The 60948-nt window shown below is 41.8% G+C and overlaps 3 protein-coding genes across 4 annotated transcripts; 2 read left to right on the top strand and 1 right to left on the bottom strand.

Annotated features, from left to right (window-relative positions):
- Nucleotides 1-205: 205 nt before the first annotated feature.
- On the top strand, nt 206-34571 carry csnk1da (casein kinase 1, delta a). Its single transcript, XM_066641584.1, has 9 exons — nt 206-702; nt 11193-11303; nt 17205-17353; nt 17773-18001; nt 18648-18818; nt 19181-19329; nt 19847-20015; nt 23728-23840; nt 32560-34571. The coding sequence occupies exons 1-9, from the start codon at nt 627-629 to the stop codon at nt 32608-32610; spliced, it is 1218 nt and encodes a 405-aa protein (XP_066497681.1). The 5' UTR covers nt 206-626; the 3' UTR covers nt 32611-34571.
- A 1058-nt stretch (nt 34572-35629) lies between these two features.
- slc16a3a (solute carrier family 16 member 3a) lies at nt 35630-44951 on the bottom strand. 2 transcript variants are annotated; one of them, XM_066642391.1, is made up of 7 exons: nt 44915-44938; nt 44479-44554; nt 40849-40921; nt 40096-40341; nt 39172-39315; nt 37753-38529; nt 35630-36701 (listed from the first exon to the last, which is right to left on the bottom strand). In XM_066642391.1, exons 4-7 carry the CDS (start codon nt 40316-40318, stop codon nt 36358-36360), a joined length of 1488 nt encoding a protein of 495 aa, XP_066498488.1. In that variant the 5' UTR covers nt 40319-40341; nt 40849-40921; nt 44479-44554; nt 44915-44938; the 3' UTR covers nt 35630-36357. The 2 variants fall into 2 exon arrangements, with proteins under 2 accessions (XP_066498488.1, XP_066498487.1); XM_066642390.1 differs by lacking the exon at nt 40849-40921 and having other exon boundaries at nt 44915-44951.
- A 3694-nt stretch (nt 44952-48645) lies between these two features.
- Nucleotides 48646-60908, top strand: engase (endo-beta-N-acetylglucosaminidase). The gene is made up of 14 exons (XM_066642525.1): nt 48646-48836; nt 49507-49577; nt 50849-51050; nt 51888-52036; nt 53909-54063; nt 54417-54565; nt 54769-54940; nt 55129-55232; nt 56307-56418; nt 57078-57262; nt 57699-57841; nt 58449-58548; nt 59220-59331; nt 60402-60908. Exons 1-14 carry the CDS (start codon nt 48736-48738, stop codon nt 60795-60797), a joined length of 2151 nt encoding a protein of 716 aa, XP_066498622.1. The 5' UTR covers nt 48646-48735; the 3' UTR covers nt 60798-60908.
- Nucleotides 60909-60948: the final 40 nt, after the last annotated feature.

Raw genomic sequence — 60948 nt, 5'->3', positions numbered from 1 at the left:
TAAATGGCAATTATGGTTAAATAAATAAAATGAGAAATTTTTGTTCTCTACCTTGACATCTCAGTTTTGTATGTTCATATTCTATCGGTATAAAGCAACTCTGAATTTGAGGCCTAGGTAGGGCACCTGGGCACAAATTGGAATGCACTCACTCCTCGTGACGTTGCATGTGCTTTGCCGTCCGTGTTTCCACCAATCAGGGCTCGATGTGGCGAAGCGTCGGCGGAGAGTGTTCAATGGTAGAAACGAAGAGAGAAACAGAGGGGATCTGTGTTTATATTGGAACAGAAGAAATCCGTCTTCATCCTGTGTTTAAACGACGAATTTTTAACACGAAATCACCCAGAACATAAACTTTAGACTTTAAGCTTCCGAACGAGCCCCATATTGTGTTATTTGGGTGTTCGGTGTCTTTTAAAACAACTGGTGAAAAGTGGGTGATTGTTGGGAATTGGGCAGATCGCTGGTAGAGCTCTGACAGGGAACTGCCTCGGACGGAGTATCTGTTTGGGATCATTTTTACCTTTGTTTTTGTACATTTTTAAACCGAATTCGCCGTCTTCTCACTCAAACACGCACTGTTATTGAAGCTAGACACAAAGCTAGCTTTTACATAGGCAGAAACGATGGAGTTGAGAGTGGGGAACAGATACAGATTGGGGAGGAAAATCGGCTCTGGGTCTTTTGGAGACATTTATTTGGGTAAGTTTGAGGTTTGACTTTAATTACAACTGTAAAATAAAGAGATTACAACTGGTTTGTCGGTTTGGGTTTGGATAAAAGTCGTCTTAAAGGCTGTAGGTTCAGCTAATCTCGAGATCTATGTCTCTAAATTGATTTAAACACATTTTAAACCTGGCTGTTAACGTTATACTGATTCTAAGACATGTTTAATGTCATATTTATCACCTCAGGTTTATAAAACAGGTTCTGTGTTTAGCTGTAGTTCAGATAAACAGCTATCAGCTCAGGTTCGGCTCTAGCTTCAACAAAGGCTACTTTACGGAATCAGTAATCAATAATTAAGCTTTTATTTTGTTTTGTTTCATAACATTTAAAATATCAGCCCACAGCCGATGACAGTGTCCTGGCCTTACTTTTAACCCAAAATGTGAGACTAGAGATCAGAGATTACGAACGATGGATTATAATTCGTTGTTTTGGTCTTTTCACCAAATATAACTAGAAGTTGTTTAAATAAATGAGATAGGACAGTGGGCTATTGATCAAAATCGACCTAATACAATTTGTAATACCTGTAGAAAATCAGTATTCACCCCCAACATAAACTAAGGGATGTGTGATGTCATCAGTGTCGTATTGGTATCAACTGATATTTGCTCAAATAAAATATCAACACTGAAGTGATATGAATGAAATAAAAATTGAAACATTATCTCCACTTTCCTCTGTATCTGTTAATTTTACCCAATTCCTTTGCTTTTTTAGAATTGAGTGAATCACCTGAAATTTTCCATTATTCACCTCAATTCCTGATCTTATTCTCAGTGCTTCGCTGGCATTCAGGCCTCTAGAAACGGCTTGTGGGCTCTCCTCTGCTTATCGCTGTCGGGTTTCTTTCAGCCAGATACAACACTTCTTTCTGCCCAGTGAAGAACATAGGTTCTCTGTGTGTTACAGGAGGGCAGTGTGTAGATCATAGACTTAAGTTGTGTCGCCGGCTGTCTCTTGAGTCTCATTTGCTGCAGGGGCGTTCAAACCCTGGCTATCTACATACTAGTGCTTTCACGCCACTACTAATACCACATTGTTTACTTTGCCTCTGTCAGTCATTGTGATCTGATCCCCCACTCCTCACATATCAGAAAGGGTGGCAGTAGTTGTTAAACTCTATTAAATGACATTAATGTAAAAATATGTTGAATATAAGCTGGGGGGCACGGTGGCACAGCAGGTGGTGTCGTAGTGTCTCAGAGACCTGTGAGGAGTGTGGTGTGTTCTCCCCGTGTCCGTGTGGATTTCCTCCAGGTGCTCCAGTTTCCTCCCACGGTCCAAAAACACACGTTGGTGGGTGAATTGGTGACTCAAGTGTCTGTGTGAGAGTGAGTGTGTGTCACCCTGTGAAGGACTGGTGCCCCCTCCAGGGTATGTTCCAGCCTTGCGCCCAGTGATTCTGGTGATTCCAGTGAACTGGATAAGAGTTACAGACAATGAATGAATGAGTAAGCACTTGGGTAAACAGTGATTCTGTGGAGTGTATGCAGGATTAAAATATGTTTAAATATACACTTAGGATTTAATAATATGTTTTTGATGTTTATCTAGAGCAGCCATAGCTGAGAGACACTGTCGATGTTGAATAAGGTCAGTATTGGTGCTTGTCTGATCCAGAGTGTAGGATCAGTGCGTCACCAGAGATGAAGCTGATAAACTCAGACTGTGCCTTTAAAGGCGGTGTAGGGTAGGTCCTCTGTGTGCTGGTTGGCGTAAGCATGCTCTGATGGTGAAGTAATATATTTACTTTCATCCCTAAAGCCAGAGGCTGTGGAGTATTGTTGCAGACAGCTGTCTGAAGTCCCTTCACCTCTGTGTGCTTGTGTGTGTAACCTAAATGGACATTTATTCATGATTCCTGATCATTTCTGTGAATTAATTAACCTTTAAAATATGACAGTGGATTCTTTGTTGTCGTTTTCTTCCCCTTCTTCTCCATGTTATGAAACAGCAATTACACTGACACCTAGTGGCCCGACTGTATCAGATTCTCTACTTGAGCCTATTTTAAACACTTAAGGGGGGCTCTGTGTGTGGAGCATAAACCAGTTCATTCAGAGATGAATAAAATAGTGGGTTGCTTTTTATAGGAAAGATATACTCACTTTAATAAATATTGTTTTAAAGGCTTGTCAACAGAGCTAGTGGGCAAAATATTGGAGACATTTATTTTTATGTAAACAAACACACACAGTAAACAGTGGACAACACTGAGGTCAGGAAGAATTATTGAGGTAATGTCCATATGTTTTACCATAAGACAATGTATGTAATTAATGTGACAGGTATTCTAATGGTTTTCTTTTTTTTCTTTGTTTTTAAAAATGACGTCTTTATTTATCTTCATCTTTATTTAAGGCATTAATCAGAATGTTTGGAGATGTGTAATACAGTACACATTCGTATCAGCTGAAATATGCTCAGATTAATGTTTACGTTCAGTCAAACCTCTGCAGTCTGATTACTGCTCATGTTTATCATTTTCCTGCTTTTTTATTTGGTCACTGTGGTGGTCAGTGATGTGGTCATTCTTGGCCACTCCTGTTTGTGTGATGAGGAGGGTTTTAGTTTATTAATTAATTAAATAAATAAATAGTTTTCCTTTTCAAAAATCTCAAGAATAAAGTTTAATTTTCAGCACATCTTTAAAGGACCAATACCACTCCTTTTTTTTTAAACATTGGCCTTTAAACATACAAATACGGAACTGGAAAACCTGTCTGTTTTGAGTTTGGCAGTTGTGATGTCACAGGAAACCAGTGCATTTACATAAGCGTCTGTTTGGCCTGGTGTTGAGCTGCTCACTGCTCCGCTGCAGGATTGCTCAACACTTCTTAAAGGCCCCATTCTAGGGAAAACTGCCTTGCCTTTTGTTGAAATAAGTCATAAATAAAACCACACACAAGTCTAACTTTACAGGAGAAGGGAAAAACATCCACTTTGACTTACAATGGAATTCCAAGTAAAAGTGGATGTATATGTTTTCTTTGGACACTTGTGATGTCACAAACATAACACATTTACATGTAAGGGTCTAATTGGGTGACAGTGAATCTGCTTGCTTTACACTGTTTAAAAGGGGTCATAGAAAAAACTGCCATTTCTTTTCTCTTTAATTTTTGGAAATCCCAGATTACTGTAAGACTACACTCCCAGACTCTAAGAGCTGTTGTGATGTATCACAGAGTCAAGGCATCATGATGAACAACAGTGATATTTTGCACAGTAAATATTGATACGTTTCCAAAGTGCTTTGCTAATAACTAGAGCTTCTGTGGAGAAGAGGGAGTATATAGTCCCTTTAAGAGCTGTGGCAAAGAAAATGACATAAGGAAAAACTACCAGATTATACAGTTATTTCACTTGAGACTCTCGTTCACCAAACCCCAGAGAATCATGTTTATCAGAATAAAATAGACAAGTGAGTACAGCATCTCCACCTTGTTAAATTATGTTAAAAAATGAAACCATGATTGAAAACCTTAAAAGATCTTGCCCTCTGTTTTTGTTTCGATTTTCTTTGCGGATGGTTTCCAGGGCTGGGTTTGATCCGTGGCACATGGGCACTGCTTGGCGTCACTTTGTGTTTTGCGATTTGTGAAGAGGCTGGATATTATGCAATGCCAGGGATTCAGCTGGAAACCGTTGTATGAATCTTACATAAAGTCTCGAACCTGGACACACCTGGACTCTGGGGCCTGAGGAGCTGCAGCTTGGGCCAAGAGGGAAGGGGAAGAGTAGGGTTCAGTAACACACGCAATGGACAAGCCTCTTAAAAAGTGCAGAGTTGGCTTCTCCATGTGGTATGAGTTGGATAAGGGGATTTTACTGACGGAGCAAAAGGATAACATGCAGCTGATTGGGATTGTGTCATACATTTCTTTGAGGTAACAGCCCCTTGTAAACAACGCACCACCTCCCACCCTTAAGCCAAGGCTGTGTGCTGAGGTGGGAAATGTGACAAATTGCTTCATCTGTGTTTAGACAGGAGTAACTCCGCTATTATAAACAGCTTTCCTGTTGGACAAGTAGATATGCAAACTAGCTGTTTGGATACAGCTTATAAGAGCTGAAGAGGCGGTTCACAATACCGTATAATAACGTCTCTGTCCAGAGAAAAACATGTATCTCAAAATATTTCTCTACATCATGTGAATTCATGTGTTTCTTCCACTTTGTGAAAATTCATCTTGGATGGATCAACAGAAATGCTTCAAAAGTGGATGTATTTTAATGAAATTCATTGTTCGGTGTATATTCACATTAATGTGTGAATCTGGAGGCCACCAGTCCACACACTGTGAAACAAGACCCCCCCCCCCAAGTCAGAAAACAAGGGATAAAACGAGATGTTCTGTTTCTGCTCCGCTTCTGACGTTAAGTGCAGAGACTTTATAATGGCCCCGCCCCCTCGTCTGAGTCTGTCCAAAACCAGAGCTTCTGTTCCTCGCTCCTCACTGCTGTGTGCTCAGGGTCGGGGTGAACAGTGAGCGGCGCGTTTATTATTTAAAGGAACAGGCGCTGAAAGCAGGCATTCTGAACAGGCCTGTTTAGACAGGGGGAGAACACCAGCCCCCCCCCCAGCGGTGGAGCTGAGTACAGTTTATTTAGTTTCTGTTGAGGTGTCCATGACCTGTTTGTGAATCCAATTTAATCCTAAGTCCAGTTTAACCCCTGTTTTCCCCAGAGATTTCTATTCAGAGGAGAGAGACACCAGCTGCTGTAAGCCGAGCGTGTTCTGAGATTTCAGCTCGTCTTGACACCTGATTTGGTCGTCGCCTACTGAACTATTGATTTGGGCTGAATTTCAGCTTCATCTGTCAGCGATTGCAGTGCAGTTTGAAGGAAAGCAGCATCTGATTAACTGCACACACAAAGACACCTTCAGGTGGATTTCGGACATGCAAGACATGTTGGCGGCTGTTTTTGTGTGAGCCGTCTTTTGACATCAAGTTTATGAAGCCCCAGTGTCTGTAAATGAGTTAAAAAGTGTCTCAGTCAGACATGCTACATCCTCTTTCTCTGCATAGAGTGAACCCTCCACACATTGAAAATCATGAAAAGAGATGAGAATGTTACTATAACACTGATGTATTTTTGCTGTTGCAGTGATATTACTTAAGGTGGAACTGACTCTAAATTCAGGAGAGCGCTAATTGCATGAAAATAAAAACAGAGCAAAAGTGCTACAAAACTAATTAGCTCGAGTTACACATGAGTTTCTGTGGGAATTCGAACAGTGAATAAACACTTACAGACAATTTACACTAGCTGTAACTGTGTACAAACAACACTCTCCTCAAATACACAGTTCAACCTTAAAATACGCAGCGCTTCTGAACGTAAACTACCTAAAGCGAATTACAGTTCCCCAGAATCGTAAACATTACCTTTAACACTAAAGCTTCAGAATCATTTAGCGCTTTTCTACCAAGGAGGAACTGGAACGGTTCTAGATTGTGAACTAAATTTGGAGTTTTTGGCCACATTTTCACAGACATAAACTGGTTCGTGAACCGGAAAAATTAGTTCCCAGCTGGAACAAAAGAGGATCTTCAGCGCGAACTGTGACGTGGTCCGTGGGTTTGTGGAGGGTCAGTAACTCAAAAAAGAGCTCAGAGACTCGAGTGTTATTCCAGTGGAGCTGGACGGGGTATTTTACAATGGGTCGTATAAATAAATAATAGCAATTAAACAGGAACACAGCGACACCCCCCTGCTGATGATGTAACCTTGGGTCCCCTCTAAACCCGTAGAAACACGGGCCTCTTCACCAGAAAGGACCAAAATTCCAAGAATCAGGAATGGAACCGGTTCAAGAACTAAAGTACTTTTGGTGGAAAAGCACTAACTGTGATGTTTCACTGAGCTGTAATAGGGGGTAGCAGTAATTAAGAATTAAGTTATTGCTCTGTCAAAGTTTCACCCAAAACCTTTCAGTAACTGATCTAAAGAATCGCCAGAAAATTTGTTGTTCACTTTTTTCCTTTGATTAATGTTGAAATTTATTTAGATTTCACACCAAACATGTCTGGGCTAAAGAGAGCAAATTACTAAAAACGTAACTTTCCACCAAACCCTTCTTCAAGCGCCTGTAGTTATTTAATTGTGGATTGATTTGGATACACACAGAACAAATGAAGCACACTCCAGTTTCTGTGTCGGTTTCTGTTGTGGAGGAATGTGTCTTGACTTGCCCTGTGCACCAACACTGAGAATCTGCTCTGACGGATGTGTCCAGACGCATCTGAATTCCTCTGCACACACCAGGGCTGGGGCTCTGTTCTCAATCTGGATTGTTATCTAGAACTGGGCTAAAAGGGGCTCCTGTTGAAATGAGAGGTTGCTGAAGTTCCCAAACCTCCATTCTGTTTTTGTACCTTATTGTTGTGTCTGGTTTTCCTCTAGTGCGTTCGTTGTGTTTATGAAGCAACGTTTGAAAACATTTACAGCCTGTTGAACTAACTTGAAAGAGCATAGGGTATGAATAAAATTCATTCCAACATTATGTAGAAATCATAAAAGTATGGAGTGTGTGATGTGGTGTGTTAATGATGAAATCACCAGCAGCTGCACCTAACACTTCTGTCATCGCCGCTTACGAAATCTTTCCATTTGTGGCTCGTGCTTTTCTTGCCAGAGTCAAAATCTTACTCCGTTTTCCCTGTGTTTAAGTGGTTGGAGTTTGGTGCAGGGGAGGCTGAGAGACTGCTCTCTCTGTGGTGAATGTCTCTGAAGCAGCGTAGAGAGAACAACACTGACTTTTATTTTTAGAGAGATTTTCACATTTATTTTCCTGGGGATTACAAAAGTGCTGTCAGCTCTGCCACAGAACCAGTCAGTTAGTGATATGTATCTTTATACACTTTTCTGCTCAGTATTTTGGTGATTTGGGAAGTGATATCAACTGGTTCTTGAACAGCATATTTGGAACTTGCACCCTGCATTTCCAACAGTTTTAATAAGAGCCGAACCAAGGATACGTCATCATTTGGGGGCGCTGTGGGGTTGCTCAGTTCCAGCGTATTTTGTGGCCAAATTCAGTAGCAGAGATACAATAGATGATACACAAATACAGCCGTGTTATATCCAGTGTTTAGTTTTTGAGTCATCCTGCTCAACTTGTATACAGTGAGAACAGCGAAGTATCCAAAGCACCACGAGTCACGCTGAAATCACACTAATGCATAGGTTTTCTGCACACCATCAAGGAAAATATAACTCTGTATGTGTTACTCTGTATAATGACCTGTCCAGCTCTACTGCACTGCAATGCTTTATTTGAGGCTCTGAATTCTTTCTGGAGCTTATTTATCTCAATACATCAATAGACAACAACATAGTTTGCAGTGAAGTACCAACTTTTCTTTGGCTCCAGCTGGGAATAAACTTCACGTTTAGGAACCTGTTAAAGTTGGTGGAAACGGTTCCAAATAAGGTTCACGAATGGTAACTGAACTGAACTGGTATGTTTTATTTTTGGTGTAAATGGGCTGTTAGTGTCTTTCCTGCACTGTCACAGGAGAACTGTGTGTTTGTATGTGCACACTTTTGGAGTCAGGTCTAAGAAGCCCTCAGATTAATTTGGTTTAATTTCAAATCTCAGAGGAAAGCAGAGCCCAACAGTTTTAACCAGAACACACATACAGCGATATCAGGTTTTTAGGACACCAATGCTGCAGATGTAACATGTTTAAAGAGCAGGTTGAGCTTGTATCGATGTAGATGTGGAATGTAATGAACGTCTCAGTTCTGATGAAGTTGCCTGGGTTTTGTTTTTGCTTTGGGAGGAAAGATGTTTCTTTCTGATTCTCGTATTTCTTGCTGGAGCTGGTTTGAATGCCTGAATGAATTTTAGCGCTGGGCCTATGTCATCTTCGACTCTTTTCCACCACATCTCTTCTGTAATTTGAGGTTGGTGGGGTTCAGCCGTCACTCGTGTGACGAAAGAGGCTTTTATCGTCATCTCTTTACCCTCCTCCCAACAGAGGACTTTTCAATTTAGATGGAAATGGCCTCTGCTGTGTTTCCCACACCCTCGTAAATCCTGGAGCTCCTCTTACTCCCACTAGAACCAGTCACAGTGCCAGGGATCTGTTTAACACAGTTCATGTTTAAAATGTGGTAGTGTAGGTTTATTTTAAAGCAACAATAGGCACATTATTTTCACCTTAAAATTGTGATGCTTCACTGAGTTGAAATAAGGGGAAGAGAGCCTGCACTCAGCCCTGCTGAAACTGCTCTATGTAACTTCTGGACGAGGGTAGGAATAATAAAAATAAGCTTAAAATCCCCCATGTCAAATCCTAAGGTGTGTAAACTGCCACCAAATGTGGAGCAGTTGTTCTCCGTTCTCTGGATTGATGGAGCTCCACCTGGTGTCTTAGGGATGAGTTGGAATATGAACCTAATCCAGCATCAAAACCTCACATGACTGTTTATTAGGCTGAATGCTATCAAATCCTCACAGCATTAGTGCAGTCCCATGTAACATCCTCTTTAATAAACTCTTGAGTCTGTGAGAGTGAGAGCTGGTGTTTAGCCTGGGGCTGTGTGTGAATTACTGAACACATTCATCGAAGGGTGGAGACTGGAACGATGCTCTCTCTCATCAGCTGTTACATAATCCTTTATTTACCTTTGTTTGTCCTCGTGGTTTAGAGCACAGCACAGACTCAGCGCCTCTCCACGCCCCTTTAATAACCAACCTCTCTGTGAAGGTGTTGAGTTTCAGCATAGACCCACTGTTAGTGTCACATTTAAAAACCCTAAAGGCCCTGTCCAAATGTGTCTGGACATTTTTAAAAACTGAGGTCTGTGTTTTAAAAAAAATAAATAAATAAAATAAAAAAATCATCTTCTGCGCAGTTTTAGAAAATATCTCTGGGTTGGGTTTGAGGGTTGAGCAGAGCTGTCAGCTTCTGTCTTTCCTGTCTGAGCCTGCTTTGTGTGTGTGTGTGAGAGAGAGAAGGGGAAATTCCTCCATTCATACTGCTGCCTGTGTCATGTCCTGGTGCTCAGTTCCTGAGGTCTTTTTGGGCTGTGTTTGACTGTGATCAGGAGGGTGGTGTTTGACTGTGCTCTGGATGGCATCAGTAGTTGTCAGTGCTTTTCAAAGGAGGGCTGCCATGCCTTTACGAGTGTTATGTCGGGCCCCAAATGTTGATTGGCTGGAGGGTGTCTGGGTGGTGGTCCAGCGGCGTTGTAATATTGTCCTTAGCCCCTTTCTGACATAAACTCCAGAGGGAAATCTGGAGAGTCAGATACGGAAATATCCGCTAGTTAGCAGCTCCATTCAGACATGGGCTGGCTCGTTTTTACTGGGGGGAGAAAGTCCGGGACATATGTTACAGGTGTTTGTATTCACACACACAGCTCCTTTCAGATTCAGCCAAAACTGGAGATAAATACATGACACATTTGTACAGATAAATAAAATGCTCAGAAAAAAACTTAAATGTTGAGAAACCTAAGTGTGTACTGTCCTTCTCTTTCAACAACATCCTTGGTGACCAACTAGAAACACCTTAGCAATACCATAGCATGCACTTAGCAACACTTTAGCAACCACCTGAAATATTTTAGTACCTTAGCACTTCATCTACACCATAACTCCTGGGATACCAACACATTCATCCACATAGGAACACCTTATAAAACACATTTTAGCACCTTACAAAACCAGCTGGATCACCAAAGCAACCACCTGTAATGCCTTAGCAACACCGTAACAACCACCTGGAATGTATTCCAACCACCCAAATCATCCTAGCAACAACCAAGGATCTGAAATAACTTGGGCAACCACCCAAATTATCTCAACCAGCCAAAAACACTGTAGCTACTAGCCTAGCAACCATCTGAAATGACTTAGCAATGCCTTGATACCCACTATAGTACCTGGGCTGGGTCTGAAATGGCTCCCTATTTACATTTTAGGGCACTTTGCAGTATGGCACCATTTTTCTTTTAGTGTCCAACTCGTAAAGTGTATTTCAAGTGGGATTTTGAGGCACTACTATCTCCCACAATGCACTCGTAACCTGTAGTAAATGCTTGCTACATGAGCTGAATGCACCAAAATGCATTGCAAGTTTCTTTGTTACTAAGCAACGTACAGTGTCTAAATTCACTGAGGTAAATAATGCTGCAGTACATTGGACACTACTAATGAGGAAGTAGGGAGCTTTTTCAGTCACAGACCTTTAAAACCCTAGCAGCATTTCAGATCTGGATAAAGGTTACAGACAGTTAATTAATTGAATTAATATTATCTAACATTTATTTTGTTGCAATAGTGTTTTCTTGAAATTAAAGTATTTTTTTTTCATATCGCCAAGAATATAGTTGTCTCCAAAAGACTCTGAAATATTGTGATATTGTTTTAAGGCCATATTGCCCACCCCTTCTGTCTGTATTTCCCATGGCTGATCCTTTTCTCCCTTCCTTTTCTCCAGGCACAGACATCTCAGTGGGGGAGGAGGTGGCCATCAAGCTGGAATGTGTGAAGACGAAGCATCCCCAGCTTCACATCGAGAGCAAGATCTACAAGATGATGCAGGGAGGAGGTAGGTCCCTTCACATCATCACTGCACTCGGTCTGCTGAGGTGTCACCTAAACTAAGTGGGCTTTCATCAAGAGCTCTTTACACTGGATGTTACAACATTGCTGTGAGGGTCTGATGGCTTTCAGTCATGTAATCCTTAGAGAGGTCAGGTACTGGTGTTGGAAGATTAGTTCTGGATCACAGTATCCCTCGTGCTCTGGTGGGTGGGATGGCCCCTCTCTCTTCTATTCTCACATTCACAGGTTTGGCATTCTCCTCCAAGCGTGTTGAGCTCTGGGTTAGTTGCTGTTTGAGAAGTAGGCGGTGACTGGCTTCATATTTCTCTGAGGAAGCATGTGTTTGCCTCCACACTCTCTGCCTGGTGATGATGTGTTTGGGGCAGTTCTAGATAAACAGTGGGAATTAGTAAAGGTTAATAATTAGGAATTATTTAAAAACTGTTAGGAAGTTATCAAGTTTCTGATTTTGTATAAAATGTAAAATGTAGTGTATTCACAGAAACAGAAAACGTAAACAATTATGTTTTAAAAAAAAAACGTAAAACTTCACACTAAATAAACAAATACAAAGTAGATGCTGGTCTAGTCAGTGTGGTCGGCCTGTCTGGGTTAGAGCTAACACTGACCACTGAGGCGTTTTTGTCTTGTGTCATACTCAACCGGGTGCATCTGCTTGAGGTGGTGAAACATTAGTTGTGTTCCCCTTTTTGTTGTTAGATATTTCATACATATCTTACATTTTACCATGATTATTTGTACATAGTATATTTTATAACCAAACCACCTACACACAGTTGAAGTTTCTCTCCTTTTTGGAACAAATTCTTCCACTGGAGAGACCCACCATACTGCTGCGGTGCCTAAAATACTTACGAACGTGAGGCAAATTACTTGTAACTGCACATTGTCATTACTGGTGCTTTTCCACTGCACAGGATCAGGATTGACTTGGCTCGATCTACCTGGTTGTTTTTCCACTCCCACAGCTAACCATTTAACTGGAACCACGGGGTTTGAAATCCACAACAATGCTTGCTCGGAACCGTAAGAGCGGGGACTGAAAAAGAACCCTGTTCCAGGACCCGATTTGGCCAGCAAAAGAGCCGAGCTGAGTCATTTGCGTTCCATGAGGTGGAAAAGCACCATACATAAGTCAATATATCTGTTATAACAATATGGATTTTATCATGTTAAAATGTATAACTATTTTATTGCGAATGCTACAATGCGACACAGCCCTGGCCTAAAGTCAAGCCTGTCCAATAGGAAAGAAGTGGAGGGAGAGTCCTATTGAACAGTTAAAGTTATCTGGCTAAAGTGCGAAATCCAGCTTTGTGGAGTAACCCTGGACTCTTATTTTGTAAAGATGGAGTGCAGGTTCTCCTTGGTTTGTCCAGAGCTCAGGGTCCTGACCATTATGGTTTTATTGCTGGTTATAAATCTGTGGAAGAGAATATGAATGAGGGTCCTGAAGGGTGTTTGCAGTTAAAGACACCCAGCCCCCTTTTTAAAAAACACACACAGCCCCTAAATGCCCTTAGTGCTGATATTGTAGCTGAGTAAATGTGTTAGTGGCTGTAGGGGCATGGCACACTTCCAGCAGCTGTGTGTGTGTGTGTGTAAGGGGGGATGGTGGGGTGTGTTGGGGTTGGGCGGGGGTGTTCTGTATTGTCTTGTACACTCTCAGCAGCATGACTGAACATGCCGATCACACTCAACCTCTCTCTCTCAGTTCTTTCTCCATCACCTTTTATCTATCCATCTTTACATTCATCTTTCTGTAACTGTCTCCTGTCTTTTTCCTCCTCTGACTATCCGCCTCTCTCGTGCTCACTATGATCTATTTCTCATGCTTCCTTCGTTCTCCACTCCTTTCTTTCTCTCTTGGATTTTCTGTTCATTATGTGTTTACCTTTCCCAGGGTTTATACTTAAACTCTTCTCTCTCATTATCCCGTGTCCTGTGTTCTTACCCTTTCCTGTCCTTTTCTCTTACCCTCTGTCTTTATTTCAGACTTTTCTTCTCTCTTTCTCACTCCTCCCCCTTCCTTTTTTGATGACATGGTGTGTGTTGCCTCTTTTCCTCCCTCCCTCATCACATCAGGGCTGTGTGTGTGTGTGTTGTGTCCAGATGGTGATTGCCGAGTGTAGTGGGGGTTTTGAGAAAGGGGCAGAGTATGTTTCTCCTCCTTTTCTGGGTCTGCTCTTTTGCTCCCAGCCTTTTTCAATACACCATCAATATTTATCCCCTTCTTCATGAAGGAGGAGGATATCTCTGACCTCACTTCTCTCACAGTGCTGTAGGGGATGTTACTGTGGAGTAGGAAACATCTAATTTCAACACACTTCAGAATTGTTATTATATTTATAATTTATGTTACTTAATGAATCATCAGCCCTGTTCAGAATGCCCACTTTCAGCGCCTTTTTCTTTAAATGATAATGAGCCGCTTGCTGTTCACACCGACCCCAAGTGCACAGCAGTGAGGAGTGGGGAGCAAAAGCTCTGGTTTTGAAACATTTTTGCTTGGTTCTCTCTCTTCTCCATTCTTGCTTTCTTTGTTTTTACTCAGTGCTCTTATTTCTTAGCACTCATTATGTCTGTTTTGCTGTGTTTAACTTCGTCTTTGCACTCTCACATAAACGCGGGTCCAGCTCTGTTATTGGACAGGCTCAGACGAGGAGGCGGGCGGGATCTCTAAGTACAGAGACTTTAGAGGAGCAGAGTCAGAACGTTTTATCCCATGTTTTCTGACTTAGGAAGCACACTAAACTGAATAGGGTCTTGTTTCACAATGTGTGGGTTGGTGGACTCCAGAGACGACTCGTGCACTTTCAGAGAAAGTGATATATATATATATATATAATGTGTGTGTGTATATATATATATATATATATATATATATATATATATATATATATATATAATGTGTGTGTGTGTGTATATATATATATATATATATATATATATATATATATATATATATATATATGTATGTCCTTTAAGCTTAATTGATATCCATAAATATCTAAATTCTGTTCTACTGTCTTGAAGCCTCCTGAATACCCGAATAATGAAATGAAAACCAGCATAAGGAAGGAAGGCATGAGTACTGGATTTATTCAGGTCGGTACTGACATCCATTGATTCATGGATTTGATTCATGGATTTAAATGAGTTCAGGAATAAAGTCCAGACGCGAGGCTGGGGAGTGGAGGGTGACCCAGACTGGGAGATATATTTACCCTTCTGAGCGTGCTCAGAAATAGCTGACCTGGAAGATGTGTGTGCTAAAGTGCTGAGCAGCAGAAGCTCTGAGAGCACACACTCTCTCTCTCTCTCTCTCTCTCTCTCTCTCTCTCTCTCAAAACACAGATCTGTCAGCAGCTGCCTGATGGCCTTTCCTTCTGTGCCCCCAAATATCCATTGAGTCCATACATGGCAGAAATACCTGTACCGCCAAAAATACCTACTAATTTGCCAAATGTATTTCAGCCACAAAATTAAAACTACTGCCAGGTGAGATGAGTAACCCTGATGATCTGGTTACAGCGCCCCCTGTCCAGGGGAGGGCGTATATATTTATCAGGCAGTGAGTGAACCGTCAGTTCCTGAAGTTAGTGTTGGAAGCAGGAGAAATGATCACTAAGAGCATTAAGCTCTTTTTCACCAACATTGAACAGGTTTGGTTCCAGTTTGTGAACATAAATTGGGAACCGTTGGAGCGTTTCCACCAACATAAACAGCTTGAAAAACCCACAGACTGCTTCACAGTTCCTGCTGAAGAACATATTCTGTGAAGGCGTCAGTGGGTGAGTGGAGATAAAGAAGCTCCAGAAAGAGCTCTGAGCCTCAAATAAAGCATTAAGGTGCAGTGGAGCTGGACGGCTAGTTTGCAGAGTGTTATATCATGCTTGATGGGGTTCTGGGTAAAGAGAAACAGATGCGTCTGTTCAGGTTCTCCTTCTGAGACGGGGAATGGTAAATGACCCCTGATGGTTTCTGATTTGAAAAGGAAATAAAAACAGGAAAGTGCTGTGTGTTTGTGTTTCTGGGCTGTGTTCAGTGTGACACAAGGCTCCATCACTTAGGCAACTGTTCTCCGCTGAGACTGTAGACATATAGACTGTAGACATATAGACATAGACTGCATATATTTCCACATGTGTATCATATCATACTCTGATCTGACTGTGCTGTGAATTAACCATGACTCTGTTCTGACTCTATCCCTTTATCTCTTGCTCTGGAGCTGATTCAGACACAGCCCCACAGCTTCCCCCCGGTTTAGGTAAATAGAAATTGTACCCTAAAATTTTGTAGATGTAAGGTGGTGTGGAGCGGAGTGGTCTGGGGTGGAGATTTACCACCCATCCTCCGTTTTAATCATGGACTTAATGCGTCCGGTTAATAAATCCCTCCTTCATGGACACACGAAGCTCACACAGCATCCCTGGATAATGACGTAAACTCGATTAGTGTGTATTAACTCTATATATTAAAGCTGTCAGGGTGCGTCAGTGTGTGAATCATGGTCCAGGGACGGAGAGAGTAATCAGTGTAGAGCAGGAGAGAGAGAGTAGCTGTGATCTGATTGATTTTCTCTTCTCCTACCAAGCCTTTCTTTCTTACCTCCTCCTCAAGGTCGACCCCCCCCCCCCGGGTCTATTTATGGCCTCTGCTTTATTTCTCCGCACAGAGCGGTGTCTGGGTCCATACTCCGCAGTGTGGCTTTTCATCTCCCTGCTGTGACACACCCTCTAACCGAATCAAACCCCCTTCCCCACCCCCACATCTCTACCAGCAGCTCAGAGGTCACCTTCACTTTTATTTCTCCGGAAGTGTTACAACCCGCCACCACAGGACCATCCCTTATTCATCAGTTACAACCTATACATTAGCAGATCAGACAGAATCAGACATACTGACCAGTAAACCGTTCTAATAATAGATAGATATATTTTGGTAGGGACATTAGGGTATGATATTTTACCAAAGGACATATATTATTTCAGTTCCTGTTGCTTTAAATGAAAATGAGCTGCTCACTATTCACCATGACCCTGAGTGCACAGCATTGAAGAGCAAGAAATAGAGGGTCTGGTTTTTAGCTGTTTTTGCTGGGTTCTCTTTCTTCTTTCTTTTTACTCAGTGCTCTTATTTCTCAGCACTTGTTGTGTCTGTTTTGCTGCATTTAACCTCGTTTTTGCGCTCTCATATAAATGTGGGTAAAGCACTGTGATTGGCAGACTCAGATTAGGGGGCGGGGCCATTCTAAAGTCTCTGCACTTGATGTCAGAAGTGAAGCAGACTCAGAACGGCTTATTTTATTGTTTTCTAACTGGGGTCCTGTTTCACAGTGGGTGGTTGGTGGGCTCCAGATTCATACATATGGGTATAACATGCAATCGTTGCTGAGTATTAAGTAACATTCAAACTAAATGTGTTATATAAGCATTTTGGGTCCTTTCAGAGCACTATATATAAATGTGTACTAATTATTCTTTATTATATTGTTATTATAAAGACATTGGAACTATTTCAGAGTTTACCGACTTCATCCATTAGGTTTCTCTATATTATAGGTTTCGCTATAGTTCTTAGCACAGTGAACAATTTTCTAAATGAAATAAAGCCTGGATTTATGAAACGTTACAGAAATACAAACGCAGATGTGTGGTGTTTCCTATCACTGTGTGAATGATGCACCAATTCTGATTTTTGTTGGATGTGCTGTGAGGGTTTGAGTGAGAAGACAGTTTGCTGTTTACTGAGGAAACACCCACTGATTAGTTTCATTACCTGGGAAGCCCTGAAAAGCAGAGTTGAAATGATCCACTCGTGCTGATGTGCTGTTGTAGCTCGTGTTTTTTTTTTTTTTTTTTTTTGCTTGTTTCTCCAGTCGGGATCCCCACAATTAAATGGTGCGGCGCGGAGGGAGACTACAACGTGATGGTGATGGAGCTGCTGGGCCCCAGTCTGGAGGACCTCTTCAACTTCTGCTCCAGGAAATTCAGCCTGAAGACTGTCCTCCTGCTTGCAGATCAAATGGTGCACACACTTCACACATAAATACAGATATGAATCTCATCCCACACACATTCCCCACATAACATACACACAAACACATTTATACACCTGCTGCACACCACAAACATAGACACACCTCACAGTATGCTCTCTCTCTCACTCTCTCGCTCTCTCATATGCACACAGACATGTTTTTTGTATTGCTTTTACTCTCTACACCTCAACTTTCTCTCCTTGTTGTCTCATTCTTTGTCTAAACCTTACTGCTGCTGCTTTCTCTGTTTCTGGTCTTTCTCCCCCTGTCTCTCTCTTATATCACTTATGACCTGTTGTCACCTCTGTTCTTTCATTTTGTTTTCTCTGTTCTTTTGCTCTTTCTCTCTCTTTTATATCCTAATGAACGTTGTGTATATGTCTCTCGCCCTCCTTCCCTCCCTCAGATCAGTCGTATAGAGTACATCCACTCGAAGAACTTCATACACAGAGATGTAAAGCCTGATAACTTCCTGATGGGTTTGGGCAAGAAGGGAAACCTTGTTTACATCATTGACTTTGGTTTGGCCAAAAAGTATCGGGATGCCCGCACGCACCAGCACATCCCCTACCGCGAGAACAAGAACCTGACCGGCACCGCCCGCTACGCCTCCATTAACACACACCTCGGCATTGGTACGGCCCTCTCAGAATACAACACGTGCGCACACACACACGCTGCTGAATTATGGATTCATAATAGACAGATTTTACACACGATGACCACTGTGGTCTCTGCAGATTGAATGTTATTAAATAAAAATAATGCTGCACATCATATTGCTCCTCAAACATTATGCAGTTTACACCCTAAAGGTGCAGTCAGGCATTTTCTGCACTTCATGTTACGAAGCAGACCTTCTACTGACACCTGATATATATTATACTGATGTGGCAGATATTCTGTACTGAAGCCTCCTGTGTGTGGCACCCATGCTATGGATCATAAAGTGGTTCATTCAAGGACGACAAACCTGTTTGATTCACTCATAAGGAGCGTTTTATTAAAAAAAAAAAAAAAAAGTGTAAAAAAATTAATTGGGATTAATGATCATTTTTACATTTTTCTCCATGAAACAGTTTGATTCTTTATTGCATGTAATTTGCATTTTATAGAAAACATTGTGAAAGTAATAAATAATCATATTTATAAATTTTTTGTTGTTAAAAGTGACCTCTAGTAATATGAAATGTGAACTCGCTGATTCTCTGTCTCTGTTGTGTTTAAAGTGTGATTTAAAGTTGTTTTAAACTTTTCATCTGTTATTGTTTCTCCCCACAGAACAGTCCAGAAGAGACGATTTGGAGTCTCTTGGCTACGTGCTAATGTACTTCAACCTGGGCTCTCTGCCGTGGCAGGGCCTGAAGGCTGCCACTAAACGACAGAAATATGAACGCATCAGTGAGAAGAAAATGTCCACCCCCATTGAAGTCCTCTGCAAAGGATACCCCTGTAGGTCCAGCTTTGTCTTAGGATTGGCCGATACATCAGTATCACATTACCCTGAATCACAATGTAAACGCTGAACTGTCTCGTTTAAAATACAAGGAGCAGTTAGTGTTCTCCTCCAAGTGTGGTGAGCCTTGTACTAGCAACAGTTTTATTGATGTAGTGCAGCTTCAGCTGTGTGTTGTTCTGATGTAATAGCATTCTCTTCCAAGCATGTTGAGCTGATAGAATGGAATTAACCATGCTGAACAATATAGAATCAGCTGTTAGTGTTCTCCTGCAAGTATGATGAACTTATGTAAGCTCAACCTTGATATACTACACAAGTTTATTTATTCTAACTCATGTTTGTTTTTCCTTTACAGCTGAATTTGCCACATACCTCAACTTCTGCCGCTCTTTACGCTTTGATGACAAACCCGATTACTCGTACCTGAGGCAGCTCTTCAGAAACCTCTTTCACAGACAGGGCTTCTCCTATGACTACGTTTTCGACTGGAACATGCTGAAATTCGTGAGTATGCCCAAGCAGAACACTCGCATCTCACGGGTGTCCAGTTTCAACCTTTAGCTCAAACACAACGGCTCAATCTGCTCTCAGAATGCCATCAAACAGTGGTGAAATAAAGAGTCGGAATCACGGATTGTAGTGCAGACCTGCATTCCAAGGGCATGGGGTTTAACACAAATATAATTTTTTAAAAATTACCAGAAAAACACCACTGTGACACCAATGGGAGGGTTTGATTCCTTGGTCTGTTCTCTACCTCAGAGTCCCGTCTTCTAGGGTTAGCTAACCCAAATGTCTGTCAGCTGATTTGACAGATCTGGGAAGCTTGTGTTCTCCTCCAATGTCCTAATTTGTTCAGTGGCAGTTTGAAAAGAAGCTGTGGCTGGACATCTGTCGTTCTGGAAAAAGACTGAAAAACGCCTCCCTCCATGTTCCCCTGCGACTGTGATGGGGTTGAGGTTGTGTATAGCTGCGAAACGTATGTGTGTGTAAATGTAAACTGTGGTGGTGTGTTGTTCAGGGAGCGAACAGAGCAGCTGAAGACGCTGAGAGAGAGCGCAGAGATCGAGAGGATAGACAGAGACATGGCAGGAATCCCGCCGCCAGGGGCATCCCCCCATCCTCCAGCAGACCCAGAGGAACACAGGAAGTAGCCCCGCCCACACCGCTCACCCCAACCTCTCACACAGGTGAGTTTAAAGGAACATGTGATACTTGCTCTCTCTCTGTGTGTGTGTGTGGGTATAGGGACAGAAGCAAGACAAAGAGCAGAGTATAAACAGAGGAGTGCAAAAAAATGCTGTTGATCGTTTAAAAAAAGATCGCACAATTGAATTATATTTATATTAATATTGTATTTGTTTATAAATATAGTCACAAAAATAAAGTTGAAAATAATACTTGTATCTTTGCGAGAGACAAAAGTGTGTAGTGTGATATTAATGACAAACTAGTGAGAGGAAAGTGTTCTTTTTTTTTTTTTTAAACTCAGTGAAGTTCTGTTAAAATTTTTTTATTACAATCTCTTAATTTGCTTAGTTTTAGCATCGGACACAGAAGCGTTAATAGAGAAAATGAACGCTGCAGAGCAGCTCAGGCTAAAACTTGGAAATAGGAGCTGTGTGTATCTACGAGAAGTGTAGGGGTTTATGATGTTTAATATGTATTTCAGCATAAATAAAATGTAATGTACTTTCCGATCTTAACGTTGTTTATATCGCTAAATAAAACCGGTAATACGTCACTAGAACCTGTAAAAAGGAGTGTATTATAGGAGGAATTTGTGGCCAAATTGGTAAAGCTTTTAATTAAGTTATAAAAAAAAAAAGCAATAGCTTAAATTCCACCGTTCTTTAATATGTTACTTTTGATGGCACTAGTGGAGAAAGGGCGGACAGTGGCCCACTGTGTAATGTTCAGAGGTTGTGTTTGGACGGTGAACATTGAGCAGTTCTAGATAAAGCCTGGTATCAGCCGACAGTCTGTGGGCGTGAATGCAGATAGCAACACTAGGTAGTGTGTTTACCTTAAAACCCCAGCTTCTAAATCAGAAACAGCCCGAATGTGGAGAAACTGTTTCTGTGCCAGTTTGTAATGATCTGAGGACAAGATCGAGAAAGAACAGAGCACAAAATAAACCTTTTAAGATGGTTTCCTCAAATCTGTTCCCTTTATGTTTCTGTTCCCTTTAATAAAATTCAGTAGTTATCCCTCTGTCACTGCAGTGGTACTCACAAAGGTCCCTTTAGTACCTTTAGATTTAAAACATTAACATACTATATTCTGTGTAAATTGTTGATATTTAAGCAGAAATAATTTAATAAACTCCAGTTTAACTCCACTTTCATTTAGTTTTTTAAATTACAAACACATATTCACCATCTCCTGGAGAACAGAATGTAATGTACACACTTAAAAAATGATGGTTCTACAAGGGTTCTTTATTAAAGGAAATGTTTATATATAGAACCCTGAACACTTGAACTCCCATTTCATAGGGGGAGGTTTTAACCACTACGCCCTGTATCTCAGCTCAGAGGGGCAAGAGGACACTCCAAGACCAGGGGGAGGGAATAGAGCTGTGTGATATTGTACCGTTCACGATATCACCAATATTTTAAACAATAAAAATTCGAAATTCTTATAATACTGATATTCTGACTTGTTTACGTTAATGACGTTGTGTAGTTACCTGTAACAGGCCACAAGCTCTTTACACGAGGCATTTAGACACAGTGAAGTACAGTGGAGAGTGGCTCTGAGGCGGAGATAAGGGGAGTGGCTTCAGTTGTGTGGAGGGGGTGTGGTTACAGAGTATTAGACGAATGAAAGAAGCCTGGAACAATAGAAGAGGGAAACACAACGGATCTGTTTCACCTCCTCCAGCAGAAGCCCCCGGCTGAGGATGAGGGAAATCAAAAACGCCTTTAGAGTTCAACAGCCAATGAGCTCTGACCCCAGCAGATAACCTCCACTGACTCGACACAGACACTGTTCTGTGTGTTATTTACTGTGGAGATTTAACATTACTTTTTGTAATCTTGGTAAGATACTGTTGTTTACAGCAGTAATTAGTACATTTATAATAAAATATAAAACCATTTAATATAAAGAATATTAATTAAATATATTTAATATAATATAATTAATAATAATATAATATTTATTTTATTGCAAAGGTCTGTTCTTAAAATTAATAAAAGCATTTTCCAGTGTTCCAGTTTGTTCACCTTGTATCACCATGAATATTTTCATTGCCAAAACACCCTGAAATATCGTGATATTAGTTTAGTGCCGCATCGCCCAACCCTAGTCGGGGTGGTAATTAGAAATGGGATTCACCCTCAGTCCACTGCTGGACATTTAAAGGCACACTTACACCATCTGTGCCTTTAGTGAACAGCACTGTGTACTGTGTCAGTGTGGAGAAGTGGGTAGTGCCTTAAAAGCTTTCCCCATTATGTATCTGCTCTTGTGCTGGATCTCTGTTTAAACTACAAGTCTGTCGTTTATTTTGATGAGCTTCGCTTCCTGTCAAATGCTGGTGATCTGGTGGTCTTCCTGTGAGAGTTTGTTTGTGTTCTCAGCTGAGGGGAAGTGGTGAAGCAATTGCACATGTTCCTTACAGACAGGAAATCAGCAGACGACTTGTTGTGTTCAGAGAGCTGATGTTTCCACTTCAGTAGATGGAAGACAGCGGAGGACTAGTGTGAAACCTCTCAGCAGCTCTTTCTCACACAGTTTTGGCTACAGTTTAGTCTTGATGATGCTTGTTATAGACTAGTCTATATATCGTACACCAGGGGTCACCAGTCTTATCCACAAAGGGCGGGTGTGCCTGCAGGCTTTTGTTCCAGTCAAACAGAAGCACACACTGTTTAACACTTTAGAGAGGAGACTAGATGATTAAAGTAGAATCAGGTGTACGCTGCTTAACTGGAATGAAAACCTGCAGCCACACCGGCCCTTTGTGGATAATATTGAGAACCCAGGTCATATACAATGGTGTTTTTGGAAACCATGTTTTCAGAGTCTTTAAAAAAACATCCCGTCCACATAAGCACCGTTTTGTAAAATTATTCACAGCTAGAGATCCAACCAGGTCTCCTACAAAAACCGACGGTGCTGGTGGTGGGGTCTTTGTGGTGGTGCAGTGATGGATGTTGCTGTGATGTAGCACGTTCTGATGCTTCTGTTTATGGTAGTGTAAGACTGACTGTACATTTCTTAGGAAACATGTGACAGGTCCTGTTAATGTTAAAACCAGTGCTATTTTCCCTGCATCCAGAACCGGGGTGGGCTATACGGCCTAAATTTATATCACAATATAATTCTTAATTTGGGCCGATACGATATACTTCCAATATCCATGAACAGCATAAAATCCACTGAGAAACTTCCAAGAACAAATAGAAACATGACATCACCCCCAATCAACAACCCACTGGCTTTGTCAATATTATAAATAATGTGCACTGAAATATTGAAAGTGTGTTTAAAAATCATATCATTGTTACTGAAACATTTTATATTGTGATATATATTGATATTGAATTATTGTCTAGCCCTAATCCAGGATGTAAAGCATGGAAAGATATGATCCGCAGTGGAATGAGTGTAAACAGCAAAATCTGGGTCATGCCTTTCATTTAATTTGTTTTAATAATTGGTTAATGCTGTAAAATCCTTTATCACATATGACTGAAATGCCCTCTCTCCTTATGAATTTCCATTATTATCCACTAGAAAAGATGGGCAGGGTGGTAAATGTTGAAAAGTCCTCACTTTGGAGCTCAAGTTACCCAGCTTTACTGAGGAATTCCTGCTTTACGGAGCAGCCGTTTTCTCTCTATTCCCAGCTCCTCTCTAATGCCGGTGTGTTTCCTGTGTTTTGTGTGTCAGGAATGGAGCGCGAGAGGAAGGTCAGTATGAGATTACACCGCGGCGCTCCAGTCAACATCTCCTCGTCTGACCTGACTGGCCGACAGGACACCTCTCGAATGTCCACGTCACAGGTAAAGGCCAGTGCACAGGACTGTAGTAGTTAGAGCATTAAAATCACTTGTTTCTGTCTGGCACTGTTGTGTAACTGTTTTTTGGGCTGTAAAAGAGGCCCCGGTGCCCTCTGCTGAGCTCGCTGCCCCTCGATGGCTCCCTCTCACTGTAGCACTGAAGTGTCTCTGTACAAATGTAATGGGTTCAGATGTAGTTTTTTTAATTTTTTTTATTTACCTGATGTAGTGCAGGCGAAGGTGACAGTGGTAGGGAGTCAGCCATCTGCACTGGCATGCGAATGCTGGGACTGCCTCCTGGCGTTTAATAGCTGATAGCTCACACAGCTAAAACACTGAGGGGTTCAATACGGTGTCAGAGTAGAACCAGAAGTTTTGAGAACCATTAAGTAGAATCTTTAATCAAGAACTGAGGTTTCTCTTGCGCTTCTTCTCCGTCTTGCCCATCAAGCTTCTTGATTCTGAGCTCTGTCCCTGTTTTGTTTTCAGAGCTGAGACAGAAAATGTGTTGGACGTGGTGTGAATGTTCCACTGCATTCAAATCACATCCGTTTTTTTGTGTGAGGAAAAAATCGTGTTCTGTGTGAAAAGGCCTTTAGAATTGTTTTGAACTGGAAGCGAGATGGAGAGGTGTGCATCTGAAGAAGTGCAATGAAAAACAAGCAAATACAGAAATATTGTGTGTGCAAAACTGCTTTTAAAACTCAATATTAACAATTCCTCTCTTCCTGACATTTCTATACACATTTGGCCATACTCTGATGCATTATGTTCAAATCTCAGTCTAAATCAACACAAAGTTCCCAAAATAAGGGAGTAACTCTGAGATTTCCTTCAGTATCTGTGTCCTTTAAAGCTTATTAAGCAGCTGATTTAATTCAGCACTGTTATTAAGAATTGAGAACAAAATGTAATATCACATTTCAGTACCGTAATCCCTTTTGGTGTCTGTGATCCAGTCAGGATTTGTTCCAGAATCCAGACCCACTTCCAGTGCCCCACACTTGTATTTAGTTTAACTTACAGCCTGGATAAAATTTTAGTTTTAGTTAACTGTATCAAACACAGAATTGAAGATGAAATGTTAAGCCAACGATTCCTGAAATTGGAGGTGCGCCCCCTAGTGGGGACACAGAGCTAATGCTGGGGTGTACAGCAAGGCAAATTAACGTGATTTGTAATGCACCACTAATATTAGTAATAATTCCACTGTAAATGTGATTTGTCACGTTATATTTATTTTATTAAATAAGAAGTTGCAAATTTGTATTAACAATGTTTAAAATTCATTCCAATGGTTTCTGTAAGCTGAAAGTAAAAGACTTGTACTTGTGTCAGAAGGGTGTGGGGGCTAACATTTTTTCATGTTCAGAAGGGAAGGCGGGGGGGCTCTGCAGAAAGCCTTAGATTAAGGAGCTTAATGGAGCTTAATGTAAACACAGCCCCCCCCAGTAACAGGTCAGAGAGCCTTGTTTAGAATGTGCTTGTCATATTTGTCATTGTTTTGCTTCACATCTAAATGTTTCCCCACCCCCTCCACCCCATCCACCTCAGAATAGCATTCCCTTCGATCATCACGGCAAGTAGCTGCTCGCCACGATTCTGCTGTGAGCGGCAGGGTGAGTGACTGTTGGTGGCCATGTGTGGCGTGTCTGTGATCCCTTGCACTCAGTAAAGCCCTCCCTGCCCTTCCTCACTGCCCCACCCACTGCTGCCACCTCCTCCTGAAAACTAACTCCTGGGGTCATTAATAATTCTGCCGTGGACGTAATTCCCGTTTAAGGAAGAGTGGGTCTGAGCTGGATTTCTCTGTGGGGGAAACAACTGCTGAAATTGTGTTCTCAAATCTGTACAGACTTCTGGAGTTCTGTTGTCCTTCGGTAGTAGACACCTTGTGCTTATTAGGAATCCCAGGTCTTCAAAACCTGATACATGTTGGTGTTTTTTTAAGGGTGTGACCTCAGTGAATGAGAGGTGATGCCCTGTGGCTAAGCATTTCTGCTTTGAAACTCAGGGTACGTTCACACTTGCACTGTTTAGTCGGGTTAAATTAGACTCCGGTTTGTTTTCCCCCTCTGCGGTTGGTTTGTGCTGGTGTGAAAGGAGAGATCACACTTGGATGCAGATGAAAACGAGCGTATGGAGACCCTTGAGGGGCGGTGCTCTTGGGCCAGACCCAAACAAACTGGTGTAGTTTGTTTCTGGTGAGAACCTGATCTGACCTGATTATCAGGTGAACGCAGGAGGTCTGAGCTGAACCCTCTTGTAGCCAGGGGGCGCTGTGCATATTGGATGCAGCAGAACTGGGGAAGGTTTTTTCTCTAATCAGAAACAGAAGAGTAACCTGCACTCGTCCAGCGGGGGATTTTCTGCGTGAGACGCATTTCACTGCAGGAAATGAAACGTGTACTTTAGCTGTAGGGGCATAGCCTGTGCAGGAGAATCTCCAGAACATTTCCTGCTTCATTCTCACATGCGCAGAGACTTTAACAGGGCAGGAGGGTAAGAAGGATAATGTCCGAATGTTGCGGGTGTGTGAAAGGGGCATGATTATAAACTTCTTACTGATTCAATCCAGAGCAAACAAGCTACAGGTGTGAAAACACACTCAGTCATGGATTCTGGCAAACTGGGTTTCATACCCCAGACACCTAAGGAGCAAATCCTGTTGACTCGGGGGTGGGGCTTTCCAGCTGCCTGCGAGCGGCAGGGGGGTGGGTACAGAGAGGCAGGGACTAATTTCATAATCATAGATCCACACAAACTGAATTAAGGCATTGGACGGAGTAGAGTTACAGCTCCAACCATTTTAAGGCATTTATGTTGACTTATATTTTGTTAATAACTTCTTTTACTAATTTAACTCTGCTCCTAGCAGAAGCCTATAAGGGGAAGCATGTATCAGGTGTGAAATGAAGAACCTCTACTGATCCACTCCACTGACTCTGTGCCAGAACCTGTGCTTTTTAAGAACCACGTCTCAGTTCCACCAGCGTTAGAGCCCACAATACATAACAGGAGGTGGGGGTTTCTTGGCTGAGAATCCAGCTCATCAAAATACACACTGTGATTAATTTTGCATCATGTAGCACCTGTTTAGTCCCACACTCTCCTATTGTGTTTCCATGTGCACCTTTAACATTCTTTAGCTATTTTCAGTATGGCTTGTGTGTTCTGTAATGGCCGTGTGTTTCCGGTGCTGCCTGCTCTTTTCACGGTTTTGCTTTTTCCAGAAAAATATGGAAAAATCATAGGCTTTTTTTCCCTCTGTCTGCTGGTGCTTTTCCTCTTTTTTTCTGGAAAATAGAAGGAGTTTTGTAAACAACTCTGATGTTTGATGATGACATTACCTTTCCTCTTGATCACATTCAGATGGTTTTCAAAAACAAGTTCCAGATTGAGAGACTTATAGGGGACATATACACCCTTCTCCACAAGTGAACGCGATTTCTCTGACCTCCTTTGGTCCAAACCCTACAGAAGCATTCTCCCCCTGTTTAAACAGCCCTGTTCAGAACGCCTGCTTTCAGTGCCTGTCTCTTTAAATGATGAGCTGCTCGCTGTTCACCCCGACCCCGAGCGCACAGCAATGAGGAGCGGGGAGCAGAAGCTCTGTTTTTTTTTTTAGCCATTTTCACTCTGTTCTCTTTCTCCTCCATTCTTGTTGTCTCCGTTTTTACCCAGTGTTCTTATTTAGCCATGCTCGTTGTGTTTGTTTTGTTGTGTTTAACCTCGTCTTTGAGCTCTCACATAAATGCAGGTCCAGTGCTGTAATTGGACAGGATCAGATGAGGGGGGAGGGGTGATTCTAAAGTCTCTGCGTCAGAGGCGGAGCAGGATCAGAACTGTTTGTTTTATCCTGTTTTCTGACTTTGGCAGCACACAGAAAATTGACTGGGGTCTTGTTTCATAGTGTGAAAACTGATTTTATTTCATAATATGTAGTAATGTACATATTATGTAATATGTATATTTAATATGTGCATGTAGGTAAGGATGTAAAATCTGCCGTATGCGTGTAGGATGATTTTAATCGTCACCTCCATGCCGGTTTTGCTTTGTGGGTTTGATGCCTACGCAAATGACTCAGATGAAGGAATAAAACTGTGAACAAACTACATTCACTTTACCAGATGCCTGCTGCTCCTCATAAAAGATGGGCCCTGTGTGAAGTAGTGCTGGATTACCCCTCCTGCCTTAACCAAATTAAAGCTCCGTTTCAGCCTCACTGTTCAGCAATCCGGCAGCGGAGCTGAAGGAGAAATGCTATGGGGATGATATTGAGCCTGTGAAGACACAGACTAGAAGCTTTTTAATGTGATGACAAAAAGGTTGGTTGTAATGTTACGGCTGATAGGTATGTGTGTTTATTTGTAAATAAAGCAACAGAATAAATAATAATAAAACAGAAGAACTATGAACTGAAGCCTGTGGTGGTGTGTAGTACTCAGCTGGAGGTGTGTTGAGCTTTACACTGGGTCTGCAGGGATGAAGAAGTGAGTAAATAATATCTAACTCTAAAACTGTGTGTGTGTGTTTGTGTGTGTGTGTGTGTGTGTGTGTGTACATACTCCAGGCTCAAATCTAGTTTTGACCATATGCTGCTCCACAGGCAGTTCTGGATCCAGGGAGAGCATCTTTAATATTAGTGCTGTGTTCACACAGGGGCTGGGGAGCTGCTGTAGCCCACCGTCCTGAACACGGACCCTCCCCTAAATCCACTCACTCCGCTCTTGGCGCTCTGACGTAAACAGGGAAGAAGCACCGTCCCGTGTGAAGTCGTAGCTTGTGCCATGGAAACTCAAACGCTTTGCATGCTGCCTTTAAATGCGCATGGATTCCCACTGGTCCATCTGCTGGAGCCATAGTCATCCAATAATAATCAGCGCATGATAGGAAGCTGTCCATCTGTGGCTCTGGCTATGTAACAGGCTAGTGTTCGTTGATTGTGCCATGTGTAAAACACACAAGAAATAAGAGCACTGAGTATATAACAAAGACAAAAGAGAACTGAGCGAAATCGACTAAAAACCAGAGCTTCTGCTCCTTGATCTTCACTGCTGTGCGCTCAGTCATTATCATTTAAAGGGACAGACGCTGAAAGTGGTGTTCTGAACAGGGCTGTTTAGACAGGGGGAGAACGCTGCTGTGGGGTTCTGACCAAAGCAGGTCACAGACATTTCATTAAGAAACAGAACTGTGTTCCACTGTGGGAACACATGAGGTGCTTTAACTCAAAATGGTTTGATGTTTATTCCTTTTCTTTCAGCCCTTTTATTTGAGGACGTCATATAACATTTAATCTCTTTATCTGAAGAACCCCTCTTGTGTCAGTGTAATATTAGTTTTGGGGTGCTCTTTTGTTTCCTCTGAAGTGGCTGAAAATGATAACCGCCGCCCCCTAGAGGAGAGGAGGCTTGCGATTGGCTAAGCCTCAGTCCTCCTGGGACTTCTATTCTCTTTCCGTCTGACAGGCTTCATGAAAAATGTATTCCTCCCTTTCTCCTTCAGCTCGGTCTCATCCTTCCATCTTTTTGTTTAAGGGCGGGTGAAAGGCCGCTTTGTGCTTTCAGTTTCAGAGAGGTCGCTGCTGGCATTTATTAAAACACAAATCCACTCTTTTATTTGTATATATTCTGCTTTTTAATATATACATATAATGTGTAGTGCTCTCCTCTCTTCATTCTTCTTAATTTTCATGAGGAAAGATGTGGGGGAGGGGCTCAGAAGGCTTGATATTAAACATCTCATTTTCATTGTTTTACATTTTCATTTCACTTGGAGCACACATTCGTACACTGCCCTTAAACACGTTCCTCTAACAGAAGACCCCCTCTCTCTGACCCTCTGGAGTTTTTTAAACCTTCTCTGGGTTTAATGATTATCAGCTTGTTATTGTTTTTAGAAAGGTGTTTTAGTAAAATGTTCCCTGGCTATTGCCCAGATTCCATTTCTCCTGAAGTAAACATCTGTTTAGTTTTAAAACAACAACCTGTAAACAAACCCTCAGTCACCGTCACTTATTATTAATGTAAATGAAGGAGATGAATGTTTGATGTGAATTTATCCTCCTCCTCTCCTCCTCACAGCAGCTGGATCAGTTTCACTCACTCATTCTGTCCTTTAACATCGTGTACCGGGAAGAGTCATAACCCAGTGTAAATCCTCAAACTTTGGAGTGGTTTTAGTTCGAATCTGAGATGTGAATTTAACAGTGGTGTGATTTCACTCCAGTGTTTCAGCAGTGTGTAGTTTTCACAAACTTACTATCATTCGTGAAGTGATTTTAACCTGTTGTGAACCAGCAGTGTTTAATTTTCCATCAAGGGTGTAGGAGTGCAGTGATTTTAGTTCGGTGTGAATTTGACATGGGCACATTTTACAATGTGAATATACTTGAATATATGTGAATAACATTGAATTCTCAATGTTTGGAGTGTTTGCAGTCTGACTAGAACTGAGGAATGATTTTAATGCGCTATGTACACAGCTGTGCAAAAGTTTTACACGCCTGGGGAAATGATATTTAAAAAGCTGGTTGTGAGCAGCTTTTTGCTCAAATAAACAAAATAAATCCCCTAATATTAGGATAATCCCAACCCCATTATTTCTCTCTCTCCGTGTTTAACCCTTTCCACATCTCTCCTGGTCCCTTTCCACAACAGTCCAGTGCTTAGTGTTAGAGGTTAATAAATACTTCATTGTGTTAAATAAGTGTGCTGTAGATTTAGCAAATTCATACGAGAACATCTGAAAGCACACTGTTCTTCACTCGCTCACAGCACAGCGCCTACATTTTAGAAAATATATCCTTTCTTTGCTGCATTTATTTTTTTTAATTTATTTTAATTATGCATAACTTAAATACAAGCACCATGCTGCTGAGAAGATAGATCTTTTTAAAGAAAAGTGCCTAAGAAATTTGTGCAGTTCTGTGTCTCCTGGAGATTGTTGTTGTTGCTGTGGCATTAAGAAATGATAAGTCCAGTGTAAATCAGTGGTAAGTGCATTTATAAACTGTACCTAGGAGAAGGTCATTCAGTCCCCACTCTGTCCACTTCATGCAGAATTACTTCCCTTGCTCACACACAGCTCCTACTGGCGACTAAAACACAGAGCACCTGCAACTAAACTGAGCTTCCTTCTCAGGACGGGCTTTTCCTGTGAAACTAATCCAGCTCTAATACTGTGATGTGTGTGTGAATAAATGACTGTGTTACAAACTATCTTCACTCTGAAACTCTTACAGAAGTCGTTGTAGGAGGAGGATTACAGCAGCTTTGGGAATGAACACAGGTTTTAACTGTTACTCTACACACTTAAAATGAGCAAAGCACTCGAACTTTCACCGTTCTCTGTGAGCCTCCCCTGATTCCTGCTGCTGTAGTAAATATGCACAGGGCAACCTTTAGTGTGTGACACACTGAGATGAGACACTGATTAATGGAGGAGCTTTTTGGGGATGCTTCTGTCGATGATGTGTAAGGGCCTTGTTTTAAAGCAGCTGCTGAATGTGATTGTAAAAAGGATAATAGATTGAAGGAGTTAGTAGCTGATGTCCTCAGATTCAGCCCTGGGAAAGTGAGCAGTGTGGATCTGGAGGTGAACAGGAAAGAATGTGTGATTACTGTAAAATAAATAAAACTGAAACTTCGGTCGTCCAGCTATAGTTAAAGCAGTGTTTCTCAACTTCGTCTGGATCTGTTTTTATTGAAATTAATTACTAAATCTGAATGTAAAGGCCTCAATGTTTCATCTTTGTGTTTAGAGCTGAAGTAAAAACAGTTTGCTGTTGTGGTTTAGGCTAGGGTTACTCTACACGACTCGTGAGCTGTAACCTGCAGGTTCTGTATCAGTCGGAATCAACACAATGGTGTAGCGAGGCCGCTGTAATAAGTTCGGACTGCTGTACAAACTCCCGAGCGATGGGAGGACGCTGTGGTCGTTCTGTACGTGAGTCACCATCTCAGTGGCAGGAAAAAAAGCCATTGCGCTGAAGTTGGTGAGAAATGCATTCTGGGATATCTGACACTCTCCATTCTACAGAAGTCTTGTCTCAGTGCATCCTCAATATTACAGCGGAGCTAGAACGCACTGAGGGATCTGCCCTGTACTTGGCTAGATGTGGACTATTAAACAGAACTGCACTTGGGCTGAGACTAAAGATGTTTCCCAAGAACACGAAAACATGAGAACACATAAGAACACACACTGAGAAACAGCAGGTGTGTAGAACGGACAGAGTTTCTACCTCATGATCAAGGGTTTGAGCAGTCTGAGGATATCAGACATGTTTGATTACTTTGCCTCATCTTCTGGCCATAATTTAGCGTGAACTGGTCAGTGTTTGTGTCTGCTAACAGGGAGTGTGTGAGAGTTAGTGTTTGATTCGGTTTGTGTAGTGCGTTTAAACCCAAGTTGTTTTATTTTTTTATTATTATTATTTTTTTTATTTCCATTAAACGTGCAGGAGTCATTTGAGACGCACCTGAGACCTTCTCTTTAGAAAATCACTTGAGGCAAAATGGTGTAGTGCATCGCACCCAAGGCTTTAGATGTTAAATATAAATAGCAGGTAAAATGAGTCTCTCTCTGTCTCATCTGGAAAGAACAGTGCTGCTGTAATGTTTCTCTGGGATGACTTTGGGACCATTGAGGTTGGTGTTATTAAACTGATTAAATGTAATATTAACTGTATTTTTTTCTCTCTCCTCCTCCACAGGCTCTTTCCCGAGTCACCCCCAGTGGCCTGCAGTCGGCCGTGCCTCGATGAGACTCGCATCAGCCACCAGGGGGCGACCACGGCCCTTTACTCTGCACCAGGACTCTTCCAGCATCTGCAGTCAGACCTGAGCAAATCTAAGCCAGACAGACACTTGATTTCTTCATCCTCCTTTATCCGAGCGCAGCAGAACCCTCCTTCACACTCCTCTGAGCAAGATGGACACACACTCACACTCACCCACTCGCACTCTTTCTCACACACGTTACAACAGCTTCGCTCGTCCACGCCTGAACACGCTCCAGAAAAATAAAAATAAAGACAGAGGAGCTCTAAATCCATCATGCTCTCTCTGCAGAGCTCTGTGGTGAGAAACACTCGAGTGCAGCCCTCAGCCTCTATCCGTCATCTCTCTTTATTATTGTTATTAATGCAGTTGTACTGCTCCAAATAAATAAACACACACCACCCGTCTGCTCGCTCTCCACCTGCTGTAAGAAACGAGAAGCAGCTCTGAGGGCGCAGCTGCAGCCAACAGCTAGCACCGCTCTGCTTCTGTTTCTCTCCCTGATTGTATTTTAACTACTTTCACAAAGTTTAAACTGTGTTCACAGGCTGTGGACTTTTCTTTGAATGAACTGTAAGATTTCAGAGCTGTTAGAAGCAGCTTCAAGACTAAGGATGATTCAATTAGTTTTTTTTTTTTATTTAAATTTTTTATGAAACTAGACTCTGAATTAAAAAAAACCCTTTTTGAATATTTTTAGGTGTCAGAGAAAGCTCTGTGTCCGATCTCCTCGTCTCGACTTTAGGGAGAGTTCCGAGTGAAGCCCTGCGGCTGACTGGTTTCCCGCGGCCGGTTTGTGCATTAGGTTTTGGTATAGTTAGGTGTTTGTGTAGTGGAGGCCGGCCTCGGGGGACGACGGCACAGTGTTTGAAAATAAAAGTCCAGTTGGATTGGGCTGTAGATGCAGCAATGCCACTTTACACTAGTTTATTTTTTATTACATTCTTTGTTTTAGCCTCTCGCTGGCACTCTGTCCAGCAGTCCCTGAAGCTGTGAAGCTGAAAATGACAGATTTTTGTGGGAAATGTGGAGATCTAGATGTGGTTGTTAGTTCTGAACAGGATCAGTGACTTGGGCGAGCAGCAGGAAGAGTGCACACTTTTTCAGAGGCTGTATTTTTGCCCGTTTTAATTTAGTGTTTTTAAATAAAGGACTGAGTTTTGTCAAAACGGGCTTTTAAAAAAAATCCTGCTTTGTGCGTTTAGTTTGTTTCATTTTCATTGGTTGTGTGAATGGGTCGAGTTCTTTATTTAAGGTGGACGCATCTGTCCCAGACGCCCTTTAAGACCTTTGTCTTTTTGACCAATGCTTTTCTTTATGATTGAGAGCGATGTATTTTATTTTCCAGCATTTACCTGGACGTTTACCCCTCGTCCTGTCCTTTTTAGTCCCTCCGGTGCTCGGAGCTGTAGAATATGGGACGGATCGTCCCTGTCGATGGTGGTTAGGCGATTTGTAGTCGGGGGAAGGGGCTAGTGGTGAAATTGAAACTGTTCAGTTCTGTCGTCGTGTATATAGAATGTGTCTAGTGACGGAGATGTCATTTTTATACCATAGCGTCTGTCTCTCCGTCTGTCTCTGTGTCTGTGTGTGTGTGTGTGTAGCGTGTGTGTGTGGTGGGGGCTTGGGGTGGTACAATGGTAGTGTGTAGAGTGATGAGAGGGACTTTGATCCATTCTAGATTTATTTTAGATTTTTCTCTCAAACAGAAATAAGAAAACTGACCCTCTCCTCGCGGTCAGACCCCTTCTGTACCTCTCTCTCTCTCATTTTCTTTATTTTTCATTTTCTGGGGTCAGTTCATTAGAGCTGCTCCTTCGGCATCACCACACTGTGCTGTATCAGATGGAATTATGGGAAATCTTCCTGGTCATGAATTGTTTTTTTTCTCTCATTTGTATCACCACTGTATTTGTGTATTTTAAATTGTGTAAATAAATTAATAAGTCCTTGTATGTTTCTGACTTTTTTTCATAATTCATAATGTTTAAAATGTTGAGAACCTCAAAGGTGGAATCTGGGGATGCACTGGATATAAACTTAGTGAAGGGGTTGATTGTGGAGACTAAGATTCTCTCCAGTGTTGGTGAATGAAACCAGACGTCTCTAGCACACACCCAGTATTTTATTCCCTCTCCCCCCTCCACCAGCTCCTCCACCATCTTCAGAGTCCCTGCGGAGTGATGATGATGGAAGACGGTGGACGTCTGTGTCCCTCACAACATCCTACACGTCTCTGTCCACAATGGCTGGGTTTAAACACCATCCATCCACAGAAAGTGAGGGGCTTTTAGAGGAGGACGTCCGACATAGATATAAACATCCTTAATCAATCATTCATTCACTCATCATCTGTAGGTACCTCATACTGATCAGGGTTGTGGTGATAGGTCTAGGCAGGAATACACGCTGTGCACAGACTCTCACCCTGTCACTCACATTTATGCCTATGGACAGTTTCACACACTCATCAGTGGACTGTTTCACACACCCACCCTGTCACTCACATCGGTGGACAGTGCCACTAACTCTATCTACAAGTGTGTGTTTGGACTGGGTGGAACCTGGAGGAAGAGGAGAATTAATCAGACTCAGACCAGAAGGAGACAAATGTCTGATCTGAGGGAATGCGGCGCCTGGCAGGCAGTGCTTTATAGTCAGAAACAAACAGCCTGTGTCTTTATTCACTGCAGGAGAGAAGTATATTCTATAAATCAGAGCAGTTTCACAAACCTGGATTATGCCCAGGTCCAGACCAGCCCACTGCAACTCTGGGCTGGATATGTTCTTACACTGAATGAACGAATGGATGAATGTCAGTGATCTGATAGCACTGAGTATGAGGGTTGGTCCAAGTCTGGACTTAATCCAAGAGCAGGAAACTGGCCCCTGGGGTTTATTCACAGACCATGGCTACAGAGAAGAGAACAGCAAAAACACAGCTGTTTACATCAGAGCGAGAAAATGAGCACATTCGGCCTGAAGGCTTTGTGAACACGTTTTACAGCGGTTTTACACGAGAACAAGAAAAAGCAGTGACAGAGTGACCCTTGACCTCTGCGTCTCTGTAATATACAATAAATTTAATCGCTGTCCGATTAATAACGTATCTCCCAAAACAGAAGGGAAAACCTCCTTAATTTTCAGTGGAAGTCATTCTGTGAAGGACAGCTGCTGTGTTCAAATGACGTAGTAAACTAAACGTCCACAAACATGGAGAAACAAGACTTTAATTGGACATTGATGATATATAAAAACAAAGCAAGAGTTTTACCAGATCAATAAAGTCATGGCAACATTCTTTAGTGTATCATGCCCATATAAGGAGTTGTTGGTGTGGTTGAATGTCCATTTAAGGAGTTGTTGGTGTGATTGAATGTCCCTTTATGGAGTTGTGGGTGTGGCTGGATGTCCATATAAGGAGTTGTGGGTGTGACTGGATGCCATATAAGGACCTCTCACTCCCAAAATTCCTTATATGTGTATGACACAAACTTCTCTCTTTCTTTCTCTCTCTCTCTCTCTCTCTCTCACACACACACACACACACACTCAGTTGCAGAGGGATAAACTGATGTCAAACATTTTCTGCACAAGTTCACATTAGTGTTGTGGGTTGTTTGGAAGATTGCGGACCGAGACGACACCTAGACATGTGGCAGACACAGAGGACGGTGTATTGCTCTCATTTGAACTTTCCCTCTGTCCTTTGTCCTGTCTCCCTCGCTCTCTCAGAGGCGAGTCTCAGTATTAACGCTGCTGTCTGCAACCTGTCTGTCCTGAAGAAATGTTCCTTCTCGTGTTGTTTCCTCTTGCTGTCCTTTCTCCTCTGTTACGTCCTGGTCTTTCTGACTCGTGGCATTTCCGTTGGGTTCTTTAGGTTTCTGTGTGTGGTTCTGGAGCTGCTCCATTTCTCCGGACACTCCTCCACCTTCCACTGCAGCATCCACCTCCTCAGGACTGGTTTTAATGAAGAGGAAGTTGCATATCGATAACACCAGAGCGGAGAGCACCACCTCAATCCCGGCCAGCAGGAACACAAACATGTAGTTTTTGGTGTGGTCCAGAAGACGGCCTGTGGAAAAATGTATATTAATAATGAGTGATATTTCTTTACCCAGGTTTAGTCTGATATTCTCACAGTGCACTGGATTTTAACAGCGACGCCACAGCTCTCTCACCGGGGCTGCCTGGTTTTCTTTTTGCAGTTATGATACAAACCTCTCACATGGGCAGGTTATTTGTTCGTTTGGTAGGTATTCGGTTTATAATTCTGAGATTCAGATATTGATTTTTTTGGATAAATGTGGCGTATAAATATATACGAATAAACATATTTAAAGTGCACATACAGAGTTGCAGAAATAACAGGACTAGTTCACTCAATGTATATTAAAAGTAACTTAATTTACCTTTAATCTGACTTATAGTCAAATTTTTATTATATTATAATTTATGGATGATTATACAGTGGAACCTCTACCTACGAACTTGATCTGTTCCGTGACCCAGTTCGTAAGTGGAAAAGTTTGTTTCTCGAGTCAATTTTCCCCATTTAAAATAATGGAAAAGCAATTAATGCCTTCCAGCCCCCACCCCGAATGTCACCCTTTTTGCACTGATATATGTTTACAAAACTCTCAAATTAGTTAAAAATAGAAATACATGTAGCATTACTAAAAATAATAAAAGAAATACAGTGGTAACAGTAATAAAAAAGAAATAAAAAAGCCTTAAGTGGTTACATATTGCTACCTTGAGGGGGTGGGTGGAATAACGGAGAGTAGGCGGTGAATTTGGGGAGACGAAGCTAGATACGGCTTAACTTAGCACGAATTTCGATGTCTGCTATCTACACTAATGCTAAATTGCTAAAACTACAATTTGCTAAAGCTCACTCAAGTCTGAACACGCTGGGAGACTTGCCTATTGGGGTCAGTGGCCATTTCCAGCCACCGGCTCGGCGGAGGCTCTGGTTCGTTTCTAGAGTCATGGTTCATTGGTGGAGGCAAAAAATATTCAAATTGCTGGTTCATATCTTGGAAAGTTCGTTAGTATAGGCGTTCGTTAGTAGAGGTTCCATTGTATTACAAAGTTAAAAGGGGAAATTAGATTTCCGGACTCACCAGCAGAGGGCGGTCCCACTAACACTGCGATAGCCTCCATGAGTAGCACCAGGCCGATGGCGCTGGAGAACTTTTGTGTGCCGACGATGGCCATGAGAACCTCGAACTGCAGAGCTCCCACCATGCCGTAGGAGATGCCGAAGAAGATGCAGAAGAACACTAGCGAGGTGTAATCCCGGGACTGGGAGCCGATCAGGTCCGTGGTGCCGTTAAAGACCAGCGCAAAACTGAAGAGATAAACACAGCGCGGACGGACCCACTTCAGGCCCGCGATGATGCCGCACGTGGGGCGCGCGAAGATGTCAATGAAGCCCAGGATGGTGAGCAGAAGAGCGGATTTGGTGTCTTCGTTTCCAAGTTCTTTGGCGTAACTCACCACGAAGACGGGAGGCACGAAAAGACCCAGCACCATGATGGAGGCCGCAATGGTGTAGATGAGAAAACCTCGGTCTTTAAACACGGTGAAGTCCAGGAGCTTGGCTTTGGTCTTATCTTCATGCCCTTGAGCCCCAGTCTCAGAGTTCTCTACTTTCTGGGGGGCCGTTAGAGGCCTCATCAGGGCCCCGCAGGCACAGCAGTTGAGCAGCATGCCCCCCAGGACGAGGAAACCCCCCCTCCATCCGTACTTGTACTGCAGGACCTGGCCAAGCGGAGACAGACAGCACAGAGCCACCGGGCTCCCTGCAGCGGCCAGGCCGTTCGCCAGTGGGCGCTTCTCACTGAAATATCTGTTCAGCATGATCAGGGATGGCTGGAAGTTCAGGGCCAGGCCCAGACCTGCGGTCAGCAAACGTAAGAATCAGACTGGAGCGGACACTGCTGAGACTCTCTTTGACAACTACAGTCATTATTTGATTGTATTCGGCCACAAGTTCATCAGTGAGGGTCAGGGGCTGGTGTTGGGGATTAGATCTGGATTAAACTCACAACTCCAACTCATCCCAGAGGCACTTTATCACTCCAGAGGAGGAATTATACCCTTCTGGCCTACGCTTGGCATTGAGCATGCTGACCCTGTGCTCATGTGCAGCTGCTCCAAAGATTGCTACAATTACTGCTACTTCCACCAAACAGTAACAGGTTGAGTGAATATGACACACACTGACCACACTGATATAAACATCCTGGTCTTTAATTAATCAATCAGTCATTTCTTTAATTCATTCATTCATCATCTGTAACCACTTCATCAGGACCTAGGTTGTGGTGGGTCAGGAACCTACCTGGAATCTTTGGGGCTAAACAGGAAGGCACACTCACCCTGTCACTCACACTTGTGGATAGTTTCAAACACTCACCCAGTCACTCACACACTCATCCAGTCACACACTCACCTAGTCACTCACACACTTAAACCTGTGGACAGTTTCACACACTCACCCAGTCACTCACACACTCACCCAGTCACCTGACACTGACCTGTTAAGACTCCGATGGATAAGTAGATGTGGATGATGCTGGTGGCAAAAGAAGCCAAAATCATCCCCAAAGCAGCAAACAGACCCCCCACCATCATCACCGGCCGACAGCCGAAACGGTTCACCAGCACACTGCACACGGGACCTGGACACACACACACACACACACACACACACACACACACACACACACACACACACACACACACGCACACAAACACACACACATTGGTTTTGCTATATTGTGAGGACCTTCCATAGAAATAATGATTATTAATTAATACAACACCTACATCTAACCCAAACCACAATGTCAGGAACCAAAAGTAAATTTCACTAGTTTTTCACATTGTTTATTTTTAAATAAAATAAATAAATAAATAAAAACATTTGAAATTGTGACGACCATCAAAATGTCTCCCAGTTAAACATGGGGTCCTCACAAATATACAAAAACACACACATCAGTAAACCCCAGAGTAATGTCTGGTTATAAATCCTGTAGCTTTTGATCAGGTTCTTACAGTATTTCCTTTGTTTGTTTGTTTTTTTTATATTTAAACCCATGGGTGATGACATGGTGTAAATAATTAGCATAAATTATTTGTATCATATTTAATTTGCTGAAATGTTTATTTAGCTCATTGATTAATATTGGTGATTTGATCTTTTACATTAAAGACATCTGTCTTTTCCTCATATGTTTCTCTTTACAGTATGGAACAGATTTCATACTGACACCTAGTGGCCTGGAGGTGCCTGTAATGGGATGACAGAGTCGTTTGATTCTGCATCTCACATGAGTCACACTTGGTAGAAAACAGTGTACAAAAGAATAATAGTAATTGTATACACACATGGTGGGGATATAAGAGGCTTTAATATTTGGTAAAATGGAAGAACTGATTAAACACAGCGAGGTTACCAGTGCCGTAGAGCATGGCGAGGAGGATGGAGGAGATCCAGGCCGTGTCGCTGTATCCCACGCTGAATTCCCGGATCAGTTCCTTGAAGAAAACGCTGACGGCTTTGGGAAAGGCGTAGGAGAATCCTGTGATGATGAAGCATCCGAACAGCACGGCCCACCCCCATCCTCCATCGGGCGCTTTCACTCCACTCGCACCTTCATCCAGAACTACACCTCCCATGATGCACTGCTGAGCCCTGCACACTGTTAGTCAAAAACTCAGTCATCAAAGAGAAATAAGAATTTGAGAGAAAAATAATCTCACTGAAGCAAGAACACATTTTGCTGTAACTGAAACATTTAGAAGCAAAACCAGCTCAGACTTTACACTTTCAAGAAACACTTCCTCAGAAGCCTCATAGACTGTGTTTGATGGCAGAGGAATAACAGACTCTTTAATTCCAGAGAAGGGAACTCTTGATATTCTACAGAATCATGTGCTTCCAGTTTCGGGGGAAACTCTTTCCTGTTTCCATTTACACAGAAAAAAAGAGCTGCATTTGAACTTAAAGTCCCCATTCTTAATGCCAAGTGTGGCCCAGAGGACTATTAAGCCCCCAGTGTTGGACTGTGGAATAGTGGAACTGTGTTCTTTGGAGTGATGGAGTTACTCCGGGGTGAGTTGGAGTGGTGAATGTGGTCCAGAACTAATCTTCAACATCAGCCCCTGACCCTCACTGTGCATAAGGCTCAATGCTGTCAAATCCTCACCGCAATCTTCAGTTTAAAGCCATCTCAGGGCCAGAGTGGGTTGCTACTGCAGCAGATGTCTGTTCATGGCTCTCTGTTATCGTGTGAATAATAAGACAGTGTCATAAAACAAATTACAGAAAACAAAGAGAAAAGACTTCCTGGAGACATGAAGAGTAAACATTGGGCTGAACAACAGGGTGGCTAAATTGCTTCTGTCAATCCCAGTCAAATTAAAAACAAAGTTGTCTCAAATATATACAAATATCAAACAAGTTTAAAGCTCTGTTTGGGATTAATGGGGTGCTGGAATAGTTTCCCCTGGTAACACATTACAATAAGGGTACATTAATTAACAGTAATTAAAGGGTATGTCTACATCTCTACATGTTTATGTTCAGAAGCTCTGTGCTTTTTAAGCTGGAACAGTGTGTTTGAGGGAGAATAATGACTGGTTTGTATGCAGCTGAAGTGTAAATTGTCTGTAAGTGTTTATTCACTGTTTGAATTCCCACAGAAACTCGTGTAACTCGAGCTGTTTAGTTTTGTATCACTTTCATTCTGTGTTTACTTTCATGCAGTTAGTGCTCTCCTGAATTTAGAGTTAGTTCCACATTAAGTAATGTAACTGTAACAGCAAAAATAAGTCAGTAGGGAGGTATTCCTGTAGGGATCAGGAATAGAACAACATCCCCATCTCAGTTGGTGCTTTTCAGCATTTAAAGTCTCTCTGTTGTCTAAAAACCTCCAGATGGCATTTCTCTGCCATGAGCAGAGAGAGAGAAAATTTAGCATACCTGGCCGAGACACTTTGTTTTTTACCCATTTACAGACACTGGGGCTTCGTAAACACATTAGAGCAGTTTCCAGGGCAAACCGACTGCAGAGCAGCACATGGAGAGGAGACACACTGAGAGCTTTATACACAGGTTTGTTTAATTACATTTACATTTACATTTATGCATTTGGCAGACGCTTTTATCCAAAGCGACTTACAAAAGAGGATCTAACATTCAAACTACAGCACAATTTATACAAATTACCTTACATTGAGTGTGATATGTCATAATTACAGTCGTAAATGTCACCTTTAAATAATAAGACATTACTAAGCATTACTAAACAATTAATGAAATTACAATCTAACAAATAATCATTAAGTAATGAAAGAAATATTAACTAGCATTATATTATGAGTTTATAAAATCCAAAACAAATGCTAGTTAATGCTATTTCTTGTTTCTCATCATTACTTATTGATTAATTGTGGCATACCCATTTAGTAAGGCTTTTAAAGTCTTTAGTATCGTGAATTAATGTACCCTTATTGTAAAGTGTTACCATTTCCTTTTACAGCTGTGATTATATTTCGGTCCAGATCAGATCAGCAATAGTCTTGTTTTTCTCTACTAAGAAATCTACAGACCACATCATCCTGTTTTACACCTCCCTCAGCACCCAGAACTTTTTCAGTTCTAATTCCCAACACGTTCTAGACAGATTCTGGCATTTGCTCCCATTTTGACAACATTTTGGTCCACTGTTTCCATCTGGATTCAGTGTCCTGCTCTACCAGAGACCCTCCACAATCAGAAATTCTGAATTAATCATGAATTATCTGTGGTTCTTCAACTGCTATAAATGGTATGAAGGGAGCATAAACATACAGTGCAATTTTCCCTGACAGACAATCAACACGCAAGTGTGTTTGTGTGTGTGTGTGTGTGTGTGTGTGTGTTTGTGTGTGTGTGTGTGTGTGTGTGTACAGAGGCGTCCATGGTGTGAAACGGAGGGCTGTTTGATAAGGGTCCTCGTTGTTGCTCGGCAACTGCTCCACTTTAGCTCCTTCATATAGAGCTTATTATCCACTGCAGCCCCAAAATAGCATAGCTGTCCTCCTTAGAACTGTTATTAGAGCAACTTAGAAGATTTAAGACTCACTTAACATAGTGTAAAATGCCTTGCAATGTTTTAAACAATGTAAAAGATTTAAAATGCTTAATCTCTGCTATTGTATCCTGTTTCATAGCAGTGTATAATGTAGCATGTAGCATGTAGCGAGCTTGGGACTCAGAGCAGTGGCCTTCAGTGCAGAAATGTAATTAATTATTTCATATTAGTTTTAAATGATATACTATAGTTTTATTGCATGGAAAATAATTTTTATGAAAATTCATTCCAATATTTCAGGCATATTACAGTTGTTATCATGTCTCTTAAATTATTGTGTATAATGTAATAATTTAAATATTATAATTTATAATAATGTGTACTAAACCACTACTAATAAGTATTTTAAATTATATTAAATTATACTTAATATATACTGAGTTTACTACTTGTGTGTTATTTTGCCCACCCTTCTAATACAATATAAATATATTTATATGGTTAGTAGTATTTATAATTCATATGTCATACTTCCAAATTACTTTAATTTATGGTACTGTAATGTGTAATATTATATATTGTCATTTTATTAGTGACTATTTTGACACGGTCTGTTCATGTTTAGTGTAATTTTCACACTCTTTTCACAGTTTTTAAAGTGTTTAGAGTTCAGTTGGCAGCTCAGAGAAATATACTTCACTTCTATAAGAAGAGTGGTGAAAAGAACATATGACTACTATATTTAGTGTATTTTAATTGTAACTTAATATCATTTGAATTAAATATTAGTAATGACTCAATTAGTGATTCCAAAATAACATACTTTAAGTACACTTTTTCCATAAGGTATGTACATGTTATATTCCTAGAGACACCAACAGTCGGAAACAAATTCCTTTTGTGTGTCAACATGCATGACCAATAAACCTGATTAACTAGTAATTCTGACGCCGACTGTATGAAATGGTATGAAACAAGGTGTCCTGTTTACTCTTTATCTAAATCTGGTTTCAGTAAAGCTGGTGTTTCTAAGTCTGTTGTCAGTAAAGTGTCCAATTACAAGACTCGCTTTGATCATACTACAATTACTACAAAACTTTTTCACAAGGGTTAATCTTTATCTTTCTCTAGCAGATTAATGTATCAATACACACAGGCATGTGCTCCATGTAATACGCTTCTATTTGACCTGTTTACTTTGTTATACTGCATCTAATTTTCACTGAAAAGCTGAAGTAATGACAGATCCGTTTAGATAAACATCTGTGTTACAGCTTCTCAGCTCAATAACCAGTTAACGAGTAGGTAAAATAATTAGTTAGCATCTAATTATAATGAATTACTCTCTTATAATTATGAGTTAGTATCTGATAATAATTCACAATCTTACGTCATTACAATGAGTCGGCGTCACATGATAATGGAAGATATAAATGATATACCATGTTTGTATTTAGTAACTTGTATTGCATATAGCTTTGTCAAAAACAAATTAAACGTTTAAATCACATGTGGGTGATCCAGAGATTATTGATTATTGATTGAGGGGCCACCTGCTCTCTCAGGAGTAAACAGCAGTAGCTTTATCACAATCAAACACAATCTATCTATCTATCTATCTATCTATCTATCTATCTATGATTAAACATTGTTACTTAATCATGTCCTCAGTCATGTGCTAAAATATAAACACAGAAATCATGTTACACCACAAAATGTCAGAAAATGGGGGGAAATAAATATTAAAGAGCATGTTCTCACCTTGACTTGACTTTCTGCAGTGGATGCTGCTGTGTGTCTCACACACATAGAGGTGGACAGTGTCCACACACTCGGTCTGGACACATTCACGGTGGAAAGAGGGGGATTTATATAATTATAAAGCAGCTTCTGAAACATCTGTGGTCACGTACACACATGAGGAAAAACAAGGGCATTAAAGGGCAGAGACCCCAGATAATGACCCAGGCAGAATTGACCCGTTTGTACATTCCCAGGCAATATCTCTGTCTAGGAACAGGCTTATGTTTGATGTGTTCATCAGTTTATTGCAGGAATGCCCTGTGTCTCCTGTGTCCTCTTTAGTCCTGGCTGCAGTAGTGTGTATGGCTGTGTATATTTATGTAAGTGTTTATGTATTTTATATATATACATATGTATGTATGAACATATGTGTTATTATTTAAAAGCTCCTCACCTTTTCTTCCTGATGATGATGCTCTCTCTCTCTCTCTCTCTCTCTCTCTCTCTCTTTCTCTCTCTCTCTTTCTCTGTCTCTAACTCATCCACACACATATGGCTGTACAGACGTCAGGATTACACCCCTGGGTCCTAAACTCCACATCATGAAGGGGAAATTGGACTAACAAAGTATGCGGAGCAACATGTGTACTACAGTGTGTAACTGTAGAGCTACAGAGTCTGTGATTTAGGTGTGGTCCGGGAGTGTATTTTAGTATAGTTATTGGTTATAAATTACGCATTAAAAATGATAAAAATAAAACAATAACACAGATTCAGACAATTAAAGGGTTCATCTTCTTGGAAAACCCTTGCTGTTTGATGTAGGAGGTATCCACTTTTAAAAACCCTCAGTTTGCATGTGAACAAGTCTCATTATCCTGATCTATAAATGTCTACAAACCTCTAAAGCAAGCAGTGTCATAGTGCAGGGTATCGTCATTTAGGTTTGACTATTATTATTATTATTATTATTATTATTATTATACCGATTCTTTTAAATAGATGGGTTTCAGTTTAAAAAGCTTCATGCTTTATTTAAAGAATATAGGCTTTTCAAGCAAGTGTTAACCCAGAGATCTCCCACCTCCCATCCCAGAAAATCTAGTTTTTATACCCATTTATGGGCAAGGGGGGTCAGCTTCTGGTTTTTCCTTGTCCTTCCCAACAATGCCATACACTTCGATTTAAAGCAACACTAGGTAGTATTCTTACCTCAAAATTACAGCTTCAAAATCACTGTGATGCTCCACTGAGCTGTAATTGGGAGAATAAATTCTCTGTTTTTGCTACTCTGGGCACAGCACTGCAGAAACTGCACTAGGTAATTTTTGGAGGAGGGTAGGAAACCACAACACCCGCCTTGATTTCAAGACAGTGCTATAAAATTCAATTAAACTGCATTGGGAGCCCAGGAGCAGAAATACAGTTTCTTTACAAAATCATTATTATTCCCAAGTCTCATCATCATCTTAAATATTGTTAATAAATATAAAAATGAATATATGTTAAATATTCATTTACATAAATATCCACAATGTTTCCATTATTTTCAAACCAAACAGAACATGGTGTTTAAGGGAATACAGTCACAGGCCTCAGATCAGTTAGGCTCTGTCGTCTGCTGTAGCCATGCTGATAATAAAAGTCACAAAACTTCTCCAGAAAGAGCTCAGAGCCTGAAATAAAGTGTTATAGCGCAGTGGAGCTGGACGGGTCATTTAGAGTGATACAGTAATAAGTAAAATGAAACAGGCGGCACTGTGGTGCAGCAGGTAGTGTCTCACAGCTCCAGAGTCCTAGAGGTTTGTGGGTTTGAGTCCTGCTCCGGGTGACTGTCTGTGGGGAGTGTGGTGTGTTCTCCCCGTGTCTGCGTGGGTTTCCTCCGGCTGCTCCGGTTCCAAAAACACAGGTTGGTAGGTGGATTGGAAACTCAAAAGTGTCCGTAGGTGTGAGTGAATGTGTGAGTGTGTGTCGCTCTGTGAATGACAGGCGTCCCCTCCAGGGTGAGTTCTCGCCTTACGCCCAGTGATTCTGGGTAGGCCCCGGACCCACCGCCGGCCTGAACTGGATAAGGGTCACAGACAATGAATGAATGAATGAATTAAATAAAACAGGAACCTGTTCTTTCTGTGTGTGTGTGTGTGTTTCTGGGGCTGAGTTCATCGCCACTCCAGGAGCGTTGCCTATTTTTAACACTGTTTGCTCACTGTTCTGGAGCTCAACAGATGACTCAGAACTCTGCATCTTATCCATGTGTATCATATCTCACTCTGATCTCACTCAAAAGTCTAAACTTGACTCAGCTGATTGAATACATCTGAGACAATCACTTTAAGCTGATGGGATTTACACTAATAATTTACACACTATAAAAATTAGACACACACACACAGAAACATACACACACATACACAGAGTAAAAGAAAGAGACGAAGAGAGAGATAGAGACAGAAACTCATCATGCACTAACTTAAGAATATCTCAGTGATTTCACACAAACACCAGGCCTTGGATATGTGTGTGTGTGTGTGTGTGTGTGTGTGTGTGTGTGTGTGTGTGTGTGTGTGTGTTTCCCACCCTTTCTCACCCTGACTCAGCTCATGGCGGACTGTACAGTCACAGGGTAAATTGAATAATGCAGTGTACCATAGAAAACACAGTGAAACCAGCCATTTTCAACACCATTCAGAGCAGATGGGGCAGTTGCTAAGGGAAGATGGGGAGAGGGTCTGAGATTAGGGGCAGTGCCCTTAAAGAAAATATAACATTATTAATATATAAACCCATATGCATCTACAGTCTCTTCATACTGTCATAATGTATTCAATATCAATACATATCACAATATAAAATGTTGAAATAACAATATGATTTTTAAACACATTTTCAGAATTTCAGTGCACATTATTTACACCATCTGTCACTGACTGATTTAGAGAGTGCTGTCGTGAGTTCAGCACTCAATTTAAAATTTAGTTAAAAAATATTAATATTGACAGAGCCAGTATGTTTGGGTTTGAGGGTGATGTCATGTTTCTTCTTTGTTCCTGGATTTTTTCAGTGGATTTTCCACTATTTATATCAATATCAGAATTGTATCGTATCGACCAGAATTAGGAAATATACAGTGATATATATTTTGGCCATATCGTCCAGCCCTAGACTGTACCCACGTGGAGGACCCTCTCTGTGGTCAATAAACATGTTTATTCAGGACCTACAAAGCAGTTTAATAATATGGCTTGCTACTATTTGGAGTGATTGCACATTGGTGTACAGCTTGTATAATCTCCATGGAAACGCACTGACTTCACCAGTAGAAGGGATGCCCTGGAGCAGCTGCACATGAAGCTGAATCACTATGCCCAATGCCAAGTATGGTGAACTGGGCTGCATTCCTACCATTCTCTAAAAGTTACATGATACAGTTTCTGCAGTACTCGACCCAGAGAAGCAATTACAGAGGGTCTATTCTCCTGTTGTGTACTAAATAGCAATGATGTGAAGATGTTGAAGAAAGGCTGACACCATCTTATCTAAAAATGTTTATTACAAAGAAAGAACAGCATCAAATTCAAGCACCATGGACCGCTTCAGAGAAGTTTCTGAGTCAACTGTCCTCTGAATGTCCATCCTAAGTTTCCACTTATATAGGTTGTTTTCCATACTTTCTTATAGAAATATCTGTGAATTATCTCTTTCCTTATATATATATATATATATATATATATATATATATATATATATATAATAGGAAGTGTGGTATTTGGCCTTCTGTTGAGAAGGAGGAGGTGGATATATATAATATCCTCATTCCAGAGAGGAAGAGCAGGTGTCTGCTGAGCTAGACCTGCCACCTCCTCCTTCTCAACAGAAGCCCAAATACCACACTTCTTATTACAGCTCAGTGGAGCATCACAATGATTTTGGAGCTGACATTTTAATATAAAATTATTATGTAGTGTTCTTTTAACAGGTTGGGTCTGCTCACATAACTTGTTTTTATGTCAGTAACTCGAATGTCTATTTAATTGTGAAAAAAATATAATGTTTTGTAATTCATTATTATTATTATTATTATTATTATTATTATTATCATTATTATTATTATTATATTATTATTATTATTATTACTACCCTCTAGTGGCTGCTCCGTAATTTGGCGCCGCCCATCCTGTGAAGTCATTGGCTTGTCTCGGACAGAGCGGATGTGTTTGCATGAGTGTAGAGATTATTTATGTGTTTACGTGTTTATTTCTGAGTTAGTTGTTTAGGATGGACCCAGAGGACGTGGAGAAACAGGGAAGGAGCAGGAGAAGAAAAAGAGAGGAGAACCAAGAGGGAGAGAGAGGAAAGATTAAAAAAATCGACACGGAGTGAGTTCAAAATTAATTAAGCGGAAAATAAACGTCATGAACACGTCATTAACACGTTGTTAAAGACGATTAAAGCGTGTACACTTCACTAAAAGACGAGAAATATAAAGAAATATGAAACCCTTAAGCGAATTTTCGTTCTTACTGGCATAGTTCCGTTCCACCTTAAAGGTACCAGAATTAACTGTGACTGTCAAAGATGGTCTCCGTGCACTGCACCATTTAAGGTGGAATTTGACGATTAAGAAAAGAGGCCATTTCCAGCTTGACGTAAAGTTATAATTAGCAGTTTAACTTCTTATTTACCCCAGATACAGCAATCTCAACAAAAAAAGCTGCAGTTTTTGTGAGGGAAAGGTTTGCAATTTGTGTGATTAGTTTATTATTTCGTGGCCACAATTTGTTTAGGGCCGCACTTACTTAAGTTTTAAGGAGTGTTTCAGCCAATTCTGACATAGCTCATTTACATATCCAAACTACAACATTAAAATGACTTTAAATCACAAAGCTCTACTGAAGTTCTGCAATTACAGACTGTAATCCATATGTTGCCCTGCATACATTACAAACGATATAAAATGGAAAATTTAAAAGAAAAGTGAATGTGAGCTGCTTGTATTTAAAGGAATGAATATGAAGACAGCTTTGAGTGTGTCTCATTGTGTCATAGGTCTTGTTTAGACGACTCTGCGAATGTGAGTGTTCATGAAGTCATCACCTTTGAACCATCTACACTTCCAGGTATCTCTCTCTCTCAGACACACACACACACACTGTTTCAACAGTAACAACAGCGTAATACCCAGTGCGACAAAAACATTACACCAGTCAAATCAAGTGGACTTTAATTCTCATTTCTACTATATACAGTGTGTACATTACACAGCGAAAAGACCAGAAACATGGTGCTACAGTGTGTGTAGAGTGTGTATGTGTTGCCCTGAGAAGGACTGGCATCCTATCCAGGGTGTGTTCCCGCCTTGGGCCTAGTGATTCTGGGTAGGCTCCGGACCTACCAACGCCCTGAACTGGATAAGCGCTCACAGTGAGAGCTGCAGGAAATTGCCAGCGAAGTGTGAATACGAAGTAAAGCGAGCCTGCAGCTTCCCTCCCTCGTGTAGAAGCTTTTAAGTGTTGGTTTTGAACCCTCTGGACTTGGGATATTCTGTAAAATTTGAAGGGAATGTTCAGCCAGTGCAGATACAAGTGTCTTTTTTTTGTAAAACAAGATGTAGGAAAAAGTCGCAGAGTGTCACAACAAATCTCGCTGTCATGCTGCAGGTACAGCATGGAAAAAAGCAAAACATTTTGTTTGTTAAGAAACCTTTTTTGGAATATTTATTTTGAAACATTTTTCTATTTACAACAAAATGAAAATAAAATTAAATAAGTAAATAAACAGCAAAGTGAAAGAATAACATTTTAAAATACAAAGATTTTAAAATGGGGCAGCCTTGGCCTGGTGGTGAGGGAACTGGGTGTTTAACCAGAAGGCTGTCCTTGAGCAAGACTAACCCCCAACTGCTCCCCGGGCGCCGTAGCTAGGGCTGCCCACCGCTCTGGGCACTTCTCACTGCCCCCTAGTGTTCACTAGTGTGTGTAAATGTGTGTTCCACTGCACCGATTGGGTTAGATGCAGAGAACAATTCCTCTCTGTGTAGCACAGTGGCTGATAAAATTATTCTGATTCTAATTTGTTGAGGACAGCTGTAAATCAGTTTGTGACAGTGACCTGTCTGTTCCTTGCCAGACTGAGCAAGTTGGAAAAAAGTTAATGTTGATTAACTGGTTTTGTTTGTCAAAGTCTCGCAGTTTTGTGTCTACAGCATATTTAAATATAAATATCCCCTGACGCCATGTGGTCATTCTTGCAGGGGGCGTCACTGACACACAGGTTTTAGTTCTGTGTTAATTTCTCAATGGACCACTGCTGTGAATCACCAGCTTACTAACTAACACTGCTGTGAAGAATTATGGAGCATTATTGTTTACTCTCCCGTTTTTATCCCAAGCACATCACTATGACCCGGACACCACGGAGCCCATCAGCTCCAGCCTGAAGTCTCTGGACGAGCTGCTGTCATGGAAGCGCAGTGAGGCAAACCCCTTTAACTTAGCCAGTGTGCCACTGTCCAACAGAGAGCCGCAGTTCAGCGACAGCAGGAGGAGGACTCTCATCTGCCATGACATGATGGGAGGATACCTGGAGGACAGGTACACTCCTCACTGACCAACAGCCTCCCAGAGCAGCTGTTGTCTAATGATTAAGTAAGAGGGCTTAGGACTGAAAGGTTGTTGGTTCGACCAACAGGAAAATTAGGGGCTGTGGCAGTAAAGGAACAGCTCTGTCCTCCACCAGACATTTCCAGATTTGCGATATTTCTTGTAGTTCAAAAGCTTTCAACACAGACATTTCCAAGCTCTTGTTGCAGGCTCAACCAGACCCTAAATACTCAGTGCTTCTGAACAATGCGACAGGAAATGGTGTCCCCATCCATGCTGACTGAAGATGGCCCTGAGCATTTAGGGTCTGGTTGAGTCTGTAACAAGCCTGTAATGAACAACAAAAGTTTTGAGATATTGCAAACCAGACTGATTTCTGAGTCAAATCTGGTGTGCTTTGATATGCTACATGACCCTCTTCCCATTGGGAAAAACTTGCCCTTGATCCAAGATGGCGGTTTTCAAGCTGTAGGCCATGTTCTGGACACAACAGAAAAGATAGGCCCCTCCCCTCTTACTCACTGGGGTATTCAGATCTGTCGTTTACCATTTCGTTTCTGAAATAAAAGGGTGTCTTGTGACTTTTGACTCATGCTGTAAATTAAAAATACAATATGCTTCATTATTTGAATGTTCAATTAAAATGTTCAGATACATTCTCAGAAAAAATACTCTGCCATTTTTGGAAGAAAGATGTTTAAAGATCTCAGCTCTTGGATCTGTGTATTTCCAGATCACGAGTTCTGCTGTGTGTGTGTGTGTTTGTGGTTTGAATGTTTATTCCTGGTTCCTGTGCTGTGTGCTAACGTCAGTGTGTTCTGTTCTGAGGTTTATTCAAGGCACAGAGGTAGGAGCTCCCTATGTCTTTTATCACTGGCAGTACATCGACATCTTTAACTACTTCTCTCACCACATGGTCACCATCCCTCCGGCCATGTGGACCAACACAGCGCATAAACACGGAGTCCTCTCACTGGGTAAGAGCTCATTTTTAGTTCACAAATCCTGTTTCTCATTCTAAGAACTCATAAACTCTCTGTGTAGTTATTTGTAGTGTTCATATTCTCCATACAGCCATTTTGACAGAGTGGAATATAGTACAGAAAAAATAGGGGGCAAAATAATGCTCTCTAATGTTCATAAGAGCCACACGGTCACTCTATAGATTCTTTATAAAATGTTTTGTTGTTTTATAATAACATTGTCCACATATTAATTCTGAAAATTGCAGTACACTGAGAATTGTAGGGGGCCATAAAATTTTGGTTTTGTTTTTAGGAAGGCTGCATTTATACTTCCTGACAGCCATGTCAGGACAATGTTTATTGAGTAAAGCCAGGCTTTACAGTTAATTTTTGTGACTTCACTGCCATGATGAGTGGACATATTTCACATTCTGATTCCATTAAAGAAACACAGCTTTAAAATAATTGTGATGCTCTACTGAGCTGTAATTGGGATAATAGAGCCTATGTCGATGCTACTTTGGATTCAGCACTGCAGGAACTTCATTATGTGAGTTTTGGAGGATAGTAGGTGACCCCCACAATTTGTAGAGGTGGAAGAGGTGGAAGAATTTGAGGGACAGATACGCTCGCCTCTGATAAACTTATAAGGAGTGTGGGAAAGTGCCAGCCTTGTAGTTTATTCTGGCACCATGAACTATACTCTGTCCAAAATAATGCTCTACTTTCTTCATAGTGCACTATATAAAACATTATAAAGAAATTATACTGCACAAAGACAGTGCACTAAAAGGAGAGCTCAAGATTAAATTGTATTAAAATGGTTTTATTATTCAAAACACAGTGAACGTTTTGGGGTAGAAGCTCTTATTTTATTATTTCATTGTGTACTACATTGTGCACTACAAAGGGTGGAGGAGGATATTGGATATTTAGTCCTAGTGATGTGGTGTTGTAATTGCAGAGTGACACAGATACTTGTATAAACTCTCACAACGACATAGAGCACTTGAGCAGGCCTCAACGCAGCTCTGTGTTGATTTAGTGACGAAGCATAAATCTTCTATTAAGTCTTCATTCCAAGAGGAACAGCAGGGTAATGGACCACCTCTGAACATGACTCCACCTTACAGACCTAGCTCTTGGCTGCAGATTTGGACCCTTCGTACTGCCTGGAAATGTTTACATGCCTCATATCCAGTCAGCAATGAAAAACTAGAAAGTTGAATTATATAACGTTATATGAATATAACAGTAATGCTATATACCTGCTGTGTACCAGAATGTTTAACACTCTCAGTAATATGTAATAACTGTCAGTAACTTTCCCATTTTCGTATTCTTGCGTTGTTCTGAAAATAGTTTCGGGGAATATCTGTGGAAACGTGCACTCAGAGGCTAAATACGGTACACAGCAGGGCCCAATCTCCTATTTTATCCAATGCTAGTGAGATCTGCCTGGTAAAACACAGAGATAGGTATTAAACTTTATCGGATGAGCACTGAAATTAGTTGGTAATTCAAACTGTGATTTTTGAGTATGTCGGGGGTAAATACAGTCATAATCAATTCAGACTACAGAGGAGCCCCCTGTAAAAGAGAGAATTACCTGAGGACCCTGTGGAAATTGAATTCCGTCTGGATAGGGCTTAAGGGTGTGTTTAGTCAGGAGTTTGTGGAAACCCAGGCACGGCTGTTTTTTTTTAGAGCTGTGTCACTGAGGAACACAACCAAAAAACGCCTTAAAGCTGGATTGTTTTAATTTGTTTTGGTTGGAACAGAAATGAAATGACCTGCTAACAGAAACCGACAGTAGTGAGAATGTGGAAATGTGAAACTGCGGAATTCTTACAGAATAAGGACAGTGTCTTCCCTCTCTCTCAGGGACGTTCATCACAGAGTGGATGGATGGAGGGAAGATATGCGAGGTGTTCTTGGCGGAGGAGGAGGTGTATCGCTCTGTTGGTGATAAACTGGCGCAGATTGCTCACTGCCACGGCTTCGACGGCTGGCTCATCAACATTGAGAATATGCTAAGCGTGAGTCGACAGCTTAAACAAGAAAAACAAAATAACTTAACAGAGACTTTCAGTGAGAGGCTCAGAACAGACCAGGATTTATTTATTTTAGACCATCTTCATCATCATAAAACACACAATTAAAGAGGGGAGGAGTTATTTCATGATTCATATTCATATTCATAGAACTGCACATTCTTAATGAAGGAATATGAAGGTGTAGAGTTACAGCTAAGACATGTAAAGGGGTTAGGGGACTTTTATAGTTGGAATAACGTCTAAATCTGAGGCGTTTATAGTGGGGGTTAAGGGCTAAGACAGAAGATGGGATCAAAATAAATGTAAAAATGTGGTTGAGGTCTTCGTTTGTGCAGGAGAAAGCAGTGAAGAACATGGCTCTGTTTCTGAGGTATTTAACAGATCAGCTTCATGAGAGAGTCCCGGGGAGTCAGGTGATCTGGTACGACAGTGTACTGGAGAACGGGGCGCTCAAATGGCAGAACGAACTCAATGAGAGCAACCGGTACACACACACACGCACACACCTAAGAAAAATGATACCTGAGAAATGCCTGAGTACGCAACTCCTTATATGGACATCCAGCCACACCCACAACTCCTTATATGGAGAGCTCATGACATGCTTCTCTTTGCACACAGACTAATAAGCATACATTTTTCTAGATGTTGTTGTTTTTGTCTGAATGAATGTTTGCTGCTTTTCAGAGTGTTCTTCGATGCATGTGACGGAATTTTCACTAACTATAACTGGACAGAGAGCAGTCTGGAGGGAATGGCCACGTATTCAGTGGCTCAGGGACGTCTGGCTGATATTTACATCGGGATTGATGTTTTTGCGAGAGGAGAAGTGGTGGGAGGGAAGTTTGAAACCAACAAGGTGAGGATCCTGAAATACTGATGGAATTAGAATGAAGATTTTGTAGAAAACAATCAGAGGAAGGTTTGTCTCTCCCTCTCTCTCCCTCTCCCTACCTCCCTCTCCCTCCCTCTTCCTCTCCCCCTCTCCCCCTCTCCCTCTCTCTCCCTCGCCCCCCCCCCCCCCCCCCCCCTCTCTCTCTCTCTCAGGCTCTTCAGCTGGTGCGTAAACATGGCTTTTCCACTGCGATCTTTGCTCCTGGCTGGGTTTATGAGTGCCACGATAAAGCAGACTTCCGCAACGTGCAGGACAAGTGAGTCCTCCACAATCACACCTTCATATTATACCTGCCTTACACCCCAGTTACAGATGTTCCCAATAGCTGGGCCATGGCCATGACAATAATCTCACTCCAGAGACACTGCGCTGAAAATTCTGAGCGCAAATTCTGAAAGGTTCTGCACAGGGCACAAATCTAACATCTATTTATTTTTGTACCCTTAAATCTCTTATTTTAATCTTTTTATCTTATTGATTATCTTATGTTGATTTCTTTTTCCTGGAGGGGTGCAGCCATCAAAGCATTTTACTGCTAGTTGTACCATAAGTACACCATCAGTACACACAGTATATCATATATCATGTATCAGCAGCAGGTAGTGTCTCTGTCACAGCTCCAGGAACCTGGAGGTTGTGGGTTCGAGTCCTGCTCCGGATGCTCCGGTTCCCTCCCACGCTCCAAAAACACACGTTGGTAGGTTGATTGGAGACTAAAAAGTGTCCGTAGGTGTGAGTGTGTGTCGCTCTGTGAAGGACTGGTGCACCCTCCAGAATGTGTTCTGGCCTTGCGCTCAGTGATTCTGGGTAGGATCTGGAGCCACCACCGCCCTGAACTGGATATGGGTTACAGACAATGAATGACTGAATGAATGTGACAAATAAACTTTGATCTGATCTGGTTTGGTTTGGCGGCACGGTGGCGCAGCAGGTAGTGTCTCTGTCACACAGCTCCAGGGGCCTGGAGGTTGTGGGTTCGATTCCCGCTCCGGGTGACTGCCTGTGAGGAGTTGGTGTGTTCTCCCCATGTCCGCGTGGGTTTCCTATGGGTGCTCTGGTTTCCTCCCACAGTCCAAAAACACACACTGGTAGGTGGATTGGCGACTCAAAAAGTGTCCGTAGGTGTGAGTATGTGAGTGAATGTGTGTGTGTGTCTGTGTTGCCCTGTGAAGGACTGTCACCCCCTCCAGGGTGTATTCCCACCTTGCGCCCAATGATTCCAGGTAGGCTCTGGACCCCCCGCGACCCTGAACTGGATAAGCGGTTACAGATAATGAATGAATGAATGAATGGTTTGGTTTGACATGTATTTGGTCTACTCTCTACTCAGGTTTTGGCTGCTGTTGGAGGATCAGCTGTATGTCCATCGTCCTGTATCTTCTCTGCCTTTCATCTCCTCATTCTGTCAGGGGTTTGGGAAGAGCACATACTGGAGAGGCCAGGTACACCCTCCTTCATCTTCATCACGTTTAACCTCTCACACAGAGCTTGTTTCTGCAGCCTCTCTGCAACATTGGGGCAGAAATGACCCATTAACCAATTAAAGGTAATCAATCCTTCCTGGTGAAGCTCATATTTCTCTCTGAAAGCTCAGATTTTAAACAGGAACAGCTCCACCAAAGATAAACAACTGTTTATTTTATCATCCATTCATTCATTGTCTGTAACGCATATCCAGTTCAGGACCGGAGGCTACCTGGAATCACTGGGCACAAGGCAGGAACACACCCTGGAGGGGGCGCCAGTCTTCACAGGGCGACACTCACTCACACATTCACTCACACACTCACACCTTACGGACAATTTTGAGTCTCCAATCCACCTACCAATGTGTGTTTTTGGAGCATGGGAGGACAACGGAGCACCTGGAGGAAACCCACGCGGACACGGAGAGAACACATCACACTACTCACAGAGAGTCACCTGGAGCGGGACTCGTACTCACAACCTCCAGGCCCCTAATACACTAATACACATACACATACACTAATGTGATCATTGTTGTCTCCTGGGTGCCCTATTTCCTAGTTTGATTAGTTTATGCAAACTGTAGTGTGTATGTATTTATGTTGTGTGTGTTATGTGTGTGTAATGTGTGTAGGTAGAGCAGGAGAGGAGCTGGTTTAATCTGAGTGCCCAGGAGCTCCAGCCGATGTATTTTAATAAGAGTTTAGAGGATGGAGGTTGGTGGAGGACTCGCGGATGTTCGGAGGACGTTTGGACTGGGGGCAGCTCTCTGCTGCTGGAGGGAAAACTACCCAAATCAGTCACTAAAGTCTTAGCGAGGTAAACACTCCTTTACGATGAGTTTGGCATAAGAACCTAATGCGATTTCTCCTGTATGTCTTCTGAATTGAAGGGTATTCACCAGGAGACTTTACTGTAGATGTTGGAACATTGCTGTGAGGATCTGTTGGCATTCATCCACATCTTCATCACAGCAATATGATGCTGGGGGGGATTTATACTCCGTGGTATTGAGCATGGTGAGGTTAGGCTTATGTGCAGCTGCTCCAGTGTGTCCTTTTTCATTGCATGCTTTTCTAAGGGTGATTATACACACAGTGTCCACACTGGAAGAAGCTTAAACAACTGAACGCTCTCATTAGAAGGGGTGCCCACAACCTAGTGGACATAGTGTATCTCTAGTGCTAAAAGCACCAGCTTTTATTCTGTATTTTGGCTGTTCAATGCATCTCATTCCCTCCTGTTTATTCTGCAGGATATTTTCTGTCCAGATTCCTCTGGCCTCGAGGACATTTATCTCTTTGGTCTATAAGCCGTCAGTGGGAGTGAAGGTGTCTCTGGAGCTGAAAACCAAGGATGCTGGACTCTGCACCCTCACAGGAACAGAGGAAATACCCAGTGAGTTCATTACGAGTCTCTGCAGATAAAGACCTGGCCTGTGTCTGAATAGAGTCCCATAAAAATGGGGTATACAAACACACACACCCCTCTTTTTTGAAAAAGGTGTAAATTACTTTAAAGGTGACATTCATGATTTTAATCTAAAACACTGTGTATAAAACTGAGTGTATCCCCTCTCCATGTGCTGCTCTGCAGTCGGTTCTCTCTCTCTCTTTCTCTCTCTCTCTCTGTGTGCTCATGGCAGAGAAATGCCATCTGGAGGTTTTTAGCCAACGGAGAGACTCCAAACGCTGAAAAGCACCAACCGAGATGAGCATGTTGCTCTATTCCTGCTCCATAGGGGGGTAACACTGATTATTTTTGCTGTTCCGGATCACTTAAGGTGGAAATGTCTCCAAACACGGCTAATTTCATTAGCAACAGTGCTACAAAACTCAACAACTCGAGTTACACATCACTTTCTAAACATAAACAACACAGAAAAATTGCATTTCCCAACAATCGTAGATGTCCGCTTTAAAAGAAAAGATGTGTCTTTGGCTCCAGTACTGAGTGTGTGTGTGTGTGTGTGTGTGTGTGTGTGTGTTTCTGCGGATCTTTTCAGCCAGTAGTGTGTTTCCAGTGGTGTTAAAGGAGGACCATGTGTTAGTGAAGCAGTTTATTCAGAGCTGTGGTCAGTGGAGTACAGACGGCTGGACGATCAGGTGAGCACTTTTTCTCACTGCTCTTTTCACAAATAAACTCCAGGAAATGTTCCGCATTGTTCGGGCATGGGGCGTGCCGAATGCAGGGCGTGAAAAAGCGAGTGTTTACAAAGTGAAATGATGAGAGGTGAAGCTGCAGTTGGACACACAGTGACTCTCAGGTTTTGCGATGGTGTAAATCCATTAATCTACACAAGAGGAGTTCCTCTAATCCAAACTCTAATCAGGGCATAACTCAACAGGATTTATATTAGAACTAACCTCTAAATTACAGAGTTCTGTTCTCTGTGTTTATCACATGCTCATTACACCACACAAGCTGTAATATGAGTTATGTTTAATAATATGGTGCTTTCAAATAAAGAATGAAATTCTGTGATTAAGTTTTAATAAAATAAAATTAATATCAAGAATTAAACCATAATGTAGTTATTATAGAGAGATCAGTAACTTTTAATATCAATTATTTATTCATAAGTAATGCCGGCTTATTCAAAATAAAGTTATAGCTACATCAGTATAGCCATTTTTATGTATATTGAGGTAGAAATGTAAACAGTATTTAGTAAAACAGTGATTTGGTAAAAAAATGGTTTGTATTAATATTGTGTACATGTGTGCGTCTATGTGTTTGGGTCTGTTTCTACCTGTATGTGTGTGTGTTTGTGTAGGTGTTTCTTGTTGGAGCTGAACGGCTGTGCTCTGAGTGAGGTGTGTGTGTGTGTGACCCGGGACAAGGAGGAGCAGGATGTGGATTTTAGCTGCAGGATCGGAGAGTTTATGGTAATCAATACTACTGTAATACACACACACATTGTTCGTTAATGGAGTAAATACTCAGATTAATCAGATTATACTTACTTATACTAACCCTAACCCTGCAGATTATAATCAGTTATAATAAGTATCTTAAACTCTAAAAATCTCCTCAGGGGCTGTATCAGCTGCTGCCCACTGGCTCCTCCTGTGCGTTTGGGGGCAGTGTTTCTCACTCCTGGTCCTGGAGGCCTTCGTCTGCATGCTGTAGTTTTCTCATCACTCCATCACCCTGACTTCACCTTCACAGGGGGCTGTAATCAGTTGTACCAGGTGTGTTGGGAGCAGGGGAATCTCTAATACCTGCAGGACGTCGGCCCCCAGCACCAGGCCTGAGAAACACCGGTTTGCACTTCAGTGACAGTTTTTTTTTTGAGTGATACTGATGATCTGGTTACAGCACCCCCTGTCGAGGGTGAGGATGGTATATCAGGCAGTGAGTGAACACGTGCCCAGGATTTGTGGGGGTTCCAGTGCTGTGTCTGAAACTGTGTCCTATTCCCTGGGTAGTGCACTATTTTTGTGGTTCCTTTTTGAAATAGTGTCCAAAAAACACAGTGGACAATTTTCTGTGCCCTCAATCCCACAATGCACCGCAAAATGTGGTGTACACCCCATGTACACAAGTAGGCAGCAGATTACTTTGTTTGGTACAAACCCATGAGGTAATGTCCAAAATCGTTGACTACCCTCCTGAACTCAGTTCCCTACAACAGTGCACTGTTGGTGAGTAATTTTGGGAACATTGAGTAGGGAGACAATTTGGGCACAGGGCAGGTGTGCCAAACAAACCAAAAGGACATTTCCACCAGCTTTCCAGATTTCAAGAAGTAAACAGAGTCGTCTTTGTGTGGGTGTAACGTGGCCGTTCTAAACTCTGAATGCTGGCCTGTGGAGTGAAGTGCCCCTGAGATTCTTCCATTCAGAAAATCAAAACACATTGTTTAAGCAGAAAAACACTCACACATCTTAAATAGCAACCTCAGGTGGAGATGGTAAGTTTTTTAATTAAAATTTTTTTTTGTGTCTGTGTGTAGGTGCTGGATGCTGAGAGTTTGTTATCCCCCCCCGTCCCTGTGCGGAGTGTGTGTGTGGATGATGTTGTGTGGCATAGAACAGCGGGAGGAGGAGACACAGGTTCAGACGGTTCTCTAAAGATGTTTCTGAATGCTACACTCCGGTGGAGTTATCCCCCTCTGAGGGTCCGGTTCTGGCGTGTGTACTGGCGTCGGCTGCGTGGACCAGACCCCAGGGTTCCCCCTGGTTCTCTGGTTCTGATTGGACGCTCATTCTCTACACTGTACCGGGTTACAGAGCTGGAGATAGCGGACCCATCAGGACTAATGGAGCTGCTGCTGGAACCAGTCACTAGAGAGGGGTTCACTCTGGCTCAGAGCTACTGGGGCAGGGTTACACTAAGTTATACACACTGATATACAGTACACACTCACGATAAATGCTCAGCTACACAAACAGTCCCGAGTTTCATCATGATATTAATAAAGGCTGAAAATCTGTTTAATCAGTGTAAGTATTGTAATCAATTTTATCCACTTATTTTCTAAACAAAAAAAAAAATTCTCA

Source organism: Hoplias malabaricus, chromosome 13, assembly GCF_029633855.1.
Source record: "Hoplias malabaricus isolate fHopMal1 chromosome 13, fHopMal1.hap1, whole genome shotgun sequence".
NCBI classification, from domain to species: domain Eukaryota; kingdom Metazoa; phylum Chordata; class Actinopteri; order Characiformes; family Erythrinidae; genus Hoplias; species Hoplias malabaricus.
The sequence above is the reverse complement of the archived record's forward strand: the minus strand, read 5'-3'. Positions and strand labels throughout refer to the sequence as shown.

Coding starts and splice junctions, on each gene's coding strand:
- csnk1da (XM_066641584.1), top strand. CDS start 627: ATGGAGTTGAGAGTGGGGAACAGATACAGATTGGGGAGGAAAATCGGC. Junction 703..11,192: donor TTTTGGAGACATTTATTTGG/GTAAGTTTGAGG, acceptor CCTTTTCTCCAG/GCACAGACATCTCAGTGGGG. Junction 11,304..17,204: donor CAAGATGATGCAGGGAGGAG/GTAGGTCCCTTC, acceptor TTGTTTCTCCAG/TCGGGATCCCCACAATTAAA.
- slc16a3a (XM_066642390.1), bottom strand. CDS start 40,318: ATGGGAGGTGTAGTTCTGGATGAAGGTGCGAGTGGAGTGAAAGCGCCC. Junction 38,530..39,171: donor ATCCATCGGAGTCTTAACAG/GTCAGTGTCAGG, acceptor TGCTGACCGCAG/GTCTGGGCCTGGCCCTGAAC. Junction 36,702..37,752: donor AGTGGGACCGCCCTCTGCTG/GTGAGTCCGGAA, acceptor ATTTTTCCACAG/GCCGTCTTCTGGACCACACC.
- engase (XM_066642525.1), top strand. CDS start 48,736: ATGGACCCAGAGGACGTGGAGAAACAGGGAAGGAGCAGGAGAAGAAAA. Junction 54,064..54,416: donor ACATTGAGAATATGCTAAGC/GTGAGTCGACAG, acceptor TCGTTTGTGCAG/GAGAAAGCAGTGAAGAACAT. Junction 58,549..59,219: donor ACAGACGGCTGGACGATCAG/GTGAGCACTTTT, acceptor GTGTTTGTGTAG/GTGTTTCTTGTTGGAGCTGA.